Here is a 72,089-nt window from a genome sequence, read left to right on the forward strand (position 1 = left end):
GGGCCACATGTTGGAGGCTCCATCCAGAGTAGCGCCTTAAAGACAAAGCGTCAGTGCATGAACCAGTTGAAAAAGTCATTCGACAAGCAAAACCACCACAGGAGGATGACCCGTTCACATCAATAAGTGAAAAATGATTTCTAGATATGTTAGCTTGTCATGGTCATGCTTTTGTAAATCATTTGTTGCATTTTAAAATGTAAAAGTGATGATGTGTTTTCCATCACTTGTTAAGCAACAATGATGTCTAGTCTTATTTTGTGTTGCATGTTAAATTGTGAAAGTGATGATATGTTTTCCATCACTTGTTAAAGCAACAATAGTGTTTGGCCTTAATTTTGTAAATCATGTGTTGCAGTGATGATGTGTTTTCCATCACTTGTTGAAGCAACAATGATATTTTGGCCTTGTTTTCATAGCTAGGGTATTGTTTCTATTTTGATGTAAACTTGACCACCGAGTATGTGTTATAAACTCGTGGCAAGTATGGGATTCTTGGGTCATTAGTTGGTCATGTAATTCAAGCATATAATTTGCAAAACAATGTACTACAGGTTTGCAGAGGTTGCAGGGGTTGGCTCATCGCTTATGGCTCCGAAGGACAAAGGTGAAAGAGAAGGAAGGGTGACATATTAGATACATGTAAGTGCAGACAAGGTAGAAAGAAGTGGCAGATTATTTTCATGTTTTTGGAGGACCAAAAGCTCCTCAATGGGGAGGATTGATCTAGGTGGCTCCAAACACAGGTAGAAGTTCAAGAGGACTCGGAAAGGGTAAAAGATCAAAGTGATCAAAATGTTATCGAACTAGAACTAGAGTGTAGATCTCATCGTCCTGATCGCAACAGTGTGAACGATTTGTCAAATCGAGCTCGTATGCGAAAATTAGACGCAGTCAAAGTTCAGGGTTGACCAGGTGACTTAGCAGGTTTATGGAAGACACAATTTCGCAGAAATTCGACCACCGGATTCCGACCAACTTCCAAGTGAAATTGTGGCCTCATTAAATCATCTTTTACAGTCAAATTTGGGAAATTTTAAAAATGATTATTATTTAAAAAGAAAATGTTAAAAAAGATGGCGGACCATGACCCTCGCCACCTCCATCGGATCTTACATGTATTAAAAAACAAATTAAAGGGTTGATAGGCCGTGACCCCTATCGGCCCAACCCACATATCACAATGCATTAACATTATTATACGGAGGTGGGCGGGCCACCTTCGATGGACCCGGCCCACGCCCCACCATACCACATGAAATTTACATTAAAACATAACAAACAACGCCATATTAAAACACACAAAAAGAATTGTTGTGTGTATTTTTAGTAGAGGCGGGATTTGATCCCCCAACCTCCTGCCTTTGGTGCCAATGCCCAACCGCTCCGCCAAGCGTGGCACTTTGAAAAATCCATCGCCCATTTGTATAATAACCTTTCATCTCATTTGCATAAAGGTAGAATGGGAATGGGGAAGATCGAAGCACCAAATGGGAGAGTGACGCAATGGAGGCATGGCAACACAGAGGGGTCCGCCTTGGGCACGGAAAACGAGGCAAATGCCCAAAATATTCTCGAGAATATTCTCATGCAGATTCTTTGAGGAATCTTTAAGATTTCTTGGGAGGTAAAAATTCTTTTTGTCAGAATGTAACCAAGTTTACAGTGATTTTTCTTAGATTTTCACAAGGAACACAATGGCAAGGTTGGATTCACCTTTTGAGCAACATATTTATAGATTTCCAACGGAGGAGAATCTTGGAGAATCTTGAGGGAATCTTCTAGATTCCTTGGAGGCTGAAATTCGCCAGAGCAAGAATGCAACCAACTTTATACTCATTCTTCTCAGAATTTCGCCAGGATCTCAATGGTGAGACCATTTTTTTGATCTGAGCAAAAAATCTTCAGATGACCCGAAGGAGAGAATCTTTGAGGAATCTAGGGAGAATCTAAAAGATTCTTGTAGCCCCAATTTTTCACTTTGTCAGAATTCAGAAATTTGACAATTGATTTTACACTATTCGACGCCACAAATATGATGGTGTAATCATATTTTTCATTTGATCATTCCATGTTTCGGCCACTTTTCAAAGTGGAGTGCAGGTGTCAACAGTCAATGTGCGAGCAATCATTTCCATGATATTCGACGCCACGATATTGATGGTACAACCAGATCCAACAGTTTATCATCCTCTTCTTCAAATAACTCCTTGATGTGAGGTATATGTAGTGTGATCATGTACTTCTTTCTCTTTGATTGAGATGCGCTGTGTTGTATAAATCCTTGTTTGATGTTTGATGTGGGATCTTGTTTTGTTCTTGATGTGAGATGTACTTATTGTCATGTTTTGATTAAGATCCATTGTCGCCATGTTGACGGGATACTCATGTGTCGCCATGTATGTTTGAATTGAGGTCCCTTTTATGCCATGCTAGCGAGATGCTCATTATTATCATACGTGAAATTATGTCATGTTGATAGGAGTCCTTTAGTGAATGAGAGTTCTTGCAAGGGAACATCTCGGGGAGCCACTCCTGCGTGAGGGTATATTCCTTGCATGATAGAGAAAACACATTCATGTACATCATCACTCTTTCCGGCACTTAATGCAACGACCTACACCATCTTAACACTAGGGCCCGGAGATGTAGTCCACACTGGATGAACTCCGTTATCAATGTCTTGTGTTTTATGTTGTTGATTCCTGCCATGTTCCCTCTTCTTTACAACATGCATATATGTTCCTTTATGCTCTTTTAAATGCAATTCTAACAACATCACGGAAGTAAAATATCTTGGTTAAATCCGGGAGCTGAGTCAACTCGGATCAAGGAGGCCTCGAATAATTTCAGTGATTCCCTTAAAGACAAATTTGAGAGAGAAACTGCTTGATTTACAATTTAAAGACACCTAGTATCAGGAGGTTAGCAAAAGTTTGAGGGAGGATGAAATGAGGGTCCCAAAATATGAAGAATACTCCCTAGATAATGATGGGCTACTATGATTTCAGGGAAGGATATATGTACCACCGAATGAATAAATATGCTAGTTAATCTTGAATGAAGCACATTGCATAGTATACATGGCGCACCTTGGTGTTAAGAAGATGAGTGTGGACCAGAAACCACCCTTCTTTTGGAAAGGGAAGAAGAAGGACATCATGAACTTGGTAGCAAGATACTTAGAGTGTCAATGAGTAAAAGCAAAACACAAACATCTATCAGGGTTATTGCAACCCCATGAGATACCAAAATCTAAATGGGAAGTTATATCAATGGACTTCATTGTAGGACTACCAATGACCTCAAGAAGACATGATTCCATATTTGTAGTGGTGGACGCGTTGACCAAGAGTGCCAATTTCATACCAGTTAAGACTACATATAAGGCACCGGAAATAGCCAGCATTTTTATTTATGAGATTATGAGATTGCATGGAGTGCCTAGGAAGATCATATCTAATAGGGGAGTAGTGTTTACAAGAAGGTTTTGGACCAGTTTCCAAGAAGCCTTGGGAACCTAGTTGAAATTCAGCGCTACTTATCACCCTGAGACAAATGGGCAGACAGAAAGGACTAATCGAATCCTCGAATACATGCTTCGAATTTATGTGATGGACCAACAAAAGAGATGGGAGGAGTTTTTACTCCTCGTGGAATTTGCTTATAATAATAGTTAACATAGTTCCATCAAGATGGCGCCATTTGAGTTCTTATACGGAAGACCTTGCAGAACACCTCTTAGGTGGGACCAACTAGAGGACCGAGTATTAATAGGAACAGAAGTGATGCAAGAGATGGAAGAACAAATGACTATGATTATGGGAAGGCTAAAAGAGGCACAAGATAGACAAAAGAGCTACGTTGATGCTCATCGGATAGACTGAAGTTATGAAGTGGGAGATAGGGTGTTCCTAAGAGTGAGGCCAAAAAAAACTCCATAAAATTTGGAAAGGGAGAAAAATTGTCTCCCCAGTTTGTGGGACCTTTTGAAATCTTAGAAAGGAAAGGGCTGGTGGCTTATAGGCTTGCCTTACCTCCATTTTAAGGGCGTATGCATGATGTGTTTCATATTTCTGTTTTGCGTCATTATATTTCAAATCCTTCGCATGTTATTGACTTTGGTCATTTGCAGGTTTCAGACAAGGGAACAGTAATGGCTGAACCAGTTCGCATATTGGACCAATGAACTTTGCAGCTTAGACGACGGTTAGTGGACCAGGTTAAAGTCTAGTGGGACAACTATAGTCCTAGTTCAGCTACTTAGGAGGACGTCGAGGATATTCGTCACCGTTTTCCTTACCTATTCCAAGGACTTCGAGATGAAGTCTATTATTAAAAGGGGGTGTATGCAGTGCCCCGCTCTAGTCGACTGACAGTGATATGACATTAATATTTAGTTAGCCCTAGGGCCCACACATTATTCTTGAGGACCTCACGTTGAAGATCCGGACACATGACTCTATTATTAGTGGTTGTGATGTTTATGTATGTTCTCCATTGATATTATGATGATTGTAGCATTAATGGTTATGCATGTTCCCTATTGATATTATGATGATTGTAGCATAAATTGTTATGTTTGGTTTCTATTGAATTTATGATGATGATGGCAGTAAAGGGTATGTATGCTCTCTATTGATATCATGATGATGATAGCTTTGATAGATATGTATGTTTCCATTGATGTTATGATGATGATAGCCATGATGATGTGTCCCCTATGTTACCTACTTGCATTAGTTCTGGTTCACAATGAACAATGATGTGAATGACTAGGTGATGTTGATGATGCTATTATGATAATGACTAACACTGAGAAACCTTGTTATTGATGATTATTGAGTATGGCAAGAAACCATCAGAGGCACTTTCATATGACGAGTTGACAACACCTGGTTTGATGAAAATTTTATATTATTTTATCTTTGAAATTCTAAGTCAATTTTGAAACCTGCTATATATGTTTATATGTATTTTGATGATATGTTAGTGGTTGTAGGCACAAATTGTTGCTTGGATGAATTACTCACATATGGGTGATGGGGTTGTACAATTGGATGGAACTACATGGGAGAGGATGGGTTGTATCCCTGATCTCACCCACTGGCACTCCCGTCGTGACTTGGATTGGAAAGGTTGAAACACCTTCGCCTTGAAGATCATGATGTCATGAAAGCAGGTCCCAAAGTTGGGTCGCTCATGAGGATTTTACTGGGGGGCACGCATCAAGGCGGATTCCTTGATCTCTGACACCATTATTCTCACTATAGCAGACAACATAAGAGATTAGAGTGGTCTTTGTCGCTGCACCTATACTTTCCCCTAGTAGCCACTGAATGCTTGAAGGGAAAGTGGCGTGACACCCTTGGAACTTCAAGGGAATTTCTTGAAGGGCACGACCAACTTGGCACCCTTGGCATCACAAATAAACTATTAGGCGTGGCGCCCTTGGAACTTCAAAGGAACTTCTTGAAGGGAACGGCCAAACTTAAAACCCTTGGAATCATTAAAAATAAATAAATTAATAAATATAATCTAGATATGAAAACCAGGTAAATTCACATCAAGGGTAAATGATGTTAGAAACCGAGGTAATTAAATCAAGAATAAAACATGGGTTAAGAGGATCATAAGAAGAAATAAAATATTTTACCTTGAAAACTTTACCCTTCCCATGTTGGAAAATATTAGGTAGATAATGTAGTTTAATTAAGTAAAAAGGGGAAAGAGGGACATAAATGTAAGGATAAATATTAATCCTAAAATAGTTAAACCTAATTAAGAGAAGATGATGGAGAATTAAAATAAGATTAATAAATTAAATTTTAGAGAAATATAAAGAACTTTCATGTGGCAACAACCAACATAAGAATATCCATCTAAGAGATAACTTGAGTTAAATTAGGAAGTAGACAGGGGATCAAACCTTGACTTATCAATTGACTTTAATAATAAACACAAATTAAGGACTAAAAAAGGGGAATCAAGAGACAACTAAGAGAAGAAATAGGGATCTTGTTGAGGTGAGAAAAATATTATTTTTAAATTAAAATTTAAGTAAATAATTTTGGAGATCCTTGATGAGATAGGGACACATGGGTGGGTGAATAATCGAACTATTGGATTATTAAAAATAATTAATTATTCATGAAAGGCCAGATGTCACCTATGAGGACTCCTATAAAAGAAGGGGCAAGCCATGGGAGAAGGGACTTTTTTTTTACTCTACTATTGGATGGATGAGACTATGTCAGAATAGTGACTACGAGCTATAGTGAGTTTGGTGTGGTAAAGGACTATAGAAAGGGGACTCTTGAGCCAAGGAGTGCTCTCCTCTACCAGCTTATACATTATGTCGTTGTACAACCCCATCGCAGCTCGAGGGTCTGCGGGGAATGAGAGTACCCAAGGAGTAGGCTGGGAGGTCAACCGGTGGGTCATTGCATTCGGATTAAGCACGTTGACATTCACACTTGGAGGCGACTGACAACAAAGGAGGGCAAATAGCGGCAAGTCAAGTTTGAATCTCATCTCCTGGTGAATGGTACCTATGTTGTTATAATACTCTTTTGTATGACTTCATTATGGTTTTAGTTAATAATATGTAAATTTGATGATATGTTCAATGAAGTGAAATTCAGAAAAGTTTTATATAATGCTCAATATTTTGAGTTCCCAATGCTATTTTCTTATGGTTGTATTTTATAAATAAAATTAAAAATTAAAAAATAGGGTTGGTCTCTACAAAACTTATAATGGTTTTTGAAGCAACACTTTTTCTTACAAAGACTTAGTACTATCTATACAATGAAATTTTGATTGAAGCATCAACGAGGAACTTCCACAGAGAGACAACGAACGAAGGCAACATTGCTCATTTTTAATGATACAATATCTGGCAGCAAGTTGAAGAAATTTGGTACATATATAACAGTAAACATCTTGATCCAAAGGCCAAAGGTACAAGTACATTTCCTCAATACACTATTTCTGGTCTTTTGTTGTATACCCTAAGTGTATATTCATTGTTAGTGAAATGTGGGCTATTTTACAATAAAGTTTTAAGTAGCATATCATTTTTTAGCAGCTGAAGAAGTATGGAAGTAAGGGTCACATTAAAATATTTGTAAGTGCGTCATTATCCCTAGTATGGGAGCCCACAATTGTTTATCTGTTCTATCATTATTTTCAGGGTGGTGCAAGGTAGGTGATTGAAGTCACCTTCATGTTGTAATCTGAATAAACTTCAAGGTGGTAGGGTGGTGCTAGGCGAAATTTGTAGCTTGCAGGGTGTCGAAGCATCCTTCTAGTAGCAGTTGGTAAAGCAAGGTGTTGTAGCATCATTTTAGGAGTTGCAGCTACCTAATAAATCTTGAACATTTTTCTAAAATAATAGGGAGTTGGGGCTTTTCTTTCAATTGGAGCTTATGTATTGTACTCAAAAATTATATTAGAAAATTGTTTGGTGGTTTTTCTCCCGAAAGGGTTTCCACTTAAAATTTTGTGTGCACTATTCTTTCTATGTGTTGAAGGTTCTTTATTGTTTACTGCTCTAAAAAATAATAAATACTAATTGTAATAATAAATATCGATTAACTCACCCCCCCCAACCAATATTTCCAACAGGAAGTCGATTTGGATGTCGACTTGACAGAATTCTGATAACTTTATCTCCATGTTTTGTAGCTCTTATCAATGAGTTTTTTCGAATCTTTGTTTCAACTAAGTGGTAAATGGTTCGCATTCGAATTTTCCATGAATCTTTTTGCAGGACTTAATGACAACTTTCCAACCCTTAGGGATTTCTGGGGAATAATGTTTGGCCTTTCCCTGTTATGGCCTTTAGTCCTTTTTGGATCAAATTTCCCATGGCAAGATTGGCTACCTCATTCCCTGCATAGGGAACAAAATTCCCCCTTTTTGGACTTAGATATGATTGAAATATCATGGCTAAACTTCCCAATTACCCCTTTCCTTTAATGTCAATTCTATGTTCCTTGTACAACTTGAGCGACTAGTGCAATTATTAACCCTTGGGCGAGGGTTTCAACTGATGAAGTCAAATTGAGGGCTTTGGTCTTTCTAATGGTAAGTTTGACTCCTCTACTGGCTATCGGTGCTCCAACATGTATATTTGGGTTCTCTCTCTTTCTCTTCTATATTGTTATGTTTACTAATCCCAAAGAACTATCTGGACAAAGTTTACCACAAGATTTCTTTGTGGTCCTCCTATGTTGTTCCTTTAGTTAACATGGTATTGAGGGTTTTAGTTTCAGGTAAAATGTTTCAGGATTTTATGCATCATTGACTATGATAAATCTCATATTTTAGTCTTTAACATCCATTAGGAAATAAATCTAACAAAGTTTCTCTGGTTATGCCCCAGGTAGAGCATGACCCCTACCACTTACAGGCCACTAGTAAGTATATATTATCTTGCTATTTTTTTCAACTTGTTCCTATTATATCAATAGAGTAATGATATCCTTTAGTTCTCTAATAAGTTTTCATATCCTTTTTCTATGCAGGTGCTACTCGAATTCTTTGGCTCCTTTCTCTTGCAACCTTCTCTTCCAATCTCTAGTACAGGCCCTTAACTTCGTCTCGAATCTCTTCTTATCCCAAGTCAAATATGTTGTGACCCTACCAGGGTTTGATAAATGACCCAATTGTTCGTCCTTATTCTCAAGGACTCATTTATTCATTTTATGGGTAGACGGGGTATACCCATTTGTGGATATTATTTTAAATATTTCACATATATAGCAATTTTTTGCACATATTATTCATTGTCTTTAACATAATGACTTTGATGTGGTTTTCTGAGTTTCTTTTTATCTTCTTAACTTATAGTGTTGGTATACGCATTATTTGATTTATGTCCTAGGATCAACTTTCCTGTAGAATTTTAATGTAGATTCAAAATTGCTCATGTAATTTACTAAAACATAAGACTTAAATCTACTCTACTCATCTGCGGAAGCAAATTCACGATCAAGAATACATATCAAAAACATGCATCATGATTCAACACACATACACAGAGATTTATCTAGGGGAAAACAATTGCTTAAAACCCCTTCCTATTTGTATTGCATTAATCAAAGAATATGGATGAATACAATCTGTTTGCTCAAGCTTGAGCACAACCCACACTTGTATCTTCTATCCTCTGCCTGACTGACTGAACCTGACCAATACTTAGCCAAATTCAAGCCTTCCCAAGCTCCTAATTCCTTGTGTTGCTCCTCAAGGAATTATCCCCTATTATTTCAGAAATTCTTCAATCTGGATTAGGCAATTCATTTCGGCCAATCTCTGACTGCATGCACCACCCGTACAGCTTGGAATAGTTTACAACTGATAGTACACTGCCCTTGAACTCCAATCTCAACTGGGTAACTCAAATTCTATGCATGCATGAGTTAATGTAGGTTGATGTATTAATTAATCGATTGATCATTGAGGCTACACCTCACTACTAGACCTTCCACTAGTTCCTCCAACAGTTGGAACTAGTTTAATTGACCATAACTCGATTTAACTGAATTAAATTGTTACAACTGAAATTCTCTTAACCTAGGCTCCTAAAATTTAAGAATCATTGCACACAACTCAATTTCATGCCCTCCAAATTGAATTAACTAAGATAATTGAGTGATAACAACTATATCACCTCAGTTAACTCATTCAAGTTGTCTGTGGATGTGGAATTTCAAAATTTTCCTAATTTAATCGAGGAAAAAATAAATTAGGAATTTATTGCTGCATTTTCAACACTCCCTCTTAGTAAGAAAGGGATTATCAACCACTCCAATCTTGTACCTGTGGAATGTACTCCATGCAACACCTCTCACTGTTGTTGTTGCTACTACAACATCTGCAACTGAGAAGCATCCAAAAGAAACAAATTGAATCAACTGTGTCTACAATTGTCTACCGAGAAAATTGTGTTGTTGTTGACTCTGCCACTGAGCCTCTTGTTATGTTATCAAAACTCATCTACACTCCTCAATATCTTACCAACACTGGTCTACCTGCGACTGAATAATGTGGGCCCCTATAGCAAGGTAATGATCCATGAGGAGAACACCTCAATGGACCCTGCCCAAATTTCTGCAACTCTTAGTCCAAAGATCTACATCGCCCCACCTCACTCCTAGAGGTATGGTTGCATGCATGGCGAAATCTAATCTACTCATATTGTTGTTTCTACTGCTCTGTTGTTGTTTTCGCATTGCTGCTGCAACTACTGCAATAATAAGTATGACCTACCCAAATCCTGAAGTACTAGCTTCCATAGGGTTGCTCCCTCTGAAACTAGACTCCCTCTGAGTCTCGATGTCCCTGTGGGAAATCTCTCTGCCCCTTAATCTGCCAATATTAATGATCACAACTCCTTTTTGTGTTACTAAACATTGGCTCATTGATCTGACCACAACAACCTTCTTCCTCCATTAAGAAGTATGCACATAAGGTCTTCTGGATCTGTATGCACATAGGGTCTTCTGGATCTGCCCTGAACTAGGGCTCCATCAATCTTTTATGAATTGCGTACATGCTCCTTGATTATTTCCATATTTGAATTATTTTCAATTTTCCGTAAAGATTTGAATTATTTTCAATTCTATTTTCCATAAAAGTTTATATTTCCATATTTGAATTATTTTCAATTTTCCGTAAAAGATTTGAATTATTTTCAATTCTATTTTCCATAAAAGTTTATTTGTATACATACAATTGGTCACTAATTAGCGTAATAAGTTGTACTTTAAGAAAACATACCTCTATTAACACAATGTACATTGTAGTTATAAAAGTTATTACTTTTAACTTATATCATTCAACCTTCATTACATTTTCAATCTACAAATTAAATTAAGGAATTAAGAAAAGATATAATAATTATTTAATTTTATATATTTAAAATTTAAAATAGCATTTACTTTTGATTTACATATACTTATTTTGTTTTTTATTTTTTATTTCCTTCGTAGTTAACAGTTCGTCCGCTAATCATATGTCTGGATGCATTTTGTCTACAAGGATCACATCTTTGTACTCACTAGCGATGACTGCCCTGCCCTGCATTCCAGAAGCAGGGCTCCCTTCGAGAGCAGGTCTGCCTCCATGTTCAACTCTCCTAGAACATGATGGAAAGAGAGATGCTCAAAATGGCTCATCTCGAAAGCAATGTCTTGCAACATATGTTGAAGATAAGGAACTTGAATAGAATAATACCCTTGGCCCAGTCGACTGCCATCTTGGAATCGCCCAACACCTGCACAGAGAGAAGGTTGAAGATAAGGAACTTGAATAGAATAATACCCTTGGCCCAGTCGACTGCCATCTTGGAATCGCCCAACACCTGCACAGAGAGAAGGGCACAAAGAGCGGAGAGCTCTTGCCTGCCCCCCCAACTGACCTTTTCTGAGACGGGGAACCATTTATAAGGACTGAAAAGGAAAAAGAGGTTGAGGACTGAAAAGGAAAAAGAGGTTGACTGGATGCAGCCCATTATCCAATTTATTGAATCTATTGGGTGATTGCCACCCAATATGAATTGGGAAAATTCTGAGGAAAGTCCAATTTACCCTGTCATAGGCTTTGGATAGATAGGTCAAATTTCATAGGCTTTGGATAGGTCCAATTTCAGGGCAAAGGTTTTGGCCCTTGCCCTAACCATAGAGTGCAAGGCTTCTTGAGCTAGGGAGACCGCGTCATAGATTTGACGGTTAAACAAAAACCCAAGTTGTTCCTCTGAAATTATGGATTATGGATTTGACGATGGGATTGAGCCTGTGGGCCAGAACCTTGGAGATCAAATTGTATATCAGATTACAACAGGAAATGGGCCTGAAATCTTCAAAAACCTCAGGCTTCTGCTTCTTGGGGATAAGAGCCAGAAAGGTGGCGTTTAAGGAACCCAAGACTTTACCTGGGCTTTTTGCCTCTGCTACCACCTTTAACAGGTCCTCCTTTAGTAGGTCGTAGAAGCCCATGAAGAATTCTGCCGAATAACCATCCAGGCCTACGCTTTTATCTTTTTGAAAGGAAAACAGAATCGACCTTATTTCCTCCGCCGTCACTTCTGCCAATCGACCTTATTTCCTCCGCCGTCACTTCTGCCAAAAGGGAGTCATGCATTTCCTCTGTTACCAACGTCGGGAAAAGCCTCAGAACCTCCAACATCTCCGAGATTGGGCACCCTATCGGAGCCGCAAACAAAGAGCAGAAAAAGGAAGTGGTTGCCTGAGCTTTCTCTTTGAAGGATTTGACAAAAACTCCCTCCTAGTTCTTAATCTGAGGATTGTAGTTTACGTTTTTGCGGTGAGAGGCAAAATGATGAAAAAACTTGCTGTTGTTGTCCCCTTCCTTCACCCAAATGGCCCTGCTTTTCATCCTCCAGAGTTGTTCCTCATTTTCCATAATGTCCTAACGCCTTTTTTCCAGGATTTCCCTGTTCTCTGCACTGAAAATACCTTGAGAGTTTTCCTTGTACAACCTTTTTATGTCCTCTTCTACCTCCCTTAGCGAGATCCTTTCCTTAACTTGTTGGGCTTTCGACCAGCGCTTAGATACTTTCTTGATTTTGGCCAGGTTCGAGGCGAATTGTTGCATGCAGGAAACTAAAGGCGGATCCCTTAAGGGGCGCCAAGTGGAGGTTATTAAGGCCCTGTACTCCTCAGATTTTAGCCACGCGGGGTTGAACCTAAAGGGAGCAGGAGGCTTTTCCTCCTTATCCATCACTTCGAGCACTACAGAGACATGATCTGATCAGCCCCCTTTTTCCACCCAGGATCTGATTGTTCTTTGCCCTCTGACTAAAGCCTTAGCTGCCAAAAAATGGTCCAACCTTTTTGCCACTTCATCTTCTCCCCCCTCTTATTACGCCATGTTAGCGTTAATTTCGTCGGCTGAACATCCACCCATCTATGGCGCTCAAACTTTGAGGAGAATAACACTGCGAGCTGATCTGCCGGAGCCTGTGATCCCCACACTCCTCTGACCAAAAGAGAAAGATTTAAGTCTCCACCTAGGATTATGTTATCTGCTTCCATCCAACCATAGTCAAAAAGGTTTTGCGAAAAGGTCTTTCTATTCTAAAAGGGACCGTAAACATTTATCACTGTGTAGACGGCTCTATCCTTCCTGGACTCCAGGACCTTCTTGATGGCCGAAGGCCAGAACTCTGTGGCTAATGCTATGCAGAGCGGACTCCACGCTAATATTTCCTAAGTCTCGATGGCTGAAGCCCTGAACTCCCGAACTCTGTGGCTAATATTTCCTAATCTAAACTTAGGGAATATGGTTAAATAATCATAATTATATAATCAGAATTAATTAATTCAATGTCAGAATTCTCTATAAACTCACATGGATCGATCCAGAGATGATATGAGTCATCGATTAAGATTTAATCTTGCTTGTTAGAATTCCAACAGAAAGACATAAGAAAGAATCGATGTGGTGATGGAGAATGCAACAGAGACACTTGAGTAGTTCGATTTCCTTTGCAAATCGATTTCCAGAGTAGCAGTGGTCAGTGGTCGGAGAGAGCCAGAGATCGAAGTGATGAGTGAGGGGCAAAGACAGTGAGGTTGGAGGAAGTTTTCTAGATCCAATGAGTGCATTTGCAAAGAGGCAGAAGAACCACAGAGAAGCTAACGCAAGGATTGCGCAGTAGTTTCTAGAGGCAGTGTGATTTGCAAATACAGGAAGTCATTTCAGTGTTCGGGTGGTAGAAGAATTTTGCAGAGGTCGGGGAAGTGTTTCCAGAGTCAGAGGCAAGCATAAGACGCAGATCGATTTGAGATCCAAGTTGTACGGATTAGATTTTGTGCAATACCCACGTAAAGGGTGATGCAATGCAATTCTTAGAGGGTTTCAGAGGAAAGTCTTCAAAGCTAGATTTGCTTGTGCGGAGAGGATAATTCCTCACTAGATTTTTGCTAGTATTTTTCTCTGTAAGATTGCCCGATTTCGGCATCTAGTTGTACTGAGAATTTCTCACTGTTGCATAATAATAAAAACCCTCAGCGTAAATAATTAGAAGAAATAATATCAATTGCTACCATAGGATTCTAGTGTAGGAATTTTCACATGGTATCATAGTGCAGTTGATTCGCTGGAGATCTCATAAATGAAGTAAAGGAATTCCACTGCTTAGCAAGGGCAACAAGCCGAAATTCCCAGGAGCAGCGCAGTGCATTGTCAGGGAGGCCGAGTTGCTTAAGGAAGTTCGATTTTTCTTAGCAGAGCAACAAAAAAATTCGATTTTCCAAATCGAGTGATTCCAGATGCAGAGGGAATCGCTCAAGATTTTTGTTGCGTAGATTTCTAGCTGGACGCAGAGGGTTTCTCAACAAATTGCTAGAATGAAGCCAACGTCGGGTGGAAGAGAGAAAAGAACACACAGATGGAAAATTTCTCTTAGGGGATCTAGAGTTTTAGAGATCTAACTTTTCCAGTCATAGATTGGCAGTAGTTGTGAGCAGATCTTCTCACTCCAGAAGGGAGTGTGAGTAGTAGATCCAGCAACCAAGCAGCGGGAAAGAGGGTGATTTTCGGGTTTATTTTTTTCTAGTTTTGAATTTCATAAATTTTGCAGCTTTACAGGGATGATCAATCGAGAATGCCAGAGGAGACCGTGTGAGTTAGCCATAATGCAGAGCTGGGTAGAAAATTGACTCCCAGTGGTCGGAGACGTGTCGAAAGAAGTATGAGTTGTCTAGTGCGAGTTGCAAAGTGAAGAAAGGTCCTAGTAAGGGACAAGGATCGAAAAGAGGTAGTGGGGCACCAAATCTAGGCAGAGGAGGAGTATGAGGCTCCAAGTGTGCTAGATAAGCAGGGTCCTTGAGGAGTCCACCTCATGGATCAACACCTGGCTACAGAGGCCCACAATATTCAATAACAAGATGGATCAGTGGCACTACATGCATTTAGATGCCATAGTGACTTGCAAAGGCTAGTAACAGTGATATGCTAGAGAGCGCAATGCAGAATCATCAACAACGCAAATTCTTTAGTGATAGTGCAGAGGCTAGTAGCAGTGAAAGACTTGGGAGACAGATGCATCATACTATTCACAGATGATTCAGTATTTTGGATGTTTTTCAGTTGCAAATGTTGCAATTGCAGCATCAATAGAGTTGCAGCGTTGGTCGCAATACAGCAGGGTCAGCTGCAACACAAATGCAACGTATATCAGAGTTGCATAGAAGTTGGTGGGCAACAACAGCCAAACATCAATAGCGTGACAACAGATGGTGCAGAGATAGGGTGTTGTAGCAGGGTTTGCAGCACTAGAACACATTCGTCCCTAAAAGAGAGTGTTAATTTTTGTAGCACCAGATGTGTTCTAGCCACAAAATTTGGTGGAGAGACTAGAATACATGGGATTTCCAAAACCCATAAATGGTTTCTGGAAATTTCACCTAGAAATGACTTAATTAGATTATTAACCAAATTTTTTAATATTTCCTAAGTCTAAACTTAGGGAATATGGTTAATTAATCAGAATTAATTAAGTCAATGTGAGAATTCTCTAGAAACTCACACGGATCAATCGAGAGATGATCTGGGTCATTGATTAAGATTTAATCTTGGTCGTTGGAGTCCCAATAGAAAGACATAAGAAGGGATCGATGTGGTGATGGAGAATGCACTAGAGACACTTATGCAGTTCAATTTCCTTGGCAGATCGATTTCCAGAGTAGCAGTCTTCAATGGTCGAAGAGAGCCAGAGATCGAAGCAGTGATTGAGAGGCAGGGACAATGAGGCTGGAGGAAGTTTTCTAGATCCAGTGAGTGCATTTATAGAGAGGCAGAAGAACCATAGAGAAGCCGACGCATGCACTACACAGTAGCTTCTAGAGGTAGTTCAATTTGCAGAAGAATTTTGCAAAGGCCATGAGAAGCATTTCCAAAGTTAGAAGTAAGCAAAAGAGGCAGATCAATTTGAGATCCGGGTCGTACATATTAGACCTTGCGCAGTGCCCACATAGAGGGTGATGCAAGGAAATTCATAGAAGGTTACAAAGGTCAATGTTCAAAGCCAGATTCGCCTGTTGGGTGAGGAAATCTCCTCACTAGATTTTTGCCAATGTTTTTCTCTATATGATTGCCAAATTTCAGCATCCAATTGTACTTATAATTTCTCACTGGTGCATAATAACAAAAACCCTCAACTACTGCACCAGTTTTCCTATGTTGGGTTTTTTCGAGGACTTTTGTCCAAAAATAATTGTGTTACTTTTATGTGTGTGTGCTAACATTTCTCAGCTTCCAACGTTTTATTTTTCCTCAAAATTTTATTTGTGAATGTTACAGTGTGTTTATTTTGATATTTGTCGTAACAGATAAATTGATAATTAATTTATAATTAAAATAAATAATACCAATTGTTGCAATAGGATTCCAGTGTAAGAATTTTCACAACATCCACCCCAGAGGCTACAAAACCTTCGTAGTTGGTCGGCTTCTTCAACGTGCTAATTGCATGTTGTTCTTCACCACCTTTTGCCTCTGCCTTACCTTCTTCCTAGTGTGAAGGTCCCTCTACAGGGGTCGCGCAAGTTTCCTCAGTTGCTTTCTCACCTAGACCTTCTTCGTCCTCCTTTTCTATGCGACTTCTTGATTGGCTAGTGAGCACTCCTAAGCTAGATGGCCCAATTCTCTGCATGTGAAACAATGGAAGGGAAACTCCCAATAATCTAGCTTTTTGAACCATTTACTCTCGTTCATCTCTATCATGACTTCTTCAAACAATCCTTCTCTTAAATATAACTCCACCAGCATTTTTGCACATCGTCTGTGCAGTTTCTTATCCCAATTTTCCTCCAAGCCAATGAATCGGCCTAGCTTGTTTCCTAAGGCTTCGAAGAAAGAGTGGTTCCATAAAAATATTGGAAGGCTTGGTAAAAGAACCCGCACTTGATGCAGATTGAGTGACTCTCTCCTAGCATCAAAATCAATTCTCCAACGCTACAGGACTAAACCCATTTTCCCTAGCGCCAATTAGAAGCCAACAATTTGTCTCTATCCACATCCTGCCTCACTTCGAGGAACAACCAACCCCTCGATAAGATGTGAAAGCCAGGAATGTAGCCTAACACTGGTTCCTAGTTCTCCATGATCGACCTCCACAACTCTGCTTCACTCACACGTCTATCGCTAAACCTTCCTATCAGACCAGTCTGGAGGAGCTCTGGTAACTCAGATAACTAAATATCTAGCCCGACGACTAACTCTACTTTGTCCTTGCTGCGGATATCCTTCCTCGCCGAATCCTTAGAATTTTGAGCCTCTTCCCTTGGGGGAGGGGGGTGTTCCTGTAATTATGGACAATCCTTTGCTTCTGCAGAATCGATGGCAGAGAGTTCTGCGTTGTCCGACTGGGCATCATTACTTGGAGGGGGAGGAAGATTGTGATCATTCCCCAAAAAAATATACGTCATGCGAAAAAGCTCTCCTTTTGTACTCCATCAAGTAATTTACAACATCGTCCTCCATTCTAGCCACGTCTAGAGAATATCATATATCTAGTTATGATTTCTTAAACAAATCATAAGTTTTGTCCTTAATTATTTACAAAACAATGCCACACCCAATAGTTGTGCGCACAAGTCAAAACAGTCCAACCGAGCCTAACCTTAATGTTGGCACACCACAAAGAAACCCCAAGACAACCTCACCCAAATAAAAGCCAAGTCTTGGCCTCTTGTTGCAGAAGTTTTGCCCTCGGCCCTTATCTCCAAGCGAACTCTATATGTATGTATATATATATATATATATATATATATATATATCCAAATAAATTGTATATATTATATTTACTTTTTATTATGCAAAATATATACTTGTGTGAGAACTTAAATTTATATAAAAATATACGTTTTTCTTATCTAATCACCATAAAAATTTAAATCATAAATAAATAATATTTATCAATGATAGTTTCAACTGGTAAGATATTAGTTTTATTTCAAATTTGTTATACATTTATATGGTGAAATTGTTTTCGTCTCAACATTCCATAATCAAGTATTGATTAACTATATCTATATATATAAAAGAAATCAAAAGACATTAATCATTAATGGATGTTGGATATAATTAACAAGAAAATAAATAAATAAATAAGAACACATCAATCATGGATGATTTAGCAATGAACTAAAAGACATCAATCATTGATTATTTCAATAGCATATTGTGATAAGGTTTTTTTACTAATGTTTATTTTACGGAAAAAAAAAAAAGTTATATATATACCATCTATATATATATATATATATATATATATATATATATATAACTTATTAAATTTTAAAAATAAATATACATATTTTTTTTATCTAAAGGATTATTAAACAAAATTTCAATCATAAATAAATAATCTGGTGATAATTTAAATTGCCAGACAATACTCTCATCACCGATTTGTGAAACAAGAAATCAAAATATATACAAATATATAAAAGAAATCAAAACACATAAATCATTGATGGTTTAGTAATGAATTAAAAGATATTAGTCATTGACCATTCCACCACATGCTTTGCTAAGGTTTAAATACAAGTTAATCTTATACGCAATAAACCTTTTTTTAGTGACAAATTTTTAATAAGAATGCAATAAAATCTTTGGCTAATATTTTGCCCAAATTTTAAACCAACCCATATTGAATTGTCAACTAAAGTTTTAGGCATTAATCATTCAATTACATGCTATGTTAATGTTTAAATACAAGTTAATCTCATAGGCAATAAATCTTTTTCTAGTGACAATTTTGTAATAAAAATGCAATAGAACTTTTAGTTATGTTAATATTTTGCCCAAATTCTAAACCAACATATTAGAGTTTTGGATCAATGGGAACTTTGACTTCTTATTTCACTGGATTAGGTCAATGGAAGATATGATTGCTACAAAATTAAATGTAAGTGACCCAAACTATCACCAAGTAGGTTGGAACCACAAACCATGAATGGTTTCATCTTGCCCAGTGAATGTCAGGTAAGGTGGATGGTGGTTTAGTTAAATCTTATTAGGTAATGATTTGGTTTAGTTGAAGAACTGTACCCTCAAAAAAAAATGACAACCACTTATCCAAAGCATTGAGTGGTCAACATTTGTTAAACCCTATTTATTTATTTTGTAATAGCTTGATCCAAAGAGTGAATTAAAAGAATTTTGTTCTCAAGAAGAAAGATAAAGTATAATTATCCATTTTTTTAGTTGTTACTTTTATTAATATAAATTATTTGATAAAATGTTTATTTCTTTATTGTTTTTTACTTTAATTTAACTATATTTAAACTAAGCCTCAAAATTAATTACTACGAGATCAGAGGAAGGTTTCGTTGCTTGTTCAGAGACTCTCAGACCCTCGCAAACTTTTTTAGGTATCCCGATCAGAGATGTTTGGACCTATATATGCAGGAGGCTCTTAGGTTTCGAGCACATATTCTTCAGCCTCCCATGAGACCAGACCCCACACAGAGGATCACGACATTTTTCAGGGTACTACCTTTAGATAAGGGCACAAAGAGAACAATTGATATCGTTTCATATCTAGACTGTAGACCAATGAAGATTCGTGGGACCTCACCTCGCCACACGAGACCCCAGCAGCTAAATCATTTCAGATCCGTCCCTGGGAGACGGACTAGGTCCTCCAGACCTCAGCAGTGCACAAACTCCCCCAAACAACAAGTTAGTGGACAGTCCGTACCTCCCATTGACCATTCATCAGGCCAACAAACTTTGTGGAATTTTTTTCAGTACTCTTGAGTCAGTCTTGGATGTTAGGAGAGATGGGTATGATCCTCTTCATCAGGGCATTCCATACATTGTATCTCTTATGTTCTTGCATTGTACCTTCTATATTCATGCATTGTAATTTTTATAAGAGGCCGTTTAGTTCTCCCGCATTTTATAGACATCATCATACTCAACAATGCTTTTGACCTACTTTGTAGTCATTAGTTAGACATAAATACAATTATCTTATCTTATTTTATATAACAATTATATAATAACAACATTTCCTTTATAATCATCCTATTCCACTAAAACAATATAAAAAAATAATGTTTACAAAGCGTTGGAAAAAAAAATTACTGACAAATTAAAAAAAATGACCAGCTTTATTGAAATGACCAGCTTTAATGGCAATAAAGTATTCCGGAAGAGGTTACATTGCTTTTTTAAATCGGCTTTTCGTCGAGGAGAAACTAACAACCCATGAAAACAATATTGTCAGCCAAAGAATTAGGTGAAATGCAACCCATATAGTTGATAACACCATGCTATCTGATTTGTAATGGACAAAATTTTTCCGAAAGTCCAGACATTCATACTGTAATGCATCCAACGTTACGTCAGGAAACAGAGATTGATCTGCTAACTTATGTAAGAAATATTTTATCGTCAGACATAACTAAATAGAGATGTAGATTACCTAAAAATGTTTTACCGCTCCTTAGCCATGGCAACAAGGAGGTCAACACTTAAAACATGGACTATAGGATGGCAGAGAGCCTTTTGGAGTTTCTGTATGCTGCATATTTTCATTCAAAATTCTGAAAGCTCACACATATTCTTGCTCGAGTTGAAGCACTGCCATTCAGATACAATAGCTTTTTCAGAAAGGTATCTGCTTCCTTCTTTACAGAAGAAGTTGTCCCAACAGCCGATTGCCTTTTGGATAAACATGGGAATTCCACTTCCATTATTTCAAGAGCAGAAGCGCTCTTAAGCAACTTATCCAATATGGTTATTTCCCCTTTATCAAATTGGTATATACGTACCTTCACTTTCCGAAGGTTACCCAGTAGAGAGATCTCACAGGGTAGTATTGGATCTCTTACTAACACCTGCATTTACATACCATGTACAAGTTAAATTTGGTCTTCCCGTTAATCACATTATCAATATACAGGATTATGGTCAGGATATTATATCCATTATACAATAGCAACACATTAATCCATCACAATACAATAACTCATGGATACATATATTATACGATGGCAACATCGCAATACAATAATTTATGGACATAGGTTATAGGATGGAAATTGAGTTATCCAATCCAACACAATAATTTACTTTTGTTTATTCCTGTTTTTCTTTTGTTTAGATTTAAGTTCTAGCTATTTTTGTGAAAGAATTTGTTAAATGAAAATCTAGTGAAAATGGTAAAAAAAAAAATGAAAATTTGGCAGAATTATGAGTAAATTTTGATGAGGGATCTCAAGAAAGATGAGGCCTATGCTGGAATGTTGTGTGGATTTGGTTTCTCGTTGTACTCACAAGATCATTTTGTGCTCTGTTACAATGGTAAATAGTAATTAGGCAAGTTGTTTTTGATACTTTTCAGATTCTTTGTTGTGATGAGATAAACGCTGCTCCTGGGATAAATGCTATACTCCCTTTTCCAATTTATCGTCCTGATTTGAAAGGCAATGCCCAACTCTTGAATCTGCTTACCCTAATTTTACACTTAGGCAAGGCTCTTACCCTAATGAGTAATTATAGAATAATATTTGTTCCTACCGAATGGGGAATAATGGTTGAAATAGGAGGGCCGAATCTGAGTCCAGCCTTACTAATCTGTCTGGCCATTCAAATAGCTAGATACGAAGTAGTGATAACATATATCGGGAAGAACTTTACCTTGAGCTATGTTAAATGCCCTCTTCTCCTTTCTCTGTTCTGGTAAGGAATAGAGTGATGTCCTAATCGAAATTTTCTTCTTTACTGTTTCATTTTCCCACTCAGTTTTGGTTCTTCCTCACCCTCATTTTTTGGGAAGCAATCCTTCCAGGATAGAAATTTTCTGATATCAATGGAAATTTCTGTTAAGTTCCAGAATAATGATGGAAGGTAGTTATCAATAGATGTTAGTTTCTAGATTACACAATTTTCAAATTTGTCAAAAATGATGATCAATATGGAACATGAAAGTTTAGTTTAAAAGAATTTATATTTCAAAATTTTTTAACAGGGATGAAAAAAGATTTTGAATCTAATTGTTGCATCAGTTCTATGTAACTGTGACTTTGTGACAAGACCGTTTCTCGTATAAATTAAACAAGCTATTTTATATTTTGAAGGTTCTGTCTAGTGTTTTATTTTGTACTAAAGTTTAAAGGGTTTGGTGACTGTTATTTTGTACACACCACAAGGGTTCCAGTCCTGTATAAATAGGGTTGGCTTCATGTAATTGGGGCCAATTACAAGTCATCCGGTATATTTGGCCTGAACATTATGCAACATGCAGAATTTTGCCTAGAATCATAAATTGGAATGTATTTGGCCAGAACATTATGCAACATGCAGAATTTTGCCTAGAATTATAAATTGGAGTGTTTTAAACTGGAATGTTTCGGCAATGATTGTGTGAACCGGCCTGAACATTATGCAACATGCAGAATCTTGCCTAGAATCATAAATTGGAATGTTTCACGATCCAGAATTCCATTTATGTTTAAACCATGCAAGAGAAACCACGAGAATATTTGAGAGAACAGTACGTGAAAATGGCGAGAAGGATCAGTTCAAATTAGGTTTCTGTGCTCTACATTTATTAGTTACTATTGCTGTTTTCGTAATCAGTCCATGCAATCTTTTTCGGAGAGTTCTTGTAAATTAACTATATTTGGACAGTGAAAGGATCGTAAATTTAACGATAGCCTAACTAATACACAATAGCCTTTTTCCCTGGTCAATTTATATATACAGAGCTACCCGGAGCCCGCCTTCCCTCCTTGAAATTTCTACCTCAACACCTTGGCTAACCAAAAATATATCGACAATATTCAGCCGGCATTATTTTTAATTATTATTTTTTAATTTGATGATAACGTGCCAGCATCTCTCATGCTTAGCTACAGGGCGTCTCACTGAATTCATGAGCTTTATGCCAAACACTGAGCCTTCCATGTTATGTATGGATTTAAGAGAGGCCTGTTATAGCCATAACCATAGTTTACATACATAAATGCCTGACTTGTTTGAGAGAGAGAGACAGGCCATGATAATGGTGTACAACACAGAATTAAGCTATACTATGTAAATTGAATGTGCTTATGCCATGATCAGATCATGAACTCTTATGGAATTATGTATATGCTATGTCAATTGAATGTGCTTATGCCATGATCAGATCATGGACTCTTATGGAATTATTACATATAGCTCTTGCTCCCAGACAAATAAAAGATATTCATGTCTATTCCTCTCAACAGCTGAAATCAAGTACACAGAATAAAGCAAATTATTAAGGAATGGTAAGCAGCATAATCCTTTGAAACTTTTAATCAATGTTGCTTGAATAATTCCAAGATATCAAAGCTAGAGCCAAATTAAATAGCTCCTGTATACATTCAATCAATGGCATTATGGCATTAGAGATGATAAAGCGTTTGTACATAAATATGTATAGATATTCTCCTTAAGCTGTAGCTGAAGGGACTAAATGCAGTATTTCTATCACAAGTAAATCAGGATATTATTTACAAACAAAAAAAGGAGAGGAAGCTACTAACAGTAACGATTTCATGTGCTTGGAGACCTAATGCTACCACAAAATGCATTTCCAGGCAACTTGGCTTGCAGATTTCTCTACAAGTCCTCTTTGTTGTTAATACCCACTAGCTCTTAGGCCTGAGAAACTTTAACATTCCAAACCAGGCCTAATGTATTAGCCCTAAAGACAGACCTTAAATTAAATTATAATGCATATATATATAATTATAACCTGCTCACAGAACTTTAGCCCTGTGAATCACCAAAAACTGAGAAAATTGGGCCATGAGCTACTTTGAGATTAGACCTTGCTTCCATCCCATTGTTATATGCCATATTATCACAGGCAGCTTTGGCAAGACCTGGAGATTGCTACTGCTGTTGCTGCTGGGATAAGTAGTGTAAGTTAATCCTTGCAAACTACTCTGGAGGCATTAGCATGTTTTCCATAAGTCAAGGATTTTGGAGCAGCGGATCCTTCAGAATTTTCACCGAAGATGACTGCACTATAATCAGATCGATTGGCCCCCATTAGACCATTGATGGCTAGAGCATTGGAGATATTGGTGTAAATCCCTGGAGTGGAGCTGCTAGCATTATTACTATTATTATTGACAGCAGATCGCAAGCTGATGAGGTTGTGTAGCTCATGAGTACTACCTCTGCAGATTAACATTGTGCAATTGCAGTTAGAGATCCTGATTGTATGATGGCATTTTTTGCAGCTGATGATGTACCTGCGATGGGTTTCATTTCTGCTGGAGCGATATAAGAGGCAGCCACTCAGTTCTAGCTGCATTGCCAATATGAACTCAATGTACACTCCTCATCAGCACTGAGACCATTATTCACTGGTCCATCCACAGCTGACTCAGCTTCAGATTTGAGACGCTTTAAATAGTTTTCAAATCATATTTACTCATGTCAAAGTTTGTCACAGCCAGAGGATTTTGATCTTGGGCCTCGCCTAGAGTACTCCATTGTGTCATTGATTCACCATGGCTTAGATTACTCCAATGCAGTGTTCGAACATCGCGATGTTTTCAAAAAATCACGATTTTTTTGGCTTGCTGATAATATCGGGCGATTTTTAAGGCTTTTTTTTCCCCGAAAAAATCGTGAAAACATCGTGATTTTTTCCAAAAAATCTAGATTCGATGGGAAAAATCACCTTGGTCGGAAACAGTGTGTTTTAAATGCGATTTCTTGGTTTTTATTTCTCATTTTTTGCAGACAGCGGCCTTGTTTGAGAGTTGAGGAGGAGAGGAAGGTGACTACTAGGGCAGAGGAGGAGAAAAACGAAAGATTTTGGCATTCCAAGCAAGACAAAATCGTGTTTGGACCAAATTTCTTCGGCAAACTGTGGTTTCCAGGTATGGGCAACAAATTTGGCCATTTTTTTTTTGTTATTTCTTGTTTTTGTTTGGGTTTCTATAACCCATTGATTATCAATGATTTTTAGTGGATTTGATTGTGTTTTCTTTTTCATTTTTGTTGCATAGAGTGGAGAAGGTTCATTTTGATAAAAAATACAAAAACTTGATTGTTAGATTTATTAGTTTAATTTCTTCTTGTGCTTTATTTTTTTGCATCATTTTTGTTTGGGTTTGAATGTGCATTTTTTCTATTATTGTTGGATTGAGTTGAAGTTTTTTTTGTAAAAAATTCAATGTGTTGTGTGATGTATGTAATGTTTTATTTTTTTTAACTTGCAATTCTTCTTGTGCCATAGGTTCAAGTTTCAACTTCAAACTTCATCTTACATTAAAACTCAAGAGTTCAACCAAATTACAAACATGTCAAGGAAATTGGACACTCTATGGGAATTTGATGAACATAATGGAGGGTTTGATAGATCAAACTTGTTTTGCAAGTTGTGTGGGCATCATATGACAGGGGGGGTTTATAGATTGAAGTATCACCTTGCAAAAATCCCTGGACATGAGGTAGGGCCTTGCAAAAATACAACTCCAGAAATCATCCAAAGAGCTCTCAGATCATTGGAATAATTAGAGCAAGCCAAATTGTCCAATTCAGATTTAAGGAAGCAACTAGCAGGGAGAGTGTTAAGAGATGAATATGAAAGTGGCACTAGTTCTACTTTAGCATCAATATCCACAACCAAACCTATAGCTACCTCATCATATTTTGTTCCTAAAACCACCGCTGATTCACAACCATCTATCTCTTCAATGCTTAAAAAAAAGGAAAAAAAGAAGCTGACAAGTTGTTGGGCAAGTTTCTCCTTTGGAGTGATATTCCTTTCAGCGTTGCAAGGAATAATCCATTTTTCCAGCCTGTTGTTGATGCTATTGCAATTGTTGGTCCAGGGTACAAAGTCCCTTCTTATGATGAATTTAGAGGCCACATTCTTCAAGATGAAAAGGTTTACTGCACCAAAATATTGGAGGAGTTTAGGGCATCATGGGCACACATAGGATGCACTGTGATGTCAGATGGTTGGACCGATCAAAAAGGGAGAAGCCTTATAAATTTATTGGTTAACCGTCCCAAGGGGACAATGTTTATGAAATCCGTTGATGCGTCTGCACATATCAAAGATGCAAAATTATTATGTGATTTGTTGGATGTGTTTATTTTGAAGGTCGGTGCAGAACATGTTGTCCAAGTCATAATGGACAATGCTGCAAATTATATTGTTGCTAGAAAGATGCTTATGGAGAGGCATCCTACTTTATTTTGGACACCTTGTGCTGCACATTGCATTAATTTGATATTGGAGGACATAGGAAAGATTTCTTTTGTCAACGATATTGTTGAATCATCTAAAAGCATTACAAAATTTATATATAATCATGCATATGTGCTTTATTTGATGAAAAAATTCACCAACAACAAGGAGTTGGCGTGCCCCGCCATTACACGGTTTGCCACCAGTTTCATATCTCTTCAATCCCTCTTGAATTCTATGTGGGATGTGAAGAGAATGTTTCTTTCAGATGAGTGGACTGCTTTGACATTTAGCTACAAACCAAAGGGAGAGGCCATATGCAGATTAGTTTCATACCAGGAAAACTTCTAGGCGAGAGTGCAGGAGGTGTGCAACATCATTGAACCTTTGGTAAAGGTTCTTCAATTAGTTGCCATAAACCAAAGGGAGAGGCCATATGCAGAATAGTTTCATACCAGGAAAACTTTTGGGCGGGAGTGCAGGAGGTGTGCAACTTTAAAGAACCTTTGGTAAAGGTTCTTCGATTAGTTGATGGTGACAAGCCCGCAATGGGCTACTTGTATGAGGCCATGGACAGGGCCAAAGAATCCATTCGTGCCTACTATGATGATAAGGGTTATGGGGGTTTCAGAAACAACTCCTCCTATGGGAAGTGATTGATGAACGATGGAACAACACACTCCATCGTCCCATTCATGCTGCAGGGATCTACTCGAACCCCACATTTTCTTACCCCTATGGATTTTTATTTGATGCTGAGATCATGGATGGATTTTTCACCTGTGTTCAGAGGATGGTGCCATCTCTAGCAGAACGTGCAGAAATCTCCAAAGAAACGGAGATATACAAGATGGCAGGTGACACATTTAGCTTTGAGATCACTATGGTTGAAAGGAATACTAAAATGCTAGGTATTTTTTAGTTTGTTTCAAATTTCATTGTTTCTTCAAGTTCATAACTTCATACTTTGCTTCAACTTTCAAATTTCATTTTTTTCTTATGTTTATCTTATTTGTAATTTTGTTGTAGATGCATGGTGGAGAAGCTATGGTGCCAAAGTACCTCATCTGCGAAACCTTGCCATTCGAATCCTCAGCCAAACATGTAACTCCTCAAGATGCGAGCGCAACTAGAGTGTATTTGAAAAAATACACAACAAAAAGCGCAACAGGTTAAAATTTAAAATATTCCAAATTTCCAATTAATTTTTTGAATTCATTAAATAATATTTTTTTTATAATTATTATTTTATGATCTTTGTACAAGTTGGAGTCCAAACGACTTAATGACATGGTCTACGTCTACTACAATCTTTGATTGTGGGTGAGGCAACTTGAGTGGACACCTGATATGGAGGCCATCTCATTGGATGGGATTGACACCACTGCTACATGGAGGGTTGAGGCCGAGAGGCCTCTCATGGAGTCTGCCGATGATTGGTTAGGGCAAGAGGTAGTGGAAGGTGTAGAGGGGGCGAAGGAGGAGGAGGAGGAGGTGACACCACCTACGCAAGCTACCCCTGCCACCAGTAGAGGACGTGGTCTACTTCCTGTAGCTCCTAGTTCTTCAGCTTCTAAAGCACAGCGGAGTCCACTGCCAACTCCACTGACATCTACATGTAGAGGGAAAGGGAGAGCTATTGCATTTTCTCGCAAGAGGAGCAAAGGAAATCAATAGTATTAGTTATTTGGTTCATTTCATTGTATATGACATTACGACTCATGATATGAGATACATTATTATATTTTTTGTTGATATTTTGAGGTTGAGTTGGGACTCAGGAGACAGGGCTTACTATTCAAGACATTATTCACTATTATGTGTGATATAGCACTAGAATGATATTACACATCTTCTATATTAGTTCTTTTATCATATTTATGTGTCAATGTATTTATTTTATGTTGTAGATGCTTTAGATATTAAAAAGAATAAATATTTTTGTATTTTCCGATTTTTTCCCGATTTTTACGATTTTTTCCAATTTTTCCCCTCGCCGATTTAATCCCGATCATGATGTTCACAACACTACTCCAGTGTCACTGATTCACCACGACTAAGAAAAATAAAAAAATATTGGTGCACTCCACTGCTTGGTCAAGGTAGTGGGTTTCCAATTGCAATTGCTCTATTAGAATTTTCTTGTGCCTTTCCAGCAGCTCACAGACATCCTTCCTCAAAGCTTGTGGAATCAGACTAGTCTGTTGGCTGCTTGTTAAGCTTTCCATTCATGTCACCAAGCTTCTGCTCAATTCCATATTAATCCCATATAAATCCTGAATTTTGTGGGGGTAGATGTGGGGTAAATATTGGTGTATAAATAAAGAGTGCAGGAAACAACTGATGGAATGATGGGGCCATGTTTTCATTCTCCTATTCTGCTTCTAGTCCAAGTTGGCACAGTGAATGATACAGGTTGGCATAGTTAGTGATACAGGTGGTCTAGTTAATGCTTAATATCCTCATATTTGGGCCAACCCTCGTGTCACCTTAATTATTGCACTTGTGTTTCATTTAAAAGGTGGTACTCTTTCAAGGGGGACAAGATAATATTTCATATTGCCAAGGTGATGCTAAGGTTATCAAAGCTAGTCAAACCAATTGATATGGGTTTTATCCTCATATGATTTGATTCAGATTCTCTCCTAAGATCTACAAAATTCCCTCCTAGCTTTGTTCTTTGTTCATCTCTGAATTTTTAAATACTCTCATATCTCTATCTTCTAGCTTGAGTGCTTGATTTGCCACCCAATATGTTAGTCATATGGTAGTGCTTCTATTAGTTGTTTTAAAAGCTTCCAATTTTTGGGATAGCCTTGCCTTTCTGGTGTTTATGATTATCTTAGAGTCCCCTTCTACTCCAATATCTTGGAAACCAAGCTTTTGCAAACTCTTATCTCTACAATCAAGGAATTGAATTTGGCTTGCTTGTTTGTATAACCCCTAATCCTTTCATTGAGATTGTTTTGAGCTGACCCTCGTGATCCAGTACGAGATCTCTTCCACAACATGCTTTCTGGGGTTCTCTTTTGCTATCCGATTCAAATTGATCTTTATCTTGCCCTCCCTTGGAGGTTTCCAAGACTCCTTGGGAGTAGGCAGCTCTCCTTCATCAAGAACGTACAAGCATAACATGCCTTTTTTGAGCATCCAGGTTTGAAGTTTGAACCTTGTCATTGGCTAAGGCAAAGTGTATTTGTTAGTAAGTTGTTTTTTTATTTTTCTTTTTTAATTTTGGGTGGGTTCCCTCTTCCTTTCACTCTAATTTGTCAGCAGGGAAGTGCATTTGTATTGCACCTCTGCATTGCATGAAACTGACTGGGTTCTGTTTGCAGTTGCTTGCCATTGTTAAGCAGAGCTCCTCAAAAGGTATGGCATATGCAAAGGGCAAGTCTCATGTGGATAGGGGAGATGTGAAGATGAAGGGAAAGTCTATTGTAGGGGAACTTCCTTCAAGTTCCTGCAGGAGACAAAATGGACAGTTCTCATCAGAACTGCCTTGCGACACTAGACATATTTGCTGGATGTGGAGGTTTGTCACATGGATTGGAACAATCAGGTACCTATGGTTTACCCGTTATTTATGCAGGCTTTGAGCACGCATAATATGCAACAATAAATTCAAATCAGTCTACATAACGACAATAAAGACTGTAGATGATTGTTGTTGCCAATGGTTTAAAATGATTAGGCATGTTTGGCTATAAAAATTATACAAGTGAAAGGACATGGTGATATAAATTATCCTTTGATGTCAAAAAGCATAGTCATGTGTGGCAGTATGTTATGAAATATTTGAATAATTTTACTATATTTCATGATCTGTCTTTTCATCACTATTTTACAATTCTCAAAAACTGTTCTGGACTTAATAAAATGTATATTGTAGATGGGGTCAGTAGATATCATCTTTTGGTAAAAGTCATTCATAAACAGTTCTAGACGTAGTATTGACTTGCTTTTGCTTTAATACTACACAACTAAATTTTTTATGGGATTTTGTATGGGTGAGCTTCACTAAGTGGACCATTGAGTATGAAGAGCCTACTGCGGAGGCTTTCAAGCTAAACCATCCAGAAGCAGAGGTTTTTTGTGATAATTTCAATGTTATCACAATGTTATACTGAGGTAAATTATTATTGGAAGTGTTAGTCTCATGCATAACAGTGACTTTAGACTTGCAAACTACAGTTCCATATAAATATAGTTTATAGCTTGATTATTCAAACTAAAGAGCATGTTCATGATTCTTTTTTCCTACATTCATCTGACAAGAACTTCAACATGGTCATCGTGTCTCTTTCATATTAAATTCTTTACCTTGTTTGTTCTCATGGCCCAAGCTCTTTTAGTGTTTAATAGTTTGTGGATGATGCATTGGTAGGTCCATCATGGAAAAGAGAGGGAATGAAGAGGATTGCATTTCTACAACGGAGGCCGCTAAACTAGCTGCAAAGCTAACTGATGAGCAAAGGAGAAACCTGCCTATGCCAGCAGCCAAGGAAAGTGGATTTTATCAATGGTGGACGATTTTATCAATTGTGGACCACCTTATCAGGTAATCAGTTTGCCACTTCACTTTTGATTGAATTTTAGTGTGAATTTGAGTGCAGTAATGTTGATGTTTAAATTTCCCATAAGCTTCTTCAATGTCAGAATGGTCCCTCAAATACAATGTTGCACCAGAGCAGTGACGTGCTCTATAGCCTAGTATGGAGGAGAAGTTGTCACAAGTAAACGAATGAATGAACATAATGTTATATTAAAAAATTAAATCAAGTTGGTCGCCCTAACGACAGTGTATGCACTGGACGAAAGAGGCTTTGGATACTGATGACTGGTAAAACAATCTCTCAGCAAAGAAAACCTGATCTTATCACCAATTTTGGACTGGTAAGGGACATGATGTGCATCATTTGGTTGCTTATGTCTGGTAAAGATGTGTTTGATGTTGATTTGGGGTAGCATCGGATGTGCTCTGAGTCTCAAATTTTGCAGGGAGGCTTGGGCACATGTATTCCAAAGAACCCAAAAAGCGTTATTGGAAATTCCACCCATAAGTGATTTTATTAAAATAACTAATATTTTTAATAGGGTTCCTATGTCTAAACTTAGGAAAATTAAAATATTAATGGGTATTAATTTAATCATGGGTGAAACTTCTAGAAAAAAAGACATGGATCAAGCCAAAACGATTTGAGCCTTTGATTAAAATTTAATCTAGGTCGTTGGTTGTCCAACAGAAAGATATAAGAAGGGGCTTGAGATCATTTGGAAAACACACTGAGAGATCAAGTGAGAAGTTCTCAAGAGGAAAAATTGATTGAGGAGATTTCTTGCAGCAGAGGGGCAGTGAGAATCCAGAAAAAAGAATTTTCAGAGAGTACGAGGCATAGGGAGGACAGAAAGACGTCCAGAAGAAGGCTGATGTTGGGCCACGTAGTGTTGATGCAGAGGCAATGTAGTCCTTGAGGGGAAGTCGAGTTTCCTGCTAAGGGAAGTTGAGTTTCAGTTGTCAAGAGTCGGGGTGTGAGTTTGGGAGGCAGAAGATCGATTTTCTCAACCAACAGAGGATCCAGAAGAGAGGCAGCGTAATACCTAGTAGGGATGACACAGAAACTGTCGACAGTGACACAATTCTGCGCAGAGGCCATGTAGAGGGTGACCCAAAGCCTCCAATTCAGCAGGATTAGTCACTGATTATCCCAGTGACTGGGTGAGATCATTTCACCATTCTTTTTGTCCAGTATTCTCTCTGTATCGGGTTGCTAGTTGAGCATCCTAGAATTGTACTCGGATTTTCTCCTGCATAGTAATAAAACCCTCAAAGTTGTTGCACTGGTTTTCCCGCATTGGGCTTTTTCGAGGACTATTGTCCAATAATAACGGTGTCCTATGTGTTTCTATTTTCCTTGCTCAGTTTCTATGTTTTAGAATCATATTTAATTTGGTGTAGGTTGCTTCAATAATTTACTTCAATGTTTCAAGAAGAAATCTGAAATAAGTTTGTAATGTAATTTACGATCTAGGTGAAGTAGATTTAGCTGGTTGCAGTAGGATTCCAAAGATTGTTAGATCTAGGAATTTTCACATTTGACACTATGGTGTTGTTAATTTGAGTCATTATTGTTAGATGGGAAAATTTTGAGTATTACTACTCCAAATACATCTTGTTTAGGCATTAACAGGTCGGATTGGAATTGGCCTGATTCTAATCAACTGTGACACTTAAATATTAATATTAATGAATTGATGCACAACAGATATATAATACACGGCATAGTCCAACCATTTGATAACTACAATGAGCCTTGTTTGACTAATGGACCATAGATCTCAGGATCCTAGTGCCATAAAAGTCAACAACACTAACCTAACTTGTAGTCATGCTCCAAAATTATGACTTAAGATTTAGTTGAGAGTTCAACATGTAACTATCAAGGTAATGCACTTTGGTTTGGTTCCAAGTTGAGTTGGATCCAGACTATCTAGATCCAAAGATGGATTCGAAAGAGTGTTAGCATGGAGGTGCTTATGTTCTGTTGTTTAATTCAGGTTGCAGAGATTCTCGCACATCTTAGCTTCGGGATTGCCGAAGTGTGGATGTTATTACTACTTTCTCAAATGGAAATGGAGGAACAGTTGATCTTTTATATATGCAGGTGAAATGAATTGTAAGCTGAGAGTTTTTTAGCCATATAAAATTTGTCAAGTGTTCATGACTGTCTAATTTGAATGCTACTATTAATTGCAGATGTATGCACCAACTAAACTACTTTAGCTTTTGCTCGAGATTTCTGGATGGGACAATCCCATGGATCCATATTGGTAAGAGACAAGTCCATATACATCTCAATTCTTTGCCAGAATAGAAAAATGGTTGGTAGACATGTTCTTAGCATAGTGCACTTACTCTACTTATGGAATCATTAAAGGATGATAACATAGGTTTGAATTTCTAGGCACTTCAACTTTCGTGAAATGAACAATGGAGATTGACTCCAAATATTAAGAGGCCCTCCGTGATGTTTAGAATTACCCTGGGCTTTAATCTCCCATTCAAAATGACCACAAATGAACAAGCCCTACATGATGCTTAGAAGCACCTAGAATCTCCCTTTAAAATGTACTATATTGGGCATCCCAGTTCTTTTCCAGAATAGAAAATTGACTGGTAGACATGTTCTTAGCATAGTGCATTTACTCTACTTATGGAATCATTGAATGATGATAACATAGGTTTGAATTTGTAGGCACTTCAACTTTCATGAAATAAACAATGGAGATTGACTGCAAACATTAAGAGACCTCCGTGATGTTTAGAAGTACCCTGAGCTTGAATCTCTCATTCAAAATGACCACAAATGAGCAAGCCTTGCATGATGCTTAGAAACACCTTGAATCTCCCTTTCAAAATGTATTATATTGGGCAGTTACAGAATAGATATGTGCAGCCCATGTTTCCTTTTCCATACAAAGCCAAATCCCAGGAATGCTTTCCCTAAAAAAAGTTGAAGAGTCAATAACTGCTACAAGTTTGGAATGTTTTTCTAAATGAAAAATTGTAGCATGTGTCATTTCTCCAATAAAATTATGAATAGTTTCTTCATTTTTTTCTTTTTGGGGAAAGCAATGTACAATAACTTACAGCTATTCCTTTGGCTCAAGGTACAATGTTATGATGGGGAGTTTCTTGTAACCTTTTCTGCAAAAAAATGTTTACTTTTACAATAGTCTACTGCTTCCTGTGCCTCAATCTTAAACCATTGATGGATTTGCTAAGAGGATCAATGAAAGCTCTCCCCCGTTTCCTTTAGCTGGCCTCTTGCCTTTTACTAAGAGACCTGAAGCGTATTCTGTTGCTTGAAAGAGCTTTACGATGGAGCTCTAACTTACGGAGTTGTCTCCATCACTTATAACCTTCGGACTCTTCTTTACTAGTGAGTTTTTTATTCTTCTGACATAAACAACCCGTGACCTCTAGGAAACATTTCAGCTTTCTCTTGTTGGAAAAGTAACTACAAAGAAGGGTATTCCATTTCTTGAAGAAACCCCCGCAAAGTCTGTGAGCTTGAAAATTTTCATGTTAGTGAACATATTGGCTTTAAACCTAGCTGTTCTTTTGGCTTGATAAGTCATGTACATGATTTATCCAATTAATGCATGGAATAGTGTCAAATGTTCTTTGTATTTCCACAATCATTGCTGTTGAAAGCTTAATGGTTCATCTGCGTGTGTGATATGAATTGTGTGCTCTACTACATCATGGGAATGATGACTGTGTTGTAAAATGTTAAAACTTCCAAAAATAGAGAAAGGATAACAAGAAAGACACATTGGGAGAAATAATAATAAGATTATTATAGAACAATGCCAAATCAATAAAAGAAGATATGATAAAATGACAGGTATAGGAAGCACTTGCATTCCTAAATCATGAAGACATCCCCTGAAGAAATCCATTTTGTTGGAGAAACCAAATAATAAAAGCCCAAATCACAAGTATACTGAATAAATTAGCCTCACATGTTGTCCCTCGAAACCTTTCGACAATTAGAGAAAGCGCTACTATCTATAAGGCATAGCAATAGTAAGCCCCAGAGGATACCCCTACCTGCCTACTTGCCCCTTATAATAGGTAAATAATAAGGGAAGCAAGAGTCAAAAGTGCCAGGCCCTTGCTTTCTGAATGTCAACTCTTCCCTTCCCATCCCATTGGTCCCATTTAAGGCATGCTTAGAGCAGGGAGGTCACACCTAGGAACAAAATTCGTCCTGCCAAGCAAGCAAGAACACTCCAAACAAAGTAATGCTAGCATTAATTTGTTAACATTAAATCTAAGTTGCAGGAAACGTGGGCAGGGGGTCCGTTTCCCCAGGGGAAACGAAACGAAACTCGTTTCCCCGTACCGTACGGCCTGGAAACGCGTTTCCGGCCGTACAGCCACGTTTCCCGAAATGGAAACTTGGCCGTACGGCCGGAAACGCGTTTCCAGGCCGTACGTGCCACGTTTCCCCAAAAAAACACTTGTTTTTTAATTTTTTATTTTTTTTAGGGTTTCCAGGTAGGGTTTCCAGGTAGTAAATGTGATGTAAATTTAATCTTAATGTTTAAATGTTTATGTAAGTAAATGTATCATTCATGCTTTATGATTGCACATATATATAATAATAATTTTTAAATATTTTTAATATATAAATATATATATTATTATATATATTCGCGTTTCCCCGTTTCCAAAATTTGGGGAGGTCGCGTTTCGTTTCGCTTCCCCGTTTCGTTTCGCTTCCGCGTTTCCCCGTTTCGTGCAACTTAGCATTAAATATTTAGTATTTACCAGTTTATCCTGTCCATGTATGTTACATTTGTTAAAATTGGCAACTAGGGCTAAACTCCACGTGAGTCATCTTATTTATGGCAGCTGATATTTTTCTTGGATTCCTCTCATCGAAAGGCGTAGGATTGATCTAAAGATCATCTGATTCCGACATGCATTCATGGAGATATGAATTTATTTGTGTTATGTGACAATTCGTCAAGGTCGGCCAACAACCAAATTACCCCAACTTATCCTCAACGTTTTATTATAAATAGAGGTGACTTGCAAGTCATTTTACAGACACATCTCTTGTGGTCCCTCTCTCTCCACTTGTTTGGGTTTTGGTGGAAGGAGAAGTCTCTAAGAGAGTACATTGTCCCAGAGGAGATCTATCCCTAGCAGCAGTCTGGCTGCAGTCAAGGGAGGATCATCTAAACGCAGTTGAAGGGGATCTGCCATGCCCTAATCCACAGTCACAATCTGCCCTAATCCACAATTCTGAAAGAGACTAGGACGCAGTCAAAGGAAGACTTATATGCTACCTATAGAAGCCCTAAATGCTTCATAAAGAAGCCCTACTTACAGTTAAGAAACCACAATATCCGCAGCATTTCAGGGTGTCCTAGCCGCAGTTTAAGGAGGGTTTTATATGCAGCAAGAAGAGGTTCAATTCGCTGTCTTAATGTGCCCTAACCACAGTCAGTGGAAGCCCTAGCCGCAGTCATAGGGTTGGCTCCCATACGCAATCTAGAAGAGAATCAATTTCGCAGAGAAAGGAGGTTTCAAATGCAGCTATTACACAGTCCTTGAAGACCCTTAATACGTTGTTCAAAGGGATCCATAATATGCTATTAAGAGAAGCTCCCATACGTTGTAAAGTATAGCCCTTATCCGCAGCAAAAGCAAGGTCACCTAGCTGCAGACAAGAGGATTTTAGATGTTGTCCAAAAGTGGTCTATCCACAGCTAAGGAGGGTCTGATCCGTAGCTTGAAGGAGGCATGAATTGCTGTAGGTGATAAAGGTTATGATTAGGCATGAGTTAAGGATTCATTTAGAATCTGAAGCTACAGCTAGCTGCTTTGCTAGGCTGCAAGCCATAGAAAGCAGCTAAGGTTGTCCCAAGGCAGCATTGCAGTATACATTGATCACAAGAAGCAGCGCGGATTAGGAGAGACTCTCCTAGGTGGACTGTAGCCCTTGAAGGGCTTAGTTGATAGACAACTTGAAAAGTTAAAGGGGTTTCTTCTTCTGCACTAACCAGACTTGCAAAAGCAACAAGAAAACAATGGTGGATAGCAGCACTTTGTGAAGGAGTGTTGGGTCAATGTGTTGACCAGATTGAATAATAATGTAGCAGTCTATTGCTGCCATCTTCCAAACAACAAGGAAAATACATTAAGCTTTTTGTTGAAGGTCTTATTTGCTGTTGTCATTAATATTCAGTTTTGTATATTTGTACTATCTCTCTCTTTGCTGAACTATTGAAAAATATAAGAAGAATTGATCAAGGGTTTCCCCACATTAGGGTTTGTCCCTCGTTGGTGCCATATCTTGTGTCCTCTTGTCTTGGATTGTCTTCTGTTGTTTATGTTTATGTTCTATTTTCACTTTGCTATCATGCTGATGTGATTGCTAATCTGAATATTGTTATTGAGCTAATATGAAAAATTGAAGTAAATTGCTCTAAGCATAGAACATACCAAAAATTAACATGGTATCAGAGCTGAGGTGAAGACAAAGCCCAAGAAAGAGTGAAAGAGCAATCACCGAAGACAGTTGGACAAGGTCAAAGGCTCAATGGGTTCCTCATCCCACTTCCCGGCTGAAGATAAGCTCCGTGAAAAGTCTGACTATCACGGATGGAAGATGTCTTTGGATCTGACATTGGAAGAGCAAGAAGTGTTGGATTATGTGAAGGGTAAAATACCTAAGCCTCCATCAAATGCACCAGCTGCAACAAAGAACAAGTACACTAAGGGTGAGGTCAAAGCCAAGAAGATTATCAAAGATTGCATTGACAAGCATCTGGTGGCCTACATCTCTGATCTAAACACCTCCAAGGAGATCTACGACAGATTGGTAAGCATGTTTAAGGTTAGTGATGCAAATCAAATTTTATTTCTCAAAAATAAGCTGAAAGGATATTAAGAAGGGCAAGGCCGAAGATATCTAATCCTACTTTTTAAGGATCACTGAGATCAAGAATGATCTCCTATCGATTGGAGAAATCATATCTAATAGGGAACTTACTATCACTATTCTTGGAGAACTCCACCCCGAGTGGTATAAATTTAGAACCACTATTCTCAATAATGATCGAATTCCAGGGTTTGAGGAATTGATGTCAAGATGCATTCAAGAAGAAACCAGGATGGTGGAGCAAGAAATGCCTTCTAATAGAGGCAACCCTACTGCTTTCTCCACTCACGCCAAAAAGAGAAATAATGCAGGGCCTAAAGGTCATTTCAATGGAAAGCCTGAATCTAAGGGTGGAAGGAAAGGCAGATGCTTTGCTTGCAATAAGTTTGGCCACTATGTGAGGGAGTGTCCAAATAGAAAGGACACGTCACAAGATGATGATCACAATCATTCCAGGGGCAACATCAATGATCGAAGGAATGACAGATACAATGGAAAAGGAAAAAGGAATGCGAGACATCAAGGAAATGGTTGACCCTCCAAGAAAGCAAGGAACTCCAGGTATGAAGAATCAAATGTTGTTTTTGATAAGAAAAAGGAGTATTATCTTATATCGGCTCTCTCCACTACCTCTCCTCCGGACACTTTAGGAAATTGGCTTATTGATAGTGGTGCTTCAAGGCACTTCACCGGATACAAGGAAGCTCTCTCTGATTTGATAGAGAAGGAGACAAACTTAGAGATTATTCTTGGAGACGATGCCACCTATCCCGTAAAAGGTGTAGGGAATGTTACTCTTCAATTAGATCAGGATAACTCGATTCATTTTCAAGAAGTTCTATATGTACCTAATATCAAGAAGAACCTGGTGTCCATTTTGGCAATGGAAGTCAAAGATTACAAGGTGGCATTCATTGATGGAAAGGTAAGTGTTTGGAAAAAGAATTTTAAAGATGATTTTACTCTTGGGTTCAAGATTGGCAATTTGTATCAAGTTGCAGGAAGTCCATTGGGGACCATGTCGTGTGACACATCTCTTCTATGGCACCGAAGGTTTGCCCATCCTTAATATAAGGCCCTACTTGATGTAGGACAAATGGTGATAGGGATGCCTAAATTCAAAGAAGAGCATGAAGGTACATGTTCGAGACGTACCGAAGGAAACTTACAAGGGGACCATTCCCCTCATGTAATAGCAAGACCACGGAGGTGGAACAACCTTAGGGGTTTGAGATTCATGATCGGCAATCTCATGTATGCAGGTGGAAGAAAGCCCTCTATGGCTTGAAGTAAGCACCCCGGGCTTGGTATGAGAGGATTGATAACTATCTAATGAAGTTGAGATTCACTAGGAGTGAAGCCGATCCATTTGAAGGTTGTGGATGATAGACCTCTCATACTAGTACTTTATATGGACGACCTCTTTCTCACAGGTCTAGGCCCTCTCATTTGCAAAAGTAAGAGGGAGTTGGATTCCAAATTTGGAATGGTGGACTGCAAGCCCGTGACTACCCCGATGGAGCTTAACTTTAAGAAGTTATGCGGTAGTGTTGTCAGGACCTGATTTGGGAAATGCCTCTGAGTTTCATAAACTCATAATAGCATTGATGTTCTTGGTGAACTCCCGTCCGGATATATGCTTTGCAGTTAGCATGTTAAGCCAACATATGGTTGAGCCTCATCACTCGCATTGGATTGGTGCCAAGAATCTTCTGAGATATCTTTGGGGCACAACCACTCATGGATTGAGATACATTGTCGGAGCTGTGAGGCTGCATTGTTATTCTGATACTGATTTGTTAGGCAGAGTGATGGATCACAAGAGCACTTCTGAGTGCTACTTCTCTTTGGGTTCTGCTTCAATGAGCAGGAAGCAAAAGTTGGTTGCTTTGAGCACCGCTGAGGCCGGATTCATAGTTTCCAGTATGGTCTCCTGCGAAGTTGTCTAGTTGAGGAAGCTCTTCAGTGAGTTGTTTGGACACATGATCCTCTGTGACAACCAGAGTGGGATTCGATTTTCGGAGAATCCTGTATTTTATGATCACTCCAAGCACATAGACATCAGGTACCACTTTATCTGGGATATGGTACATCGAGGAGCAATAAGGCTCCTTCTCATTGGGACTGATGTGCAGGTCGCCAATATTCAAATGAAACGCCTAGGAGAGATCAAATTCTTGACTTTCTGAGAATGACTAGGAGTCGTGGAGAGACCCTCTCCTGAGGGTCATGTATGATATATCGAACTCTAGGAGCTCCAGGGGGCATGGGTACTTCTTGGAGCGATGAGCAACCATAGGGTGAATGGTTCAGCCTTCCCCTAGTGGTTTGCTATGTAGGCAGGATGAGTGGTTCATCTTTCTCCTGCTGAGACACAATCATAGGGTGAGTTGTTCAGCCTTCCCCTAGTGATTTGTTGTGTACATGGTGATTGGTTCAGCCTTCCCTTGGGATACCCCATGGTGACATGTAGGCAAGATGAGTGGTCCATCCTTCTCCTGCTGAGACATCCTACCCATGTAGTCTAGGATTCATAGGAAGTACCTCACATCTGGCCAATGAGCAGGGAAATGAGGATAGGGACCATAGCACTACCGATGGACGCATCGTGTACTACGATACTCCCTATGGTAGGATGATATTGATCTGGGATCAATTGGAACTGATTTCAGATCAGTAAGAGTGGTATGAGATACTCTCTTTATTTGGAATTGATTTCAGATCAGTAAGAGTGGTATGATACACTCTCTTTATATGGGATTGACTTTGGGTCAGTAGAGAATGGTATGATACATTCTCGATCACTTCTTCTTCATAGCTCAGTAGAGCAGGGCAAAGCAGAGTAGTGCAGGTCACTGCATTGATGATAGAGATAGTATAGACTAACAAATGGATTAGCAAATAGAGTTCTCCCTAGTTGAGAAGGAGTGTTAAAATTGGCAACTAGGGCCAAACTCCATGTGGGTCATCTTATTTATGGCAGCTGATATTTTTCTTGGATTCCTCTCATTGAGAGGTGTAGGATTGATCTAAAGATCATCCGATTTCGACATGTATTCATAGAGATATGAATTTATTTGTGTTATGTGACAATTCGTCAAGGTCGGCTAGCAACCAAATTATCCTCAACGTTTTATTATAAATAAAGGTGGCTTGCAAGTCATTTTACACACACATCTCTTGTACTCTCTCTCTCTCTCCACTTGTTTGGGTTTTGGTGGAAGGAGAAGTCTCTAAGAGAGTACGCTGTCCAAGAGATCTATCCCTAGCCGCAGTTCGAAAAGGTAGAAGCCCTAGCAGCAGTTTGGCCGCAGTCAAGGGAGGATCATCTAGACGCAGTTGAAGGGGATCTGCCATGCCCTAATCCGCAGTCACAATCTGCCCTAATCTGTAATTCTGAAAGAGACTAGGACGCAGTCAAAGGAGGACTTATATGCTGCCGACAGAAGCCCTAAACATTATCATAAAGAAGCCCTACTTACAGTTAAGAAAGCACCATATCCGCAGCATTTAAGGGTGTCCTAGCCGCAGTTTAAGGAGGGTTTTATATGCAGCAAGAAGAGGTTCAATTCGCTGTCTTAATGTGCCCTAACCACAGTCAGTGGAAGCCCTAGCTGCAGTCATAGGGTTGGCTCCCATGCTCAGTCTAGAAGAGACCCAATTCCACAGAGAAAGGAGGTTTCAAACGCAGCTATTACACAGTCCTTGAAGACCCTTAATACGCTGTTCAAAGGGAGCCATAATATGCTGTTAAGAGAAGCTCCCATACACTGTAAAGTATAGCCCTTATCTGCAGCAAAAGCAAGGTCACCTAGCCGTAGACAAGAGGATTTTAGACGCTGTCCAAAAGTGGTCTATCTGCAGCCAAGGAGGGTCTAATCCGTAGCTTGAAGGAGACATGAATTGATGTAGGTGACAAAGGTTATGACTAGGCATGAGTTAAGGATTCATTTAGAATCTGAAGTTACAGCTAGCTGCTTTGCTAGGCTGCAAGCCATAGCAAGCAGTTGAGGCTGTCCCAAGGCAACATTACAGTATACATTGATCACAGGAAGCAGCGTGGATTAGGAGAGACTCTCCTAGGTGGACTGCAGCCCTTGAAGGGCTTAGTTGACAGACAACGTGAAAAGTTAAAGGGGTTTCTTCTTCTGCCCTAACCGGACTTGCAGAAGCAGCAAGCAAACAATGGTGCACAGCAGCACTTTGTGAAGGAGTGTTGGGTCAATGTGTTGACTAGATTGAATCATGATTGCAGCAGTCTGTTGATGCCATCTTCCAAACAGCAAGGAAAATACATTGCGCTTTCTGTTGAAGGTCTTATCTGTTGCTGGCATTAATTATCAGTCTTGTATATTTGTACTATCTCTCTCTCTGCTGAATTATTGAAGAATATAAGAAGAATTGATCAAGGGTTTCCCCACATTGGGGTTTGTCCCTGGCTGGTGCCACATCTTGTGTCCTCTTGTCTTGGCTTGTCTTCTGCTGTTTATGTTTATGTTCTATCTGCACTTTACTATCATGCTGGTGTGATTGCTAATCTGAATATTGTTATTGAGCTAATATGAAAAATTGAAGTAAATTGCTCTAAGCATAGAACATACCAAAAATTAACAACATTGCATAGCATACTTGCTCCTACTTGCTCTAGAACCTACGCTATTCTTTTGCACACCTCACCCTGTCAGAGGTTAGTTTGTCATAGGTTACTTTCTCTCTAGGCAAAATAACGTGCAGCCTGCAGGTTAGTTACTCTCCAGGCAAAATACTGTGCAGGACTATATAGAGTTTAATGCATGTGGAGATCATATCAAGGCTAGAGCGAATCCTAGTTTAGATGATAAAACAGGGATAATATAATGATATAGAACAACTTTCAGCAAAGGGTAAGCATATATGTAGTGATTCTCGAGCTTTGTGTTTTCCATGCACACTGGCTGGTTACAGATTAAAATGAAAAGAATGAGAGATATTCCTAGGAGGATGCCACTAGAAACAGGGTAAATAAACAAAAATCGGGACAAGTCATGGACTCCAATGAGAATATGGTGCAAGAACAAGTCAAATCGACAAAGAATGTCACATTTAGACTAATAGACGGCAGGACTACAGTTTCATGCTTTCCTTCACCAGCATACCATTGAAATCAAAACCTCATCTATTAAGAATGAGAATTTGGAACAGATTCAACCTGCACCTTATGAAAGATCTTCATCTCCCAACGTGCAAATCAACCCATTCTTTTGTGGATTGGGGGCCTCAGTCTTAATTTTCCCCTTCAGTTTCATTCTTGACAGTGATGAATAACTGCATGATACTGTTTTTCATGTCTTCAAGCCATTTAGTGCAAATTCACAATTTTATGCCTACAGTTTTGAAGAGATGGTAGTAGCCCTCACAAGATGGTTTCAATTACTTTTGTTTCCTTACCAAGGATGTCGGATTTGGCTACAGGGCATCTCGTTTTGCAAACCAGCATGTGTGGATTTTTGTTTAAAGTCCAAGGTGAAGGTGTAGAGTCTCCTTACAGAGTTCATCCTTTTACAGGTACAAATGCCTTCTCTGGGACTAGACTACGTAAAAATATGACATTGTAAAATCCTTTTGATGGATTACTCTTTGTTGAGGAAATATCTCTGTGGATAGCAAATTCAGAAGATACTTCAACATAATCAATAGGTGATGTCTGTAAGACAGGTTGCATAGCTGAACTCTGGAATATTTCACTATTTGAGTACATTAAGGCTAAATATCTCAAGTATTTTAATATTTGATGTGTTTTCATGTAATCTCCAAACACACTTTGTATAACTATGTAAGCTGGAGGAGATTCATCTTATACCTGGGTTTTGCCAGTGCCCATTATGCAGAATGTACTGTTTAGATTCAACATACAATTCTGTACACAGACATGTAAACACTAAAAATTGATGAACCACTCTAGTGCCTACCCTTTCTAAGGTGCAATTGCTCTTTCCTTTTTGTGATCATTAGCTGAGCTAACATGAAAAATGCTGCAGCATTGATAGTGATGATGATATCAGGAGTGTCCCTGAAATGGGAGGAATGCAAGCAGCTCCATCTACTTGTGTGTCTATGATGTCAGACAATCCCCAACCCACCACAGGCGTTGTTGCCCACAGGCATAGAGGGAGAGCCCCTGCACACAAGGAACACAGGTGTCTCAAAAGTTACTACCTCAAGACCTTGGTCTGGTTTATTGACTAAGGATCTATATCTAGGTAAAAGAGGTCTCAAGTTCCATAACCCCTAGCGTGTTCTTATGCCACTGAATAAGGTATCAAAGTCACAGAATTAGTAATAGTGGATTCTTTGTTGGATACCCCAGTTTGGTCTTTGGTTAACATGCCTTTAGCCTTGTATACACTAGTAAGACCACATGTTAATCATGGCCCTTCTTCTAGTCATCCAGGTCTCTCTTCTTCTTCTGTTCAGCCTACTCAGCCTTCAGGTACATAAACTTTACTACCATCATTTCACCTTGCACAGAAACGCTTTCTATCATTTTCATTTTAGGTAGAGACTACAGGATCCTTCTGTTCATGAAGGACAGGAATCTGAATATATGTTAGTTGCAGAGCCTTTTACAAGATCTGTTTCAAAGTGGGTAGTGAGCTCAGAGTTCCTTCTCGCATGGAACCATAGATTGTATTTCTTATTCGCATAAACCACATATGCTGGCCCGGCACAAGATTGGATATGGACTAAATTCCCAATTCTAACAAATTCAGGTGGAATGCAGAAAATTCTTCCACTGTTATGCCCGATCATTTGCTCTTTGTGTGTAGACTGTTTATCAATAACTTGCCACCTTTCTCGATTCAATTTCGTACATCAGTGCCAATTCTTCAAGTCTAAGAATTGAAGACCATCACAAATTATCTCTTCATCTAAACAACTTGATGGGCTATCCTTACACACCCTAAATGTAATTCTACATGGGAATTTTCAACAGTTTCAGCTAAAATCTTCTTAAGAAAACAAAAAAAACATCATTAGTGTCATTTTCCATCTCTAAAAAGCTTATCCCACCACTTTTTGGCATTGTAAGTAGAAACTCAAGAGTGTGGGACCCAAAATTCTTATTGGTATGACAGACCACTAATGTACTGTCAATATATCCCATTGAATGCCAGTTAGAGAGTTGTGAGAGAGTGAATAGACTACTCAATCTACCATCCATTCCCTCATCAAAGGATGCCATCAGGCCTCATCAAAGCATGTCATCAGATGGCTACTAGCTTCTCTACTTGCATCTTGGATGCAAACCTCTCTCTCCCGCAGGGTAGTAATCAGTGAAATGTTACTATTAGTTTTTGCACAGCACTCTTTCTGTGAATTTGAAAAAGACTCATATAGGACACCAACATTCATATGTGGCTTTGACTGCATTTGTGATGTGCCAGAGCAGGAAAAAGAATTGCTTTGAGATGCATTACTTGACCAATGCCCCAATGGTAACATTTGGCTAGATAAAGAAGATAAATTTTGGACATAATGAGCCTAAATCAAAGTTGTGTCAAGTTGATTCAGTTCTTTTTGGTATGCGTCTGCTCATAGTCTGATAGGTGCGGCTCATAGTCTAATAGATGCGCACGAGGAGAAGTTGATTCAATTCTTTTTGGTATGCGTCTGCTCATAGTCTGATAGGTGCGGCTCATAGTCTAATAGATGCGCACTCTCTATAGGCTACTTGTGGCTCATAGTCTAATAGATGCGCACTCTCTATAGGCTACTTGTTTAGCCCCTTGATATTGTTAACCATAATTTTTTAAAGGTTAAAAGGGATTACTTTAATGGAAAAGCATCTCTTTTATACCTGTTTTATAAGCAAGAAGTTGGTGATTCAATTTTATTTTATTCTAAAATGAATTAATCAATGATATTGTTTTAAAGAGTGTTAGTTTAATGGAAAAGCATCTATCTGATATTTGCCTGCTTTATAAGCAAGAGGTTGGTGATTTGATTCCACTGTGCCCTAAGATGAATTAATCAATGATATTGTTTATTTTTTATGAAATACTTTTTATATTTATTTATTTTATTTATTTCAATAGTGATATTTATTTGTCTCTAGAAACAAAATGATATTGTACTGTCTTTAGCTATAAATTTTTATTGTCTACAGAAAATAGTTCTCTATAAATATATTTTATTATTGCCTAGAGAGAACAGTAGTTAGGATTAAAACATTTTTATAAACATGTCTTTAATTCCAATTATTGTGTCCAAAAATGTCTTTAATCCCAACTATTGTCTCTAAAAATATGTTGTTAATCTCAACTATTGTAAAAAACAAAAGACAATAATATTTGTGTTATATATTCTTTATTAAATTATATATTATCTTTACAGAAAACAATAATTTAAAACCATTTTTATCTTTTTCCCTATTCATTTTTATCTTTTTCCGCATTGCCTGAAAATTTTTAAATATTACTATGCAAACTATCACCGAGAAAATTAATATTAATCCAAAAATCATATCGCAAGCTATATAAATAGACCCATATAAAGCAATTCTCAGTTTTTCCCACAATTATATTTGTCCGTAAACACAGCACAAGCCACGACGTTGCGGTTAGGCCACTCAAATAGTAGCAGAAGCGAAAAAGCATAACCATTGAAACATCCATCGCAAATAGTCAGGAGCGTAAAACTGCCTTACCAGATAAAACATGCTGCTCACTCGTAGTCGCTCAAGTCCGGGAAGCCTTTCGAGCATATTATCAACGAGAACAACCATCTGGTTTTGGCGTCCCCACCTGTCATTGATGTCGACCTTCTTCAATGTTTTGAAATCGCCCATTATCTCAAGAACTCTCTCTACTGAAATTTGAAATATGGCCTCAGAACCAAAATCCAACCACAATTCAGCAACATTGCTCCCACACTGCATTTTAATTTTAGAGACTATATACGAAACTTCGTGAAACAACACTCCATTTAATCTCAGACAACGTATGCCACCTAACTTCATCTCCAGAGTTCTAAGTTTCGGACAGTTCACTGTTAAAACCTCCAACACGCTATCTATAGATAAATGTGTAAGGTTGGGAGCAGAGATAACAGGCTTGCCATCGTCTTCGAATATGCTAAGATGCTCAAGGAACGGGGTATGAGAGATAAAGTGGGCTAGAGACTCATCTGTGAACTTCATGCTTTCGAAGGAGCAAGTAATGAGACGGTTGAATCCAGAGAAATGGGACGGAAGTCGCTCAAGATAGTAGTTGGAGAGCCTGAGTGTAATGAGACGAGTGCATGAAAAAAGGGCAGGCGGGATTGAATCATAGGAAACGTAAAGGTCACCACAGAGAGTCAAGTGTTGGACATTCCTAGAGGCTGCGTATCTCACCCATTGCCATACGCTTTCACGAGTAAACTGCAGATAGTAACAACGGGTAATGTCGTTCAACAAATGAAAAGCCTCAATATCTGAAGAATGCAACAGCAGAAGGTTGGAGATTATTTTCTCCACCCTTGCAGCAGAGAGTGGATCTGGATCTGGAAATGGATCTGAATCTGGGTTAATATTGGGCAGAAGAAGAATGGGAGAGAGAGTGAGTTGGGGAATTTGGGTGTAGAGGAATCTCCATCTCTTCGACAGAACGGAACATCTGACGGCTTCCCTGATTGGGATTTTAGAAAGTATGAGGCCAAGCAATGGGTCTGGAAGAGTAGAAAGTATATCTGCAGCAGGCGGCATGATTGCAATTGACAAGCCCTAAGAGGAAGTAGAAATGAAGGGGATTTGAACAGGTTAGAAAAAGTAGAAATGAAGTTGCAGTTGCAGCAGGACAGAAGGAAACATCAGAGTCATTTACTGATAATACATGCATTCGATTTTCTCAAAAAGGAAGATGGATTACCAAATCAATTTCCAAATACTCACACAGGATGAAGATATCAACTCCCACATGTTGCAAGCCAGCGCTATGAAGCTGGATGTTCATTTGAACTCAACTTCTGAATTTTTGGTAAAACCCTCTAGTTCATGTTTTGTTTTGGAGAAGCTCGTAGTATTTATGGTGAGGTTTCACAAAAAAAACGCGGAATACATTAAGCAAATGAAGAAGCAATCTGTCCGATAGGTTATTTTTAGCCTCGTAACCAATATGTCCCATAGGCTATTGTAAACTATCTATCTCATAGTCTATTTTTAGCCTCGTGGACGTTAAAATTATTTCTTTATTTCTTTCCGGTGGACATAGGGGATAACATTTGAATTTTTGGTAAAATCGCTTAGTTCATGTTTTGTTTTTACAACCTAAGTTACATTTCCCTTGGACTTAGGGGACGTAATTTGAGCTTTTGTTGTGTCTATGTTTTTATTTTTATTTTTACATTTTTTTGTTTATTAAAAAATAGATTTCTTTTTTAGTTGGTTGGAAAAGAGGTTATTTATGGAGACGAGCCCTGGGTTAGGGCCTATTGCGGAAGATAGAGACATAATTTGTCTCATAGAAACACATGAGCATGAAGGGTGCAAAACACCTTTGTTTGAAGGCGTGGAGTAAGGCAACAAGGAATGGCAAAGGACACAGGGTATCATAGTATTAGTGAAGGAAAAAGAAGGTCGTTTCATTCAAGTGGAAAAATAAGACTCAAATAAACAATTCATTTGGTTTAAAATATCAGAAAATGGAAATCACGTTAAAATCGCAGCATGTTATTTTGTGCCACAAGTTTCAAAAATCTACAAAACTATAGGGTTTGACACAAAGATCCATTTGCAGCGTTAAACACAGATATTGCAACATATTCTTAGCCAGGTGAAGTCCTTATAGTGGGTGATCTCAATGCTAGGACTGCCAGTGAGCGAACTAGCCTTCTTTGTTGTAAAGAAGATTGTGACCCTATCTAGCTTATGGGAGAGCGTAATTATCAGTGGGAAAGAATTTCATAGGACAAGGGTTGCAATCTCTTTGGTGAACAATCACTTACTTTATGTGGGGCTTTCGATTTAGTCATTTGTAATGGTTTGACTAGATAGGAAACGTCTGTTAATTTCACTTGCAATACTTACAATGAAGCAAGTGTAGTAGATTATGTAATTTGTTTGCATGGTTTGTGTGAGAAAATGGAGAAATTTTATATCGGAGATCAACTTTGGGACTTAAAATGATATCACAAGCCAATTTATTTAAGTTTGTCTTGGACTAGAAAGAAGCAGTTAGGGTCAAAAATTCAGTGTTCAAGAAAATCTCCCAAAGGGAAAAATTATTTTAACTCCAGAAAATTGTACTACTTTCAAAATAATGCTAGAGAGGCTCTTCGAGAAGGAGAAAATCCCAATACATGCCCTTCATAGTTGCGAATTAACACATTTAATTCAAAGCGCGCTTGCAAAGTGCAAAAGAGCAAAAAATAAGAAGTCTAAAACAAATTGCTTTATGGGCAATGCTTGGTTTGACGAGGAATGCAAAAATGCAAGGAGAATGTGGAAAGAGTCAAGCAAAGATGACATAAAGCTCAAAGCTTACAAGCATATATTAAGAAAGAAAAAGGTTGATTTCATTGTTTCAAGGAGGGATAATTAATCTTCCTTGGGAAAAATAACCCCAAATTGTTTTGGAAGGAGCTCCAACTGATAAAGATGCAAACTGAAAATAGTATTACAGCTTCTAAGCGGTTTGACTATGCAATACAACTTTATGAGCATGATCCCAAGGTTGACCCTCCCCCCTTGATCAACACTAATATTGAACTTTTTACGGTGCAGGAGGTAGAGATGGGTATCAAGAAGTTGGGTGTTGAAAAAGCAAAAGACTTAGTTAAATTCCAAGTAGAGTATCTAAAGTGGGGCTTAAAAATTATTGCACCTCACATTACAAAAAATTCAACAACATCATACAAGAGGGGTTCCCCACATATTGGACAACTTTTCTGGCAATACCTTTTTTCAAGAGTGGTGTCATCAATAATCCCTCCAATTATAGGACCATAATGATAAACCCCTTGTTTGCAAAGTTATTTGGAAGCATGCTAGAAAAAAAATCAACAAGTGGGCAAAAGAAAGAGATAAACCTGCTAAAGGGAAAGCAATTTTTAGACCTAAGCATTCCACAATTGATTATGGTATAACTTTAAGGCACGTCATTGAAAAAGTTTGGGAGAAAAATGAAGAATTCTTTTGTTACTTTGTTGATTGTAGAAAAGGCCTTGACACAGTTCCTAGGGATAAGCTTTGGCACATAATGGAGTAACTTGGGGTTCGTAGGCATCTGAGAGCAGTGGTGCATAAGTTGTATGAAGAGGTGAAAGTCAAAATTAGAACTTTAACACGCATTTCTGAAAGTTTTAGAAGCAATATCGGGGTCAAGCAAGGTTGCCCATTGTCTCCTACCCTTTTTGGTTTATATATCGACAAGTTTGAAGAGTGGTTGAATTCGCAAGGGGGTGACGGTATCCATTTGGGCAAGTTTGTTATAAGGTTTCTTTTGTATGCAGATGACCTTATTCTAGTTGCTAAATTTTATGTTGGTTTGCAAGAGCACTTACTTTCCCTTGAGCATTTTTGTAGAAGGGTGGGGATGCAATTCAATATTAGCAAAATGAAAGTAGTGGTTTTTTCTAACAAAAGAAAACATAACCAACGTAAGTCCTACTTTGAAGGCAGAATTCTAGAAGAAGTTTCGGATTACAAATACCTTAGAATTGAATTCAACAGATATCTAAGTTGGGATGGTTGTAGAAAGAAAAGAACTTTGGGGGGTTGGAAAGCATTTTATGCTTTTCAAAATAGGTGTAGAGAGACACAGTTATGGGACTGAAAAACCATTCTAACTCTTTTTAGACTTTTAGTGATTCTGGCGATTCTGGTGATTCTCTACAGTGGTGAACTGTGTGCCGACATTACATCTGACATGCAGTGGAAACAAATTGAAAAAATTTATAAACATTTGATTACAAACAAATTCAAAATTAAAAGTGCAGTTCCTTATGCTATCTTGTTAAGTGAAACACGATTTGCTCATATTGAAGTGATTGTTATGGTGCGAGTCATAAGGTATTTAAAAAGAATTGAGCAAATGGAAGAGGGCAAATGGCCTAAGGTTGTCTTTAATGACATATTGTACAAAAGAAAGAAGACTTGGATGCGGCAAAATAACAAATGGCTTAGTGATTGGGGCATTTGCTTGAACATGTGTCCCATAAACAGTAAATAGATAAAAGCTTTTGTTATGGATAAGTTCCACAAGCATATTTGAGATAAGGAGCTAGGGAGTAAGAAAAGGTATTATATTGAAGAGTTTAATCTCACTCATAATCATTAGCAAAAAGCATACATAGGGGCCAATATTTCTTCGAGAGCCAAAATTCTTATTGTTCAATTAAGGACTAATTCTTGTCAACTCCGTTGTGAAACATGACGCTGGAAAAGGCCAAAAGAGTGTGGGAGGAAAGAGTATGTATTTTTTCCTCTTCCATAAAAGTGGAAACAGAAAAGTATTTCACTCTAGATTGTGAGGCCTTTGAAGACAATAGGGAAAGTTATGTAGGTATTCTAGCAACTAGCTCTTGGGATAATCTATTCAGCGAGGGGTTTGTCGAGAAGTTAGGAGCGTTTATTGTGAGGCTTCACAGGAAAAGGGCCGCATACAAGAAACAAATGGGGAACTATCTTTAGCCTCGTAGACTTTAAAATAATTTATTTCTTTCTTTCTTTCCTTAATTCAAGGATATATATGCTTTTTAGGTAGATTTGTCTTTCCATGCTTAATTCAAGGAAGAGGTACATATTATAACATATTTTAGGATAACCATAGACAGTCATGTTAATGAGACTTGAACCTAGGTGGAGAGTGTTGAAAATGTAATTAAGTTCAATTTTCATAATTATCTTTGTACTTGTATCAATATGTATTTCATGTAAAAACAAAAGAAGAAAAAAATTTATTGTTATTATTATTATTATTAGTCAAAGAAGGTTCTTCATGCATTTAGGGTTATTTGAGTCAAACAAAAAAGTTGTCATGAGTCAAGCAAATGTATGTGAGTCAAAGTCTCATTTGGACTACTTGTATGAAAAATAAAAATATTTATTTTTGAGTTAAAAATGTCACCACAAGGCTAATTCAACCCTCCTTGGGAAACGAATCGGCCTGGGCTCCAAGAGCCACCTATTCAACCTTTTTGAATTGTATATATAGAGGGAAACTAGACCACTTTTGAGACAATTCATTCACTCACTCATTTACATCGATTTATGTGCCAAGAGAAAAGGGAAAACTAGCAAAGTCAAAGGAGAAAGAAGAGGGTCAAAGGACAAAGAAGATGAATTTTTCTAAAGTATTGTAGGCCTAAAATTTCAAGAGGCCGAAAAAGAAAGAGCCGAAATTTCATGAGTTGACCAAATTTCAAATGTTTGACTATCATTGACTTTGTTGACTTTGACTTGATGAAGAAGACTTGGAGGAGGGTTGACTTGGGTTATTTGTGGTAGTCTTGGTCTTGGTCTTGTGTCTTGGATATCTCACTTTGATATGATTCTATAAGAAGAAGATTGTTTGGGTTTTCCCCCTTGTGGGGTTTTGCCCTGGCTTGGAGCCTACATCTTTGTGTTCTTTCTCTCTTGTGATCTTCATGTTTTTTACTTTTGGTAATTGCTTGATGAAGAAGAAGAACATAAAAATTTAATAAAGCCAACAAAAATTCACAAGTAATTATCATGACAGAGAAATTAATCCTAATCTACCAACATTTTCATTTCTCAACATGGTATTAGAGCTAAGGCAAAAGAAAGGTAGTTTGGAGATCACGATTGTTGGCAACTTAAAGGTACTATGCAAAGTTTATGTCACATACTTTCTTTGTGAGGCAAATACTTCTGAGACAAATGCACAAATCAGTATGTGGCATAAATACAAGGAACAACCATTACTCTCTTGAAGAACATCATTGAAGGCTCTTGAAATCATCTCATTCAGGTCACTTCATCCAAGCTACTTTAGGAAGATCAGAAGCCTACAACATCTAATCTTTGTGGTCTGAATTATTATCATCTATTCTCTGTGTGAAATTTGAGCTCAAGAAAAAGAGCAACATGCCTTTTATACTTTGTGGTAGACCATAAATGATGGGATTTGCTAGGGTTCCTTAAACTTTCCATAATACAAACACCATCCTGATCACCCTGCCATCGATACGACAAAGCCTGAATCTGACGGGGGTGATGAGAGCCCCGAATGGGGGGGAGAGATCCCCTCCTACAACAGTGTAGCCGTTGGAGAGTCAAGCGGTAAACCACACCATCAACTTAGTTCCCCTGAGAGCGTTGGCCCTAACGTTGGCCCTGTTCTCGGAGCCCAATGGCAACCATGAATATAAGGGAAATGCCTTCCCCACACAACTGAGAAGTCTTGATTTGTGATACCAACGAATAAACTAGAGAAGTATTGTAGCTATATGAAATACCATCCAATGATATGCAAGTTTATTGGCATTTGGCCAATGGAAAAAGACCTGATCAAATGGATCCAACAACAAATGGCAGCCAAAAGGCCATATAAAACTCAAGCACGGAGCGAGAGGTTTTTTTACTATAATTTTCTCGAATATACAAGATAAGAAAAGAGTTTTCGAAAATGGCCCTTATTTCTACCATAATGCAGGTATCTTCATGAGATACTGGGAGGAATGCAACAATCTGTACAAAGAGCAATTCCTTGCGGCTCTTGTCTGGGTTCGCCTCTTTGCCCTACCAATCGATTTCTGGGATTTGGAAATTTTGGAAGGTATAGGTAACTCAATCCGTAGATTTGTGAAAATAACAAATTCTACTTGAAGGGGAAGATATACCTCCTATGTTTGCATCTGTGTTTATATGAATATCTTGAAACCCCTCCTAGAGTCAGTGAAGTTGGAATATCAGGAAGAGGTTTGGCAACAACCCTTGGACTATGAGCACATACCGTTTTGTTGCCGCTGTTGCCATGAGTATGGTCATCCATACAAAGCATGCTCACTGAACCAACCTAGCACGGAAGAGTTAAAATTGTCGTAGGAACAAATCACACCACAAGATAAGAATGAGGGGTTTAAGGAGGTTCCATACAAAAAGAAGAACGCAAAGGGGTAGCAGAATCAAGGATCCAACCATCAAAAGCAAAGGTTAATACAGAACAGGTTTGAAGTGTTGCAAGAGGAAGGGGAAGCCTCAAGAGAAGCAGAACTATCAGAGGACCAAGATCATGGCTGAGAGCCCACCAAATCAACAACCGCACCAAAGAGGAAAGCCCAAACGGAACTAACAGACAAAGAGGAACCACAACAATCAATCGATCTCACCGCAATGGAGATCAATACATCCAAGGAGGAGTTGAGTATGGAGGAAGAATTTCTGAAAAGGCTTCTAAACAAGTGGCAACACCTAGATGATAGATTTATTCCAGAAGACCAAAAGAAATTGTATAGAGAAATGTTCCAACAATACATGGCTAATTAAGGCCAAAGACAAGCAAATCCAGTGGAGCAACCTAGGACGCAATTAGGAAGTTCGCAGGAGCAGCAAAGCCAAAGAAAATGAGGGAAGAAAAGGGGAAGGAAAAACCTTCAAGAATCAATCCAAATGGTGGGCAAGATGCTAGTTAAATCTGGAAGGGTAATACCGCTATCATCTGTATTCCACCAACTACACAAAGTTTCTTAATGATAGTAATCTCCTGGAATGTGAGAGCCCTCAATAGCAAAGGTAAGAAGAGATACTTACAAGATAGTTTGAAAAAGGAGATGTCTTAGATAGTGCTCATCCAAGAAACAAAGGTATCAGGAGAAAAAATAGAAGAAATACTTAGACGATTCCGACTTAAGTATGAAGTAATAGCAATGGATGCAAAAGGGAGTACGGGAGGTATTGCCATAATCTGGAACCCTGCAGAGGTAATGGTGGATTCTTAGATGGGCATGCCACGTATCTTGTCAGGGCGATTTCAGCACATCTGAACCAGGGAATGGGTTTTAATCTCCACTATCTATGGGCCTCACACTCCAGGAGAGAAGGAAGTTTTCGTCCAGAGTATAGGGAAGCTAAGTCAACTACATAATGAAAAACTCTGGCTGATAGGGGGAGACTTCAACCTGATAACCTCGCTAGCTGAGAAAAAAGGGGGAATAAGAAGACATGAACCAGAAATGGAACGGTTTAGGACTATGCAAGCGGACCTGCATTTGGTAGACATTCCAACTATTAATGGAATACACACATGGAATAATAGGAGGGGAGGGGTTCACCAGGTGGCCTCTCAACTGGATCGGTTCTTAGCATCTGAATATTTGATCAGTGGAGACATTTACTATGAAGCTTCGATTCTACCATGTATGGGCTCTAACCACTAGCCCATTCGCCTAGAAGTAGACTTGAAGCAGGGGCATCACAACTGTCCTTTCAGTTTTGAATCCTTTTGGTTGTGTGACCCATCCTTCCTTGATAAAGTAAAGGATTGGTGGAACTCGAGTTCGGAACAGGGAAGAAATGTCATGCACAAATCCGAGCTTCGCTTGAAAGAGTTAAAGCAGAAGACTAAGAGATGGAACAAACAGGAATTTGGCCATATCCAACAAGACCAGGAATGGCTCCAAACCCACGTGCAACAAGTACAACAATGGACGCTTGGCCTCCTTAGTTATGGAAGAAGGTATGCTCCTAACCAAGCTTGAGGAAAGGAGGAAGCAGTAAGATATTATGTGGAAGCAAAAATCACGAGTACAATGGCTCCAGGAAGGAGAAAGGAACACACGCTTCTTTCATAATGCTATGATACAACATAGACATCATAATCGAATATTCTCATTGTTAGACCGAGGAGGGAACAGATTGGTACAACACGAAGAAATGGAAAACTTGTTGGTCAACCATTTCCAAAACCTCCCGTCAGAGTCGATCCCTGACAGAGTAGAAGTTATTGACAGGATAACCAGGCATATACCCCAGTTGGTCATCAGAGATCAGAACTTAGCACTCATGTGAGTTTTTACGTTGGAAGAGGTGGAGGAAGTGGTAAAAGGTCTGGCTAAAAACAACACGTCGGGGCTTAATGGATTCACAATAGAATTTTTCCAGGTAACCTAGCCAGTCCTGGGTAAAGACATCCTGGAGGTGGTAGAAGAATCTAGGTGGTCAAGGAAGGTACATCTTGCTCTCAACTCTACTTTTATAGCTCTAATCCCTAAATCTCAGCATTCTGAATAGCCTTAGGGCTTCATGCCTATATCCTTGTGTAATGTCATCTATAAAATGCTCTCTACTATCATGGTAAATCGGCTTAACCATATTCTTTTGGCTTTACTATCCCCAGAGCAAACCGACTTTGTCTAGGGTCGCCAAATACTAGACGGTATAGTCACGGATCAAGAAGCCATTCATTCCCTTAAAATTCTCTAATCAAAGGGCATGATGATCAAGCTGGACCTATCTCAATCCTATGACCGTCTGAGTTGGACTTACCTTCTGTGGATATACAAGCCTTTGGCTTTGTTCCTAGATGGATTTAGTGTATATCCTACCTTATATCCTCCCCAGTGTTCTCAATCCTCCTTAATGGTTCCCCCACCCAATCCTTCAATGCATCCCGGGGGCTTAGATAAGGAGACCCGATCTCCCCTTTCCTGTTTATCCTTGCAACGGAAGGTCTGGGGAGATATATAAAAGCGAAGGTACAAGAAGGCCAATTCAAAGGGTTGCACATGTGGGGGAATGACATCCCTTTAACACATCAATAGTTTGATGATGACATAATGATGTTCTGCCAAGCCACCCTCAAGGAGACAAGAGCCCTCTTACTTATCCTTCAAGACTTCATGCAAGCCTCCAGAACACAGATTAACAAAGAAAAGTCAAATATTTTTTTATTTAACACCATGGTTTAGTCTCAATCCTTTCTGGCCAAAATATTGGGTTTTCGTATTGTCTCCCTTCCCTCAAAGTACTTGGGTATTCCTCTTAGCTTCAACTCCTTGAGAGTTTCAAGATGGAATGCCCTTCTTGACTATCTGCAAAGTTGCCTTCAAAATTGGTCCTTTTGGGCCCTCAACATGGTCAGTAGAGTAATTCTATTGAAGGCGGTCCTGCAATCGATCCCCATCTATCAACTCTCAAGCCTTGTTGCACCCAAAACAACTTGTATTGAAATGACAAACATTTTCAAGAAATTCCTTTGGCGAGGGGCACAAAAAGCCAAGAAATGGGCCCTCCTATCTTGGAATTGTTTAACCAAGCCTAGACTGGCAGGGGGTTTGGGTCTCAGAGATCCCCACACTCTTAATCAGATCATTGGAGCAAAGCTCTGTTGGAGATGGATTAAGGGAGGAAACAACCTATGGAAGCAGACCTGGGAAAGGAAATACAGAATGCCATCATCCATGGAAGGGAGACTGAGAATTCAGGGGACACCAAGAGGATCTACAGTTTGGAACCTAGCAGCAGAAAACAAGATCTGATAAGAAATCACAACTTATGGGAGATTGGGGGGGAGACAAAGCACTATTTTGGCAGGACTCGTGTCAACAGAGGGAAAATTTATTTAGTCGATAAGACCTTGCCGATATATTCCTATTCACAAACCAGTTTGCAAACTTGACAGTGGGTAAGTTTTGGGACTAAGATGCCAGATCTACCTAGCATGAATGGAGAAGGAAAGAAAATTGGCCCAATGCACCAGATTCTCCCCAATGGACAACATATGATAAAGAGGTCAACTCCAGAAGAATAACGATTTCGGAAGGAATGGATATCCTTTGACGGGGATATAAAAATAAGGGAATGTTTACAATATAGGAAGGATATCAACTGAAAGTAGAACACCAACACTAGCATTCTCCACCCATATGGGGTACAATATGCTTGGGGAAATTATAGCCAAAGGTAGCATTCTTCCTCTAGCTGGTCAGTCATGGACGAGCCCTCACTTGGGACCAACTACAAAAACGAGGTGTTCAGGGCCCTTCTGCATGTAGCATGTGTGGGTCGTGGGTGGAAACAATGGAGCACCTCTTAAATTCATGTCCCTTCATCAATCAGATCTAGCTGAATCATGAAAACCTCTTCTACCATTCAGACCACGACTGCGAAGCATTAAGGCTTCAATCGAAAAATGGAGGAAAAGAGCATACAAAAGCCATATTCTCAACAGAGCCTAGGGCATCTCTATTGGATTTATCCTTTGGGCAGTGCCGAAAGATAGGAATCAGAGAGTATTCAAAGACCAAAAACAAGCAAAGAGGGATGTTTGGCGGGTAACCATAAAAAAAATCTGAGAAACCATACTAGCAAAGAAATGGTACCCGAACGATTGGAAAGTACCTCCTTAGGAAGGCCGTATCCTAGCAATGCTTAACTTTCCCTCACATATGCTAATGCCTTTTTCATGGAAACTTAAAACTCTCCCCATCCAATCTCCCTCGAGATATATATGTCCCCTTGAGGAGTTCATAAAAATGAACTTCGATGGCACCTCCAAAGGCAACCCTGGTGAGGCGGGATTTGGAGGCATTTTTAGAAACCACCACGGGTAGGTAGTTTGATTGTTTGCATCAGAATGTGGCATCGCGAGTAACAATGAGGTAGAATTCAATGCTGTTAAACATGGATTGTTAATCACAAGGAGGGAATGAATACGAAAAATGGTCGTTGAAGGAGACTCCACCTTGGTGATAGAAACCATAAAAAGCTACATCAAGCCACACATTGGGAAAAGATAAGTAAGCGTTGGGGAATAGTGAGGTTAGTCCAGGAAATAGGAGACCTTATCCCAGACATTGCATACCTTATTCCCGTTCATGTATGTCGTTCAGGTAATGTTGCTACAAATTTCCTGGCTAATTGGGGGTGCAATAACCCTGGAAAGGACTTGGACGTCTTCGGGGATAGGGCGACTCAAGGTGAAGGGATGGCGGCCCTAGGGGAGATTTTGAAAAGAGATATGAGTGATAACTTGGGCCCCCGATCGAGATGTGACGAGACCCCCGCATGGATCGTTGTAATGCTTAAGAAAGTGTGGAGCAGGGCAAGTGGGCGGCCCACGCAATGCGACCACATGCTCCGGCAATTAAGGGTCTGACAACCAGTAAACCAGGATTTACAAGTGGTAAGTATGGTGGTTAACTTGGTATTTTGAATGCAAGTGTTGTGGTTTCACCCCAGGGATTGTGGTAAGGTGGTGAAGGTAGCTCGAGGGACTGGAGACCTGCACCACTGGCAGAGAACCTACGATGATAGCATAGGTGCGACGACACGACTGGGTAACTCGTATGTCTCTCTGGCCTTCCTAGTTCATGAAATGGTGATATTGAAGCAAGGATCGAAGACGGAATGGAAAGGTTTGGCGGGGATTGTGCATGGATTAATTGAGATTGGGTTAAGTCTGTCTCTATTAGCGTCTGGAATGTCGATTTCAATTTTTTATGGAAATATTTTGGCCCAGGTGGGAATGTATGGGGAGTCAGGGTCTGCATCTAGGAAATTGTTTGTAAATTTTGTCAAGGAATCCTATAGTTCTAGGCATCTAAGGCCCAGATGGGCGTGGGGTTGGTTAGGGAGCCAAACATCTTATGAAAGTCTCTCGGACTGAAGGGGCATGTATGGGGAATTGCGGTCATTATTGAGCGTCTGGTTTGTAAGTTTTGAGAAAGCCTCGTTTAATTCATGGATTCAATTAGGGTCATCATTGAGTGTCTGGTCTTTAAGTTTCGAGAAGGAGTCGTTTAATTCATGGAGTCAAAGGCATGGTCAGGCCTAGAGTCAGTTAGAAAGTCTGAGAGGAGAAGGCATCCATGTCATTTGAAAGAGTCGGGGTTCTTTGTGTTCTCTTTCTCTAGAACGGGAAATGGGGAACCATAATGGTCTCCCACAGGAAAGGGACGAAATACAAAACATGTATATGGCATTTGGAAGGAAAAGAGTTTAATGAACCCTCTGTGTACACTACCATTTCAGGTTTGCCTAAATTGCATATTCCTCCGGCTCCAGCACGGCTAGTTCTTGCTTTGATGAGGAATCAGGTGGTACCGTAGTCGTTGGGCGACCTAGTCTACAACATAATGGTGAAGGCAGAGGATAACACGATGAAGTGAGGTCATCGTCGCGGTAGCAGCCAAAACAGGGGGAAAGGGAAAACACTAATGGCTTCATCCAGCAAGCCCCAACGTAAAAAAGGAACGAAAACAGAGGAGGAGAACATGCAAAATCTCATGCATTCTTACAGTGTTGGATCCCCGGCCAAGTGAAGTATGTCATCTCGGCATGGGAGGCAGAATTGAACCCCAAGGTGGCTACAGAACCAATTCCAGCAAAGGATTGGGAACCTTTGGTAATGGACCCTGGACATACCCGCGAAAGGTTGCCTCTGTTCAAACAATCATTCCATTTTTATTGGGTAATGAAGAGTCTACTAACAAGAGCTATGTCGGAAAACCAAAACACAGATGACCCCCAACAAACCCAGCAATCTGAACTAAGCCTCAAGGACATTCAACAGGAAATACAGGTTGTATAGGTGTAATAGTACCATCAGAATGTTCACCTTGGCTACATGGAAAAAAAGCTACGAAGTTTGTAGCAAAACGAAATGCCAAGGTCGAGTGCAAAGGACCCAACCCCAGTAGAATCGTTTGATGATTGACCGAGAAGTCATGAAATTTCTAAAAGTTTATGATATTTTTGTTGTTTTTAATGATCTGGTCAGATAGCATTTACATTGTCAATAATACATATAGACGGGTGATAGATATGGAAGCCTATAAAGCTTGGATATACATGCTCAAACTGTTTATGTTTTGGATGGCTTATGATGTTGATCAGTGGCCAACAAACCTGGTTTCCTTTGCGCAGGTTGAAGCCACCAGACATATTTTTTATAACCTGCCTTAAATATGATTAATAGAAAGTTACTGCCAAGCTTACACACACAAACAAAAAAAACTTTATGGTAGACCAGATCTCGAGAACAATTTTCTATGGTATGCAAGGTTCTGTGATTTGTAAAGTCTCTATAGCATTATATCAAGAGAAGACACTATAATAAACCTAGATAGAGGACATGATTTGAGACTTGAAAAAGTGAAAGTTCTTATGAAAAATTATGTACCTATGGAGATACTCCAAATGAGATGCAACATTGTGAAGCAATCCAAAGCAATTCAAAATGACAACATATGTATGTAACATATGCTATTTCTCCAAGCCCTATAACTTTGTGGAAAATCTGAATTTAAGGTTACTACAAAAGGTCAGTACTTTCATCCAAAATTAATCTCAAAATGAAAGGTATCAAGGATATTTTATGGTTTGTAAGAATATTTACTAGGCCAAGCTGAAAAAGGGTTTATACCAAGACCTAGAAAATAAAAACCTTTGGTAAACCAATCCCACTCATCTAAATCATTTATTACCGAAGTATAATCTAGAATAAGTACATGAGAAGTCTAATTATCCTCAAAATTAAGATGCTCGTTATATTTATATCTCTAAAATAGTTCGAGGAAATCAATGATTCGTTAATATACATCTCTGAAGCATGACAAGGACAATACAAAATTTTCATAAGTTTAGAAACCATTCAAGGAGGACTATTGTGATGCAAGCCACATAAGAGACATTATCTCTATTAATGCAAATTACAAGCTATAGGAACCAACATTCTAGATGATAACTAAACATCAAAACTTACTACACATGACATCTTAGCATACTATAGCACTATAGTCTACAATTATATACAAGGAACTAAGGGATAGTAAAGTTCATCACCATGTGATCCAAGCTTATGAGGTTTGATCCAAGGTTTAGATATTCAACTGTGTTAAAAGATTTCTTGTGGATTAAAGTGAGTTCGGCTAAAAAAAACTTGAAGAATATCACTATATAATAAATGTGGAGGACAAATATATGGCCTTTTTTCTTTGGATTGGAAGATCACTTTGCATATGGTATAGTTGAAGGATAGAAACCATATGAAGATAATTTCACTGATACGAGTATGAGATTTATTTATTTATTTATTTTTTTCACTGGAAAAATCCGTAATTTTTCATTAATCATAGAAAAATTACATATTGTAGATGTGATTGCATATGCTGTATCATTCTAGTCGCTAGGGACTTGATTCAAAATATTAACAAAAAACTATGTATTGTTTAGATTCACCACGCAAGGTGATCTACCATAATATCAGTGAAAGCAGTCTGTTATAAGCCTATACATATGCTACGCAGGGAATTTCAAATAACTAGCATATATGTCTTGTTTTTATAAAACTATGTACAATGTCAAAATTTATAATTTTCAGTAGTAGTCATAAAAAACAACCAGTGATCAAGGGCTCTCTGCCCTGTGATAGTGATGATCTATATATGGATGATGAAAATAGCAGTATTCATTTGTCCCCTGCTGTTCCTGAATCATCCACTCTCGTCTAGGTAGTGCCGACGCCTCCTTGGATAGCTGGTCAGCACTGTTGTTATGCTCCCTGTAGATATGATTGCAAGTGATGTTATTAAATTGAGCCTTGAATATGTTAACTTCATCCAATATATTACTGAGTGTGTGAATGTGACAAGTAGTAATATTATTGAATCAATTTATGATAATCTTTAAGTCTCCAAATATGTTTAATTTTATGCAATGATGTCCTAAGGAGAAATGCAGGAGGTGTCGAAGGGTAATGAGTTCAGCGAAATTATTAGTTCCAGCTCCTAAACCCATCTTCACTTTATAGAAATGTTGTTCACTAATAAATAGGATAAAACCACCACCACATCCCTGCTGATTAGCAACGCCATCAAAATACGCCCAAGGTGTGTTTTTATCAATGAGAGGAGGTGCATGAGGTCTGCGAGCTCTAGATAGTTGTGGATTAGGCATCTCGTTATATGCAGATACAATACCTGCCACAATGTGTGGCCAACACACCAGCCTATCTTTAAAGATGGAGCAATTTCGGGCCAACCAAACATACCAGCTCGTGATCAAGGGGAGACTCTGTAGTTTGGATCCCTTGTGTCGATTAGACCAATCATCCCACGCACTGCCAATATCGTCGCCAGCCCATTGCCTATAAAAATGTATGGAAGAAGATAAGTTTTGCCAGAGAGTGTTCAGGGCAGAGCAATTCAAAAAGAGATGTGTAGTCGATTCAGATGCGCATTTGCATAAGATGCACCAGTTTGGCCCATGAAAGGATCTGTGAGTGAGGTGTTCTCCCGTAGGCACTTTATCTCTAAGAATACACCAGAAAAACAATCTGGTCCGGGGAGGTGCTGTAAGTTTCCAAATATACTTCCACCAAGATGTAATCTGATCTAGTTTTTTATGTAGGATCAAGGATAGATACCCCGACTTTGGAGAGTAGATACCATTCTCCGCATGACACCAGATAAGTTCATCAGGACCCTTCTTTATCCTGATGTGTGATTCGGATAGAGCAGAGATGTATTCTGCCATTCTTGGTGCTAACATGGAGGTAATTCAAGCTGCCAAGTGGATTTCCATGCTTGAGAAAATATACAGGTGTTTTGATGATCTGCAATATTTGCAATCACCTTGATCTCATGAGAGTGTAAATGCTGAATGAGATCTCTAGAAAGCTAATGTTTTCCTCCTCCTCCAATCCATGGATCCATACCTATGCGGGCCTTGGAACCATCATTGATTCGCCAAACAAGATTGTCCCTAATATGAGGAAGAGTATGTAGAAGTTCCTTCCATACTGATGAGATGCCTGGTTTTGGCCAACTTGGTAATCAGACCCAGTCCATGATGTGTTGTGGCCAGATGTACTTATGATAAGAAATAGAGGTCCGAAGGTTCTGTCCAGTCAACAAAGACTAGCCCATTTTTGTAGCAAGGGCTTGTGCAAAAAGAGGGAGATATTTTAGACCCCAACCGCCCCATTTCTTAGGCAGTGCAATCTTCTTCCAGCTAATCCATGCAAATATTCTTTTGTCCTGATTCTCGTTCCAAAGATATTTGTTGCAAAGTTGTTACATACGAGCTAAGATATTCCTAGGAATCCATGCAAGTGCTATCCAGAAGACTGGCGTAGCCTCCAGGACAGATTTGATAAGGACGAGCCTGCCAGCCCTGGATAAATATCTGTGACTTTAGATGGACAACCTTTTTTCCAATTTAGTAACAAGCCAGACCCAATCTGCAATCTTCTGACTAGTAGGTTTTATCCAAAATCCCAAGCATTTGAGACCCCTATCCAGTGGATGGATATGGTAAGGAAAGAGTTAGTGAGCAAGGTGGGACTCATTGTATGGAGGTTCGGGCAAAGGTGATGGTAGATTTTAATTGATTGGCTAACATCCCAGTAGCAGACGAAAAAATAAGGAGGATTTTGGAGAAAGTATGGGAGTCTCGAATACTACCATCAAGGAAGATAAGAACATCATCTACAAAAAGGAGGTGAGTAAGGAAGCAATCATCAGAAATCTTGAGACCACAGAGATCTCCATCCCTCTTAGCCGTTGCAATCAAGCGACTAAGTCCCTCCATGACAATCAGGAAAAGGAGGGGAGAGAGCGGGCAACCTTGTCTAAGTCCCCTTTCAAAATGGAAGAAATGAGAAGCAGAGCCATTAATGAGGACACTAAAGGTGGGGGAAGTAATGCAGGCCATAATCCAAGTGATGAAGTGTAGAGGGAAGCCCAAATGGATAAGGAGCATCTTAATGTAAAGCCATCTTACACGATCAAATGCTTTTGCCAGAACTATCTTGAGAATGATGCCTTTATGATGTCTAGTCCAGATAGAATGAATAGCTTCTTGTGTCGATCCAATGGCTTCATGAATCTGTCTGTGTTCAAGAAAAGCAAAATGCTGAGGGGCAATATGACGGGAGAGAATAGGCCTGAGTCTATTGGCTATGATCTTAGATATAATTTTGTACAAGCAGTTGCACGAAGATATAGGCCTATAATCATCGAAAGAGGATGGAGTGTCAGACTTTGGAATGAGGGCAATGAAGGTCGAATTGATGGCATTGTACAAAGATCCGGTTAATCTGCACTCTTCCACAACTTTCAACAAGTCCTATCCCAAAAGCTTATAGAAAGCAAGATAGAATTCTATGGTCCAACTGGCCAGGCCCGGGCTCTTGTCCTTCTTGAACCATTTTAGCATGCTTTCAAGTTCACGAGTAGTTATCGGTGCATATAGCTCCTTTGCCTCTTCCTCATTAACAAATCTTGGGAAATGTCTAGCCACATTGATGATGTCAGCAAGATTTGAACGAGGAGGGCTTTTATATAGATTCCGGAAATGTGAAGAACCAAGGTGGGAGAGTTTATTGAAAGTGTCAGCAATACCTCCCTCAGGTAAAGGAAGATTCCAAATGGTATTAGATACCTTTCTTCCCTTAGCATAATTTTGAAAGAATCTAGTGTTGTCATCCCCAACTTTCAACCATATGGCTCTACTTCTTAATCTTAGGGATTCCTCTCTCTCCTTCAAAATATGTGCCTTATGGTTCTCCAACTCAATCAAGTGCGATTTGTCTTCAGCAGAAATAAACCCCAGACTTCTTTCATCAAGCAAAGTACTCAGCTCAGATTTGATATGGACCAGTAGCGAGTTCTCCCTCATATATTTCTCTCTAGCCCAATTAATAGTAAGGTGCTTGAGCTTTGACAGATTATTACAAAATACTTTTGCCAAAGATTCAACTCTATTAATCGAGTTGGTAGCCCAGAAATCCGTAACCAAACTGATGTAGGCAGGATCCTGTAACCAAACATGGTTGAATTTAAAGGGGGCTTTTGGTTTTGGATGAGGGCCCAAAATCTCCACGTAGATTGGGGAATGATCCGATATGCCCCCTGTGCCAACCCATAGTTTGTAATGGTGCAGATGCTATAGAAGGGGGCCTTTCATTATAAATATGTCTAGTCTTCTTGCCAGTGCAACTTCACCCACCCTTCTATTTCTCCAAGTGGGAATGGGTTTATGCATGGGGACAATATGAGATATTGTTATACTTATAAGAAGGACGATAAAATCGACATGTCCATGAAGCTTGGAAGAAACCAGGATAAATGACATTGCTAGTAGAAGTTAAAATTATGCAACTGCAGTCAAATTTCACTTTGGACGGCTCATATGATGAAGATAATAATTGCAATAGATTCCGCTTTCTGAGAGGATCAAAATCGACCAAAATATCACCTTACTTGGATAAGCAGAAGTTGGCTTTTGAATTTATTTATTTACTCGTGTATATTGGTTTAGGTCTGACCTAAGCACATGTACAATTGGAAAGCTCAGCCTCAACATCAAGTATACCCTCTGAAAGCCTATAAATAGAAGAGGCCTCAAGCTCATTTGAACATAACCTTCAAGCACTATCTTTTCTCTTCTATTGTTTGGTTTGCATAGGTTTGATGGAGGGAAGCTCGCGCAAAGGGTTTGAAACTATAGGGTTGAAGCTCATATGTGTCTAGGGTTTCTGAGCCACAAACGCTCGCACGTAACTAAAGTTTTTCATCCCTGGACATTGGCACAATATGGTTCTGGGAGCTTCTGGGAAGTCTAGGATGCTCGCACATGGTGTCTAAGGGAGTGTTCGAGAGGCTAGGGTTTCCGCAGTACAGTTGGATCCCGGACGCCCGAAAGAAGTTCACCTCAGAGCGTCCAGATCAGTCCTAGATGCACTCATCCATTTCTCCAGAGAGCATCTAAATAAGTCGTAGACACTTGCACACAATATCTCTGCATCCATCTGGGACCAAAAGATGAGTTATCAATATGTAACAGTGTTCATCAAAGTGACAAAAATATCCAACAGTTAATTGCAGTCAGTGATAGTGCATTACAATCCTCATAATCAAGATCTTTGAGTATAAGTATGTTTAAGGTCATGTTATGGATGTTCTAGTTGTTTTTTTGCATTGATAAAGATATGGATCATTGTAATCTCTTTTGTTGAACCATTTGATAACGATCTAAGAAGAAGAAGAATTTCCAAGGGTTTTCCCCGTAGTGGGTTTTTCCTTGGTCTCCGACCAATCTTGGTGTCTCTATGTGTGCATGGTTTTCTTTTATTGTTCCTTTAAATTCCACTGCATTTATGATGATGATGTTGTTGTTTCTACATAGTTTCATATGTTGATGAATAATAATGTAAATCTGCATAATTTTATAATGTTATGGGTGAACTCAATGTGTTAATGAAGAAATGCAATTATCAGAGCAAAGAACAATGTATCCATGTGAAAAATTAACATGGTATCAGAGCTAGGTTGAAGAAAAGTGATGGAGATCACCCTGATGATGACACCTTTAATGGAATCAAGAAGAGGGTGGTGGAGACCAAAAATAATTCTAAGATTTGAAGAAAACCTTAGGCAACTTTATTATTAGGGTTTGATGGATTCTATGAGGTTAGGGTTGGAAAGAAAACCCTGGTTTATGGAAAAGACATGAGATATAGCATGGTCAATGTGAGGAGGCTCAAGCACTTGTGAAAGATTTGATTAATCCCTAAATGGGATAATCCCTAGTAGGCTTGGTTGGTAACAGTGTTATGTGGACTATGGATGGTGATGGTCGGTTCTAGAGGGAGAGGATCACCTCTCATTGAATATGTATTTATTGACTTGTGATGCCTCTTACCTTTGTTTAGACTTATGGATATGATTATTATGTTTATTGTTTATACTTCATGCATATGTATTTGAGTGTATGGATGTTTCTAACCTCTTAGTTGAGATGTGATGAGTGGATCCTTCTTAAAGATAATTTGGAAGGCAGGAAATATGGCTAGTGCTGGAAAAGGTTAAGAGGCACTATATGAAAGGATGACAAAGTGCTTCAAGCTGCCCATGCCTAATGAAAAGGTGCACGGGTATTTGAATACCATAACGTATGCATGGTAGTTGTATTTTAGCTATAACATTGATGGCTAGGTAAGCCTTATGGTATGATCATAATGTCTCCTTCTTTAATGGCTCATACATGCATATGAAAGCACCTCGTGTTGAACATTTTGATCTTCATGAATTCTATAAGGCTATCTAATGTTGATACATTGATATATTTGATGTTTGGCTAACATCTATCTGTTGGATATCTTGATCCTGTAAAGAAGGTGTTACACATCAATTTGTCACCATGACACTTGATCACTTTATGGGTTTTTTTTACCATCCGTGAACATGTTTCATTGAACTCGCTTAGAAGTCAAACAGCCAAAAATATCTTGAAGAAGATGGGAAATTTGGGAAAAATCATTGTCACACCTTGTCAAGTATCACCCGCGTTGATTATCCTAGATATTCTTGCGCATTCGCTGGAATTAACTCTGAGAACAATGCAAAACTGCACTCTTTTTTCCACTATAGACCACGTAGGTGAATCAAAGAAAGTAAAAATAAAAAGTACATTCTAGAAACATAGTTGGTCGAATATTTCCCAACTGAAACTTCCAGGTGATGACTATTCGAGCTATAACCCTCAAATGATGCATCTTAATCACTTTCCTTAAGGAAACCTAATCCCTCAATTAGAGGATCTCACCCTCCTCTTTTGGATCTGAAACTTCTTCCTCTTGGTCTATAAAATGACTAGAGGGTAGAGGGATTGAGGAGATTAGAACTGAAAGAAGATAAAATTATGCTACTAGTTTGAGATTTGAAAGATTATCATCTAAGCAGGAGATTGAAGAAATTTGGGAGGAACCTCATGGCATCAAGGCAAAGGTTGTAAGGTTCTTCTTTATATTTAATTAATACAAATGAACACTTTTCCCCATTGAATTGTCTTATTGGAATGATGAATGGTTTATAATTATTTAAAGTATTTATTAAGGCGAATTCAATTCCTAATATCCTTGATCATTAGGTTAAGTTTGTTTGAATTATTATATTGCATATGCTTTTGATCCTTTTCTTGTTTATGGTTGCAGACCTTATCAAGCATTGAGGAATTGCATCAAGTCACAACAAGGGATCTTCATTGAGCATTTCGAGAAATAGGTAAGAGGCTCATTCATTAGCTTTAATACTTATAATTCAAACAATTCCAACTTAGGGAAAGAGTTAGTTCAATTGTCTGTTTGTTTCTAGTTTTCGTCAAGGATCTAGGGAGATCGCTCTTGTCCGCAAGAGGGATTTGTCAGTTGTAACAAATTGGTGACTCCACTGGGGAACACTTTTGTTCTCTTCCTTTTCCTTAGTTTTTCTTTCTGATCTTTCTGGTTTGTCTTGACCTAAGTCTTTATGAACTAATGACCTTTTAGATCTGTGTGGTTAATTTATTGTTTTTTTAATTTTTTACTTGGGTTTGTGAGATCTGCGTTGTTTTTTTTCACCAACATAGTGCAAATTTGCGCTAGTTTCACCTTAGAAAAGGGCGCATGCACTCTGTCTTCTATTGCTGACCTACTTATGCCTTGGAATTTTTTTAAAATTTAGCTTTTATTTCAATCCAGACCTAGATTTAATTTTCTAGAAGTGTCATTATCTTTGTTTGGACTGTCTTATGTCTCTTCTGAACTCATTTGAGTGCTTTGTTAAGGTTTTTTCAGAATTAGGTCTTTTTGCAGAAATTGGTGGGGTTTTGTCTGGTTGGTTTTTCGATTGATCAAAATGAGATAGGTTATCCATGAGTTTGTGATAGCCATGGTTTATTATGTCAAATACTCTAGTTTACCTTTTAATCTTGCTTATTTGTGATCAATTCCATATTGAATTGCAAATTAGGGTTTCTTGAGATTTAGTGTTTTTGTGAAGGAATTGTTGTCATTTGTTTGACAAAAGGGAAATTATTGCTTTGCATTTTTGAAAATTTCTCACAATTATACTGATATCATTAAATTAAAGCACTCATAGAGAAAATGTATTTTTCTCCAAAATCTCTTGATTGATTTCTGTGTGTTTGAATGTTTTGAGTGGTAAATAATAAAGAGTATTTTTGGTTTGTTTCATATTTAAGTAAATCTAGAACTTAGCTTACTTATGCATTTTCATTGCATTGAGATGGAATTGGTTGTTTTATGAAAAGTTGGAAAAGTTGTGAGTTTTGTATTTCATTTTGGAAAAATCAAAGAAACTCTTTCTTTCCTCTAAATAGGATTTCATCGAATTTGAAAATTGCAAATTGCATATTTGAGTGCATTAAGATTTTGAGTCGTGTCATAATATCATGAGTTTCACCTCCATCACCTATTGAGTAAAGAACAACTTAATAATACAATGTTAATTAAAATTCATCTAGAATTTTACATTTTTTAGGGCTCTTACCACCTGCAGTAGCTTAAGTGTAGGGCTTTGGAATAGGAAAGTGAGTAAACCTTCCAAAGCTACAAATATATAATAGAATCTTGAACTAGGGAGAGAAAATCCATTTATTTTAGTTTTTCTTTGGGAAGCTCTTCTTATACATGAGTTAAGCACAAGATCATGTCAAATCTGGTGAAGTGATCATACCCACTTCATTAGCCAAGATATAGTGATTTTCATGTATTACAACGGTACCAAAAGGTACTTGGGGTCACTTGAAAGTAAACCTCCAATTGATCATGTGGAGGAGCCTTCAAGGGGATTGAGCTTGTTACTCTACCCTTGCATGTACATCTGATCTACGACTGTCCCCCTAGGTAAAATTGTTGTATTTGGTAAACTTAGTGACCATAATCCTAGGGCTCTACCTAAGGTGACGACAGAGGGAAGGTCCTATTGTACCTGGAACAGACATTGACTAGACTCACTTGGAATTTTTGGAGGGTAATCTTTGCTTGAGATGCTATAAGCAAAGTTAATTACACCAGACTATTTCATTAAGCAAGTTGTCAAGGTAATTGTTTCCAAACATTCATTTCTATAAATATTTTTCACCTTGATCACTGCAACGTTGGATTTCATCACCAAATGGTAATTATTGATCTTTGTGAGAAGTCAGTTTGTATGGTTTGAACTCCTAGATTTTTAGCGTGTATTACTTTTTGTGTTGTTTTTACCTTTTAGAGACTTTAGGTGTAATTTAGATATTGTGTGAATCATTAATTGAATTTTTTTCATTGTGGCTGAATTACCAAGACAATCACATAGGATGCTCGAGCAACCCCCCTGAGTATACGTTGAGTCAGTTAGAAAAGATCAAACTTGCTGAGAGGTCAAAATCATCAACCTATGGGACTATAACAGAACCTAAAACTTCTATTATTATAGAATATGATGTAACAAGAATTGAAATTAATCAACCAGAAACATCAACTATTTTAGAATCTGAAGTGACATGACCTGAACTTGATCAACCTCAAAAATTAGAATCTGTTAGGCCCCTATATTATTAATATAACCCCTTATTTTATTAGTAGAACCCACTTATTATATTGATGTACCCATGTAATGCCCATATTGTTACTACCCCATAGAAGCCCACTATTGTTATTATTGTGCCCTTACATTATTATTGTTATGTAGGCTCTCATTATGTTATGAGCCCTTAGACTCCTATATATAGAAAGGAGGTCTTTTCATTTGTATCATCCAAGAATTGTTCATTTATGTAATGTAAAGGAGGTTTCCCCCTCGAAGAGGCTGAATTCTAAGGCGTGGATCTCTCTTTTCTATCTTTTTGTGAGCTGGTTTCATAACATTTGGTATCAGAGCTTTGGATTCTAGGGTTTCGCTGCTCCAAACAGGTCATCGTGGCATTTTCGCTATAACTTTTTTTCTGTGACGTTTCAGAAGTCGCAAAAAAAACCCATTTGAGAAGAATTGGCGTTGAACCTTGGGTCCAAATTTCAGAGCTTTTCGCGTGATATTTTCAGAGATATGATCTGAGGAAGTTGGCCTTTTTGCAGACTCCTGAATTACATTCAAAACAGGTGACCTGGGGAAAATCGTCATAACTCTCTCTCTGAGGATCGGATTGAAATTTCGTAAAAAGGTACAGAAAGAGGACGGAATGTAGTTTCTTGTATATGTGTTTCAGATTCAAAAGTTGAAAAAGTGACTCGTGGCACGTCGTACAAATTCGCTCTACTGAACCAGTCTAAAAGCAAGTCACTGTGGGAGATTTCACATAACTCTTCCTTGGAGAATCCAATTTGGCTCAGACTTGTGGCATTGGAAAGAGGACGCAGAAGGCTACTGCAGGTAGCAATTTCAGAATTGGATGATCCGAAATTACAGAGATACATCAGATTCAATATCAGGCTTCTACAAAGTAAAAAAAAGGTGTGTAGTTTTTATTTTTTATTTTTGCATAAGCTTGGTTTGAAGGAATTCAAAGGGCATAGTAAAGCATTATTATCGGTAACTGATGCCCCGAGGAAAGAAAATGCAAACACCTAGTAAGGGACCTGAAAGCTCTAGCATGACTCATGAAGAAGAGGAAGAAATGCAACATGATATATCAAAATTACAAGACCAAGTGAAACAAC

General features: G+C 38.6%; 1 protein-coding gene across 1 annotated transcript; it reads right to left on the minus strand.

The window, feature by feature from the left end:
- Positions 1–20,314: 20,314 nt before the first annotated feature.
- LOC149144578 (F-box protein At1g60400-like) lies at positions 20,315–47,684 on the minus strand. Its single transcript, XM_089449372.1, has 2 exons — positions 46,379–47,684; positions 20,315–20,885 (listed from the first exon to the last, which is right to left on the minus strand). The coding sequence occupies exons 1-2, from the start codon at positions 47,414–47,416 to the stop codon at positions 20,580–20,582; spliced, it is 1,344 nt and encodes a 447-aa protein (XP_089305498.1). The 5' UTR covers positions 47,417–47,684; the 3' UTR covers positions 20,315–20,579.
- Positions 47,685–72,089: the final 24,405 nt, after the last annotated feature.

This window comes from Pinus tabuliformis, chromosome X (genome assembly GCF_031772625.1).
Source record: "Pinus tabuliformis cultivar Carrire ecotype Pingquan chromosome X, CPIR1, whole genome shotgun sequence".
Lineage (NCBI taxonomy): Eukaryota > Viridiplantae > Streptophyta > Pinopsida > Pinales > Pinaceae > Pinus > Pinus tabuliformis.

Bases quoted from the DNA above. Each gene is read 5' to 3' on its own strand.
- LOC149144578 (XM_089449372.1), bottom strand. From the start codon at position 47,416: ATGCCGCCTGCTGCAGATATACTTTCTACTCTTCCAGACCCATTGCTT. The intron at 20,886-46,378 runs GTAAGGCAGTTT...ATGTAAATGCAG, and splicing joins TGAGCAGCATGTTTTATCTG to GTGTTAGTAAGAGATCCAAT.